Source organism: Tamandua tetradactyla, chromosome 8 (assembly GCF_023851605.1).
Source record: "Tamandua tetradactyla isolate mTamTet1 chromosome 8, mTamTet1.pri, whole genome shotgun sequence".
Taxonomy (NCBI): domain Eukaryota; kingdom Metazoa; phylum Chordata; class Mammalia; order Pilosa; family Myrmecophagidae; genus Tamandua; species Tamandua tetradactyla.
In genome coordinates this window covers 84,070,023-84,142,111 of record NC_135334.1, presented here as the reverse complement: position 1 = coordinate 84,142,111, position 72,089 = coordinate 84,070,023, and the positions used below count along the sequence as shown (strand labels likewise).

The window sequence follows — 72,089 nt, the reverse complement described above, 5'->3', positions numbered from 1 at the left end:
TCCCCCGGGCCGCGGCAGCTGGCGCCCTCCCGCCACGCTTGGCGCCCCAGGCCAGCTAGGAGATTCGGACGGGCGCTCTCCCGGGCTGCGGCAGCCGGCGACCCTCCCCGTGTTTGGATCTCCGGGCCGGCTGGGAGATTCGGATTGGCACTCTTCCAAGCCGCTTCAGCTGGCGAACCTCCCCAACGTCGAGAGTTTTCCAAATTAAAGGACCCACAGCACCTTTTACTGGTGGGACCCACAGACAAACAAGTGCCATGAGCGCCACCTACTGGGCAGGATAAGAAAAACAGAGCCCAGAGATTTAACAGAAAAATCTTTCAACCTGTTGGGTCCAACACCCAGGGAAATCTGACTAAATGCCCAGACACCAGCAGAAGATAACGGATCATGCTCATAAAATTGAAAATATGGCCCAGTCAAAGGAACAAACCAATAGTTCAAATGAGATACAGGAGCTGAGACAACTAATGCTGAATATACGAACAGAAATAGAAAAACTCTTCAAAAACGAAATTGATAAATTGAGGGAGGACATGAAGAAGACATGGGCTGAACAAAAAGAAGAAATAGAAAAACTGAAAAAACAAATCACAGAACTTATGGAAGTGAAGGACAAAGTAGAAAAGATGGAAAAAACAATGGATACCTACAATGATAGATTTAAAGAGACAGAAGATAGAATTAGTGATTTGGAGGATGGAACATCTGAATTCCAAACAGAAACAGAAACTATAGGGAAAAGAATGGAAAAATTTGAACAGGGGATCAGGGAACTCAAGGACAATATGAAGCACACAAATATACGTGTTGTGGAGAAGAGAAGGGAAAAGGAGGAGAAAAACTAATGGAAGAAATTATCACTGAAAATTTCCCAACTCTTGTGAAAGACCTAAAATTACAGATCCAAGAAGTGCAGCACACCCCAAAGGGAATAGACCCAAATAGGCGTTCTCCAAGACACTTACTAGTTAGAATGTCAGAAGTCAAAGAGGAAGAGAGGATCTTGAAAGCAGCAAGAGAAAAACAATCCATCACATACAAGGGAAACCCAGTAAGACTATGTGTAGATTTCTCAGCAGAAACCATGGAAGCTAGAAGACAGTGGGATGATATATTTAAATCACTAAAAGAGAAAAACTGCCAACCAAGACTCCTATATCGGGCAAAATTGTCCTTCAAAAATGAGGGAGAAATTAAAACATTCTCAGACAAAAAGTCACTGAGAGAATTTGTGACCAAGAGACCAGCTCTGCAAGAAATACTGAAGGGAGCACTAGAGTCAGATACGAAAAGACAGAAGAGAGAGGTTGGAGAAGAGTGTAGAAAGAAGGAAAATCAGATATGATGTACATAATACAAAAGGCAAAATGGTAGAGGAAAATATTATCCAAACAGTAATAACACTAAATGTTAATGGACTGAATTCCCCAATCAAAAGACATAGACTGGCAGAATGGATTAAAAAACAGGATCCTTCTATATGCTGTCTACAGGAAACACATCTTAGACCCAAAGATAAACATAGGTTGAAAGTGAAAGGATGGGGAAAGATATTTCATGCAAATAACAACCAGAAAAGAGCAGGAGTAGCTATACTAATATCCAACAAAGTAGACTTCAAATGTAAAACAGTTAAAAGAGACAAAGAAGGACACTATCTACTAATAAAAGGAACAATTAAACAAGAAGACATAACAATCATAAATATTTATGCACCAAACCGGAATGCCCCTAAATACATGAGGAATACACTGCAAACACTGAAAAGGGAAATAGACACATATACCATAATAGTTGGAGACTTCAATTCACCACTCTCATCAATGAAGAGAACATCTAGACAGAGGATCAATAAAGAAATAGAGAATCTGAATATTACAATAAATGAGCTAGACTTAATAGACATTTATAGGACATTACATCCCACAACAGCAGGATACACCTTTTTTTCAAGTGCTCATGGATCATTCTCAAAGATAGACCATATGCTGGGTCACAAAGCAAGTCTTAACAAATTTAAAAAGATTGAAATCATACACAACACTTTCTCGGATCATAAAGGTGTGAAGTTGGAAATCAATAATAGGCAGAGTGCCAGAAAATTCACAAATACGTGGAGACTCAACAACACACTCTTAAACAACAAGTGGGTCAAAGAAAAAATTGCAAGAGAAATTAGTAAATACCTCGAGGTGAATGAAAATGAAAACACAACATATCAAAACTTATGGGACACAGCAAAGGCAGTGCTAAGAGGGAAATTTATTGCCCTAAATGCCTATATCAGAAAAGAAAAAAAGGCAAAAATTCAGGAATTAACTGTCCACTTGGAAGAACTGGAGAAAGAACAGCAAACTAATCCCAAAGCAAGTAAAAGGAAAGAAATAACAAAGATTAGAGCAGAAATAAATGAAATTGAAAACATGAAAACAATAGAGAAAATCAATAAGACCAGAAGTTGGTTCTATGAGAAAATCAATAAGATTGATGGGCCCCTATCAAGATTGACAAAAAGAAGAAGAGAGAGGATGCAAATAAATAAGATCAGAAATGGAAGAGGAGACATAACCACTGACCTCACAGAAATAAAGGAAGTAATAACAGGATACTATGAACAACTTTACGCTAATAAATACAACAATTTAGGTGAAATGGACGGGTTCCTGGAAAGACATGAACAACCAACTTTGACTCAAGAAGAAATAGATGACCTCAACAAACCAATCACAAGTAAAGAAATTGAATCAGTCATTCAAAAGCTTCCTAAAAAGAAAAGTCCAGGACCAGACGGCTTCACATGTGAATTCTATCAAACATTCCAGAAAGAATTAGTACCAACTCTCCTCAAACTCTTCAAAAAAATCTAAGTGGAGGGAAAACTACCTAATTCATTCTATGAAGCCAACATCACCCTCATACCAAAACCAGGCAAAGATATTACAAAAAAAGAAAACTACAGGCCAATCTCTCTAATGAATATAGATGCAAAAATCCTCAATAAAATTCTAGCAAATCGTATCCAACAACACATTAAAAGAATTATACATCATGACCAAGTAGGATTCATCCCAGGTATGCAAGGATGGTTCAACATAAGAAAATCAATGAATGTAATACACCATATCAACAAATCAAAGCAGAAAAATCACATGATCATCTCAATTGATGCAGAGAAGGCATTTGACAAGATTCAACATTCTTTCCTGTTGAAAACACTTCAAAAGATAGGAATACAAGGGAACTTCCTTAAAATGATAGAGGGAATATATGAAAAACCCACAGCTAATATCATCCTCAATGGGGAAAAATTGAAAACTTTCCCCCTAAGATCAGGAACAAGACAAGGATGTCCACTATCACCACTATTATTCAGCATTGTGTTGGAGGTTCTAGCCAGAGCAATTAGACAAGACAAAGAAATACAAGGCATCAAAGTTGGAAAGGAAGAAGTAAAACTATCACTGTTTGCAGACAATATGATACAATACGTCGAAAACCCGGAAAAATCCACAACAAAACTACTAGAGCTAATAAATGAGTACAGCAAAGTAGCAGGTTACAAGATCAACATTCAAAAATCTGTAGCATTTCTATACACTAGCAATGAACAAGCGGACGGGGAAATCAAGAAACGAATCCCATTTACAATTGCAACTAAAAGAATAAAATACCTAGGAATAAATTCAACTAAAGAGACAAAAAACCTATATAAAAAAACTACAAAAAACTGTTAAAAGAAATCACAGAAGACCTAAATAGGTGGAAGGGCATACCGTGTTCATGGATTGGAAGACTAAATATAGTTAAGATGTCAATCCTACATAAATTGATTTACAGATTCAATGCAATACCAATCAAAATCCCAACAACTTATTTTTCAGAAATAGAAAAACCAATAAGCAAATTTATCTGGAAGGGCAGGGTGCCCCGAATTGCTAAAAGCATCTTGAGGGAAAAAAACGAAGCTGGAGGTCTCGCGCTGCCTGACTTTAAGGCATATTATGAAGCCACAGTGGTCAAAACAGCATGGTATTGGCATAAAGATAGATATATCGACCAATGGAATCAAATAGAGCGCTCAGATATAGACCCTCTCATCTATGGACATTTGATCTTTGATAAGGCAGCCCAGCCAACTCACCTGGGACAGAACAGTCTCTTCAATAAATGGTGCCTAGAGAACTGGATATCCATATGCAAAAGAATGAAAGAGGACCCATATCTCACACCCTATACAAAAGTTAACTCAAAATGGATCAAAGATCTAAACATTAGGGCTAAGACCAAAAAACAGTTAGAGGAAAATGTAGGGAGATATCTTATGAAGCTTACAATTGGAGGCGGTTTTATGGACCTTAAACCTAAAGCAAGAGCACTGAAAAAAGAAAGAAAGAAATGGGAGCTCCTCAAAATTAAACACTTTTGTGCATCAAAGGAACTTCATCAAGAAAGTAGAAAGACAGCCTACACAATGGGAGACAATATTTGGAAATGACATATCAGATAAAGGTCTAGTATCCAGAATTTATAAAAAGATTGTCCAACTCAACAACAAAAAGACAGCCAACCCAATTACAAAATGGGAAAAAGACTTGAACAGACACCTCTCAGAAGAGGAAATACAAATGGCCAAAAGGCACATGAAGAGATGTTCAATGTCCCTGGCCATTAGAGAAACACAAATCAAAACCACAATGAGATATCATCTCTCACCCACCAGAATGGCCATTATCAACAAAACAGAAAATGACAAGTGCTGGAGAGGATGCGGAGAAAGCAACACACTTATCCACTGTTGGTGGGAATGTCAAATGGTGCAACCACTGTGGAAGGCAGTTTGGCAGTTCCTCAAAAAGCTGAATATAGAATTGCCATATGACCCAGCAATACCATTGCTAGGTATCTACTCAAAGGACTTAAGGGCAAAGATACAAACGGACATTTGCACACCAATGTTTATAGCAGTGTTATTTACAATTGCAAAGAGATGGAAACAGCCAAAATGTCCATCAACAGAAGAGTGGCTAAACAAACTGTGGTATATACATACGATGGAATATTATGCAGCTTTAAGACAGAATAAACTTATGAAGCATGTAATAACATGGATGGACCTAGAGAACATTATGCGGAGTGAGTCTAGCCAAAAACTAAAGGACAAATACTGTATGGTCCCACTGATGTGAACCGACATTCGAGAATAAACTTGGAATATGTCATTGGTAACAGAGTCTATCAGGAGTTAGAAACAGGGTAAGATAATGGGTAATTGGAGCTGAAGGGATACAGACTGTGCAACAGGACTAGATACAAAAACTCAAAAATGGACAGCACAATAATACCTAATTGTAAAGTAATCATGTTAAAACACTGAATGAAGCTGCATCTGAGCTATAGGTTTTTTTGTCTGTCTGTTTGCCTTTTTTTTCTTTTTCCTTTTCTTTTTTTTTTTACTATTATTATTTTTTTTATTTTTTTCTCTGTATTAACATTCTATATCTTTTTCTGTTGTTTTGCTAGTTCTTTTCCTAAATCGATGCAAATGTACTAAGAAATGATGATCATGCATCTATGTGATGATGTTAAGAATTACTGATTGCATATGTAGAATGGAATGATTTCTAAATGTTGTGTTAATTTCTTTTTTTTCTTTAATTAATAAAAAAATGTTATCAGAAAATAAATAAATAATAGGGGTAACAAAAGTTAAAATGAATTTAGTAGATTGAAATGCTAGTGGTCCTCCTGGAAGAACTTGCTCTTAGATGGATTGAATGTAAAGGTGTGAAAGACAGTGCATTTTAAAACTAATAAATAATTTGTAAGATATGATGAGGGAGAGAAAGCAGATTAAATTTGTGATTATATAAATATTGTTAATAAAATGAGATTTAGACATAAAAAGAAATGCTAGTGATCAATGAAAGGGAGGGGTAAGGGGTACGGTATGTATGAAATTTTTTCTGTTTTCTTTTTATTTCTTTTTCTGAACTGATGCAAATGTTCTAAGAAATGATCATGACGATGAATATACAACTACGTGATGAAAAAAAATTGCCCAACCTAAACTTCAATAAAAATAACCTTTTCATGTCATTCAGTAAAAGAAAAAAAGAGAAGGCAATAGCAGACAACACCTGGCTTATAGTAGGTGCTGAATGAATCTTTGTGAATTTAATTAGCAACAAGTATAAGACTAGATACAGGGAGACCGATAGGACATTGTTTCCATAGTCTATTCACTTTTTGATATTTATTGATGGATTGGCCACTCTGGGTCAGGATCCATGCAATGCTTCAGAGATAAAATAGTAACGATGGTCCTACCCTCATGGGTTTCACAGGCCTGGAGAAAGGCAGGAGCATTGAGGGTGGAGATGAGGGGATAAATGCCAGTAATATTGGTACTTGCTGGCCTTCCATCTATGTCTGTGATTGTTTTCCCATTCAGGTGGATTGAATAATGTCCCCCCCACCCCAAATGCATGTATACCCAGCACTTTAGAATGTGACCTTATTTGAAAATCGGATCTTTGCAGATGTAATTACTTAAGAACTCCAGAATGAAGTCATGCTGGATATAGGGTAGGCTCTAAATCCAATAACTAGAAACCCTATAATAAGGGGAGAGGACACAGAGAAGAAGGCCATGTGAAGAGAAAGACGGAGTTTGGAGTAATGCTTCCACAAGTCAAGGAATGCTGGAAGGCAACAGAAGCTAGAAGAGGCGAGGAAGGATTCTTCTCTAGAGCCTTCAGAGGGAGCATGGTCTTGCTGACACTTGATTTTGGACTTCCAGCCTCCAGAATTTTGAGAGATTAAATTTAGGGGGTTTTAAGCCACCCAGGTTAGTGGCAGTTTGTTGCAGCAGCCCTAGAAAACTGATTCATCCATGTTTTCATTTAAAAAAATACGACTAACAAAGTTACACAAATCCATATACTAGGAACTCAATATCAAAGCTTCCTTGAAATGGAGTGATTTTATCTGCCCCCCACCCCAACTACTGATTTTTTTAAACAATAAAAAAATAATCTCCTGCTTATTTTTTTTCTTTTTTTTGCATGGGCAGACACTGGGAACCCTGCTAATTTTTAAAATTCAAATAATGCCAGAGTATAAAAAGCAAAAACTCAACCTCTGTCCCATCCAATTTCATTTCCCTAAAGCAACCACTGTTACAAAATGGGATGGTTCTTATGATACCAGACCCAAAGGGAGAGAGGGCATGGAGTAACTTGAGTGGAGAGAAGTCAGAAGTTGAGGGAGGCAGTCTCCTGTGTCACCTGCCCCTGTGTCCACATTTTTGTTTGCCCTGGGGGTGTAAGGCTATGTGACAAGTTGTTATTGGATACACACACAGGTTATCAGGCAAATTATCAGGGTAGTAAAAGGTGAGAAACTGTGACACCTTATGTTTCCTGCTGTGTTTGGGACCCTACTGTCCAGCGAATTTTGTCTGTGCATAGTTCCTGAAGGTAGATTCTCCTGCTGGGGACTGTGCCAACCCTCTTAACCATCTAAGTCCTCTCAGGGATTCGCATGTGTGAAAACCCTGCTGGCTATTCATGTGTGACCAGATGAATGTCTAATTGGTCTAGGTACTAGGGTTTCCTGACACCTTCTCCCCATTGGCCAACATGTTCTAGTCCAAGACAGGGTTAGCCTCAGAATGATCATGAGATAGAAGGGATGAGAGGGAGGGGAGGCTGAGGGTGGCTTGGCCAATACGGCTGCCCTGCATCACTGTTTGGGCAGCTTTAGAGGTCTAATCCTTGGGCAAGAGTTCGGCTAGCATGACAGCTGTGCTTGCAGGAGCACCCACCGGTGCACTTCACCCTTTTTTCTCTTTGCCCACCTCTGCAATGTTTGGTAGCCCCCCAACTTGTTACTAACCCTGTGAGACTGTGAGACAAGTGCCCTGCTCAAATAATACAATGCTTCCTTTTTCCACTTGGACTCTCCCCTTTTAACTCAGGAAGGCATTGATAGTCCCAGTATCTTCCATGTGGTAGGTAGGTGCAGAGAAAGCAGTTCATGAATGATTGAGTAAATGAACAAATAACGATATGGTTTCTCAAACTTCCAGCTTTTTTTTTAAGATTGTCACAGCAGTGTGTGACACTTTAAAACATGCTTCCATTCTCTGACTTGGCTCAGGCCCTTGCGGTGTTTCACCTGCGCCCTTCACCCAGCCAGGGGTCCCAGCGCCATACCTGCCCTTGGCCCCTCACGACATTTCAGCTTCACCATCACGCTCTGCCTTGGAGCCCATCAGAAGCATCTCCTTATGCTCTATAGCCAATCTTCATCATTCATCAAGCATTTGTCGACCATCTGCCACGTGCCAGGAACATATCTAGGTACTTAGGACACATCACTAAACAAAAAAGACAAATAAAGCAAATACCCCTGCTCCTGAAGAACTCACATTCAAATAAATTATGTCATGTGGTATAAGGTGAAAAGTTAAATAAATTTTGTAAAGAAAGGATAAGAGGGAAAGCAGTATCAGGAGTGCAGGGTAGAAGACATTTAAGCTAGGGTGGCTGGGAGTGGCGTCACTGAGAAGGTGAGATTTGTGCAAAATCTTAAGATGGTGAGAGAATCTGACAGCGGATGTCTGAGAGAAGAGCAGTCTAAGCAGAGGGAACTGAGGCAAGAGTGCATCTGGCATGTCAGAGGAGCATCAGGAGTCAGTGTAGTTGAGTAAAGTGAAGGATGGAGAGAACAGTAGGGGATAAGGCCATGGGAGTGGGTCAAGTGTGGGAGTTAGATCAAATAAGGCCTTGTAAATCATTGTACGGACTTTGTCCTTTATTCTGAGTGAAAAGGCAAGTAGTTGTGGGGCAGGTGGCAGGGTGTTGGTTGAGCAAAGGAGCAACTTGATCTGAGTTATATTTTTAAAGGATCCCTCTGACTTCTATGTTGAAAATAGGCTGGGGTGGGGGAAGGGTGACATGAGCAGGTGCAGATGCAGAGGAAATTATAGGTGGCTATTGCATTAACCCAAGTAAGAACTAACTAACAGTGGCTCTGATCAGAGTGGCAGCAATGGAGGGGTAAAAAGGTTTACAGTAGACTCTGCATATATTTTGAAGGCAGAGTCAGTAGGATTTCCTGATGGATTAGATGTGAGAGAAAAAGTAAAGTGACTCGCAGGTTTTAATATGAGCAATGGAGGAATTGTGCTGTCATTAACTGAGATGGGAGAGGGAGTAGTTTAGGGGTTCAGAGCAGATGTTTGGTCTTGAACATGTTGAGCTTGAGGTCTTTTAGATATTGAAGTGTAGATGTCAAGTAGACAGTGGGATAAATGATGGAGAAGAGAGATCTGGGTGGATCTCATGCCATGGGCTTTAAATACCATCTACCAAATTATCCCTTATTTCTCTTGTAAACTGCAAGCTCTTATATTTAACTGCCTACTTGACTTGTCTACTTAGCTTTCTAACATACATCTAAAACTTATGTCCAAAACTAAATTCTTAATGTTCATGGCACAACACATACACAAATAACCTGGAAATCATGCAGATATCCAACAAAGAGAGCTGATGAGGTGCACCTGTAGAAAGAAAGCATCTGTAGCCATTAAAACCACTAATTATGAAGAGTAAAATGTTTATGGTGCGTTAAGGAAAAGGAAAAGAATGTAAAATAGAACAGTTTTCACTATATAATTACTGCAGTATGATTATCACAGCAATGCAAAATATGTTCACATGGGAGAGTGATATTAAAAGCAAAATTAGTTATGTTACGCCTATTAATGGAATTACGGGTGATTTTGTTATCTTTTGTTTTCATAATTAAAAAAAAATTCTTGTATTCTTTTTCCCCTAAAAGGAACACACTTTAACTCCCTGGGCACATTGGCTGAGGAAAATCCCAACCCAGTGAAGTCAGCACCCAAGTTCCCCCAGAGCCTCCAATACCGGTGGCAGATGTCACCTGAGCCAAGCCTGAGCAGAAGGGCTGCCCCCAAGGAGCTGCAACCCAGTGGTAAGTGAGGCAGAGAATGTTTGCATGACTAACGGGAGAAAAACCCCACCAGAGAGTTGTTTCTATTTAAGCTCAGAGAAATGCAGAAGTAAATCTACTTGAGCCTAACTTGGCTTTATAACGAAACCATTTTGTGCCCCTGGAGTTTTTGCGTGTGTATGCTGGGGGCGGGGTTGGAGGCTCCCCTGTAAGGAGGGAGAGTTCGTTGCAGGGTCTAGTGGCCCAGCCCAGCCTAATGCAGAACCAAACTCTCGAGCAGAGGTCCCTATCCTCGGGGGACCTCGATGTTAGTGCAAAGGGTTCTGATCCTCAAATCTATGTTGGGCATTGGTTGTAGAACAGCATTTCTTAACCAAACCAAGGTTATGAACTCTTAGTAATCATAGAAGCTTCAGAACTTCTCCAAAAAAAACTGCAGGTCAGCCCCCAAATTTGAAACAATTTTAAAGGTTTTATGGACCCACTGAATCCTATCCACTCCTAATCCCCTTAGAACAGCCTAAGAACCCGTGCTGTGCCTGAAAACATGCAATGTCTTACAAACCATGTGTACAACGTGTTATGTTACTTTTCTAATTTGTTGATAGAATGGCGATGAACAAATATAAATTTGTTTAAAAGAAATACTGAATACTGAGACTCTCTTTTGGTTATATGACATTCTCAGAGGGATAGTAAATGCCCTTCTCAGAAATCCAACAAGCATGTTAAAAGGGCCCCCCGCCCCCAGAGGGAAAAGAAGTGTAACAAATAAGGTTTCAGTGGCTGAGAGAGTTCAATAGACTCGAGAGGCTACTCTAGAGGTCATTCTTATACAAGTTCCAGTTAGACATTGCTACCTATCATAACTTGCCAAACTCCAACCAAAACCATTCCAGCCAATCCTAAAGAACACCTAGGGCATTATAAAAGATTCTACAAAGGTTCCATGCACTAGACTAACTTTTCCAGAAATCTACAACCTCCAGATGGGTCCCTGGACCAGGAAAGTCCTAAAACCTAGAGGGGCCAGCCTTTCCAGAACATCAACTAATTCCATCTCCTGACCCCTTACTATGAAAAAGGTAGAATGGGCATAACCCAAATACCCCTAAAGAGTGGAAGAAAGCTCAAAGGTGATGGTGGAGTAATACAAAGAAGGTAAAGTTTAACAAATGAGTATGATTACTGAATCATTCTATTGATATTTATTTTAGTCTTCAGTATCTTAGAGCAGCTAGAAGTAAAAACCTAAAATTGCAGAATTGTAACCTATACCAAACTCTGAAATCTGCTCTACAACTAATTGTTATGCTATGCTTCGAAATTTATTGCTTTTTTTTGTATATATGTAATTTTTCACAAAAAAGAAAATAAAATATCGATTGTGGAGATAAAAAAATGTATTTAAGCCTTCTAGCTTCCTATATTCTGGAGCAGCTAAAAAAATCTGTGAGGATTGTATGGTAGCCCATGATAAACTCGGGGATCTGTCCTGTAACTACTTGTTGAAGAATGTTTTGCAAACTATTACTTTTTTCTTTGTTTTCTTTGTGTAGATATTATATCATACAATAAAAAAGTTAAAAAAAGATATACATATCATAGGCATAGTCCCCTTTATATGTAAGAATTTCTTAGAAATAATGATTGCCATATTAGTTGAAAAAAATAGGGCAAAAGACAATCACAAAGATAACAGTCAATAAACACGGAAAAATGTTCACTATTGCTCAAAGGTAATTTAAATAGGAAAATTTTTTAAAAAAAGGGGAACCCCCATTCCCAGGGGCCCTCTCTTCCTCTTTCTGGGCAAGGCTGTTTTCCAAGTGCCGGAGGGCGGGGCTTGGGGGCTTCAGCTGTGCAGTGTCCTCCGGCCCGCGGGAGCCGAGCGGGAATCACAGGAACCGTGAGAGCCACCAAGCACGCTGGCCTCCGGCGCCCCGACGAGAGCGGCCGTTGCCCTGCGGGAGTGCCCAGGCACGCGACAGCGCGGGGCTCCCGCCCGCGACGTTGAAGGATCCCAAGCCGCGCCGGAGCCCGAGCCGACTTTTCGGGGCTTTCCACCGAAACGGTGCAGCCGCTGGTGGGTTCACATGTTTTTAAGGTTGATTCTCCAGTTCTGACCGGGTTTTCCAGAAGCGGATTCACAGCGCGTGTCCAAAAAGTTAACGAACGTGCGCTTGAGAGCGAGGCACAGCCGCCAGAATCCCTCCGGGTGAGCGCGCCTGGGTGGATCCCCCAAGAGAGGCCCGGGGCGTGGGTGGCCTGGTCACGCTCGGCGACCACCGGCGGAACGCCCTACCCGGGAGCTCCCTCTTCTGGGCGAGCCCCGGCTTCACCCTGGCGCACAACCTTGCAGGAGCGCAAGTCCTTCCTGAGCCGGAGGGGCGCGCGCTGCCCAGCAGCTGCGCTGTGGAGCTCGGGCTACGCACTGGCTTCGGCCTCGCCCACCCTCCTCCCTGATTAATGGGCTGGGACTGGGTTCCATAGCCCAGCCGGTTCTCTATCACTGAAGTCTCCAGACGGTTCCCAATGGCTCTCTCCTCGCTTAAATGTCCCCGCCCTCCTTCCGGAATACTCCTCACCCAGTTTGGACTTCGACTACCAGGCTGGATTCTAGGCGCCCCGGGCTGGCTCAGTAGCGGACTCATCAGACAACAGTATCCGACACACAAGTAGATATGTGTGTTGAATAAATTAAATATTGTATGTTTTCATGTTTGAACCGTGTCTTCTTCAATAACGCTTTCAGCAGAGAGCCCCTCGCTAGGAAGAGATTTAGTCGCGTGATGTGAGGGGGAAAGTGGAGGCAGCTGGGGAAGTGGGAGGAAACATGCGGGTCCAGAAAGCAGATTCTGAGTAAGATGCAAAATCAGTGCTCACAACCTATGGAGTGGAGCGAACTACTCAAGTGTGGCGGAATTCCGCGCAAAAGTCTAGAACCGCTGGCCCTGCCGGCAGCAGCCTGTGAAGACATAAGTATGGTGCGGCCAGTGCCCAGGGGTCCGGGAGGTGGAAATGGGGGAAAGAACCTGGAAGAGGACAGATACTACCCGACAGCAGGTTCACCTCCCCTGCTGTTTGCAGGGACAGAAGGACACGTCCACCATGACCAGGAGGCTGAGAGCAGGCAGCCAGCGCCCCCGCGGCCCAGCTCCAGGCTTCTGAGGTCCTAGAGAGCTGCCACCTGCAGGGAGCAAGATATTTCTATTGCACAGCTGGGCTGAGGCTGAGAGCCAAGCCCAAAATAGAAGCTGAGATCTAATGAAAGGAATGAGACTGAACAGATTACGCACACACATATATGTATATGCATATATATATATAGTAAAATCCAAATGGTGCACCTAGTAAAGAAATGTTACCAAACAAGGCAGTAAGAAAGGCTTACTTAGTAAGGAATGCTCAGAAAACTGCATGAAAATTTGGGGGGAAAATGTAAGGTATCCATATTATACCTTGATAAAATCAAGTGGATTGAAATGCTAAGTATTTTAAAGGACAGACATAGAAACACTATATATATATATATATATATATATATATATATATATATATCAAATAGAAAAAATATTTATGTTTCTGTGTAATATTAATATTCTCAAAGTTTTGAAATAGAAGAAACTACAGAGGAAGACTAACATTCAAAAATAGGAAAACTGGACAGGATTTTTTTACTAGACAACAGCTTGAGAAAAATGCCTGTACCAATTATTACAGATGATACCTTGAAAGAATAAAAGCTCATTTCAAGATTTAAAAACAATCAAGGTACCAATAGCTAAATAGACATAGAAGGTACGAATGTAATTCACAAGGAGAAATGAAGTTAATACACAAATGCATGGGGAAATGCCCATTGTCTTAGATAATAAAAATTTAAATAAATTTTATATGGTTTTAACCCTGACATAGCACTGTCCATCTACTAAAATAGCAAAAATGTTTTAAAATTATAACGCATGATGTTAGCAAAATGGTGAAATAGAGTCACGGTGACTTGGTGCAACTCTTTAGAATAGCAATGTGGTGATCTTGATTTATTCAACAAATTATTGAAGAGCTCTTACGCTAGATTAAACTATTCTCATTGTAATGGAGGAGTGCAGACAAGTATTTACAATAACAGGTAGTGGTATTTTCAGACTATACAGCCTTATGCCATACCATTCTGTTTGGAGCAAGTGCTAAGAAGGAAAAAAGAACTGCAAGTGGTGGGACATGCTATTTAAATTTGGTTAATCAGGGTAGGTCTACCTGATAAGATGAAATCTGAACAGAGACTTCTGACAAAATGAGGAAGCAAATCTCATTTTCCGGGGTAAGGTAGAAGAACAGAAGGTATAACAACTCTGAGGTAAGAACAGGTAACCAGTAGAACACCATTTCTTTATTTTTAACCTTGCCTGCAGTAATACTTTGAAGGAAAAAACAAGTTTATGTTATTTACATTGTATACACATTAGAACAAAGACGAATCCAATAAGTTGAAATGAGATAGTCAAATATCTGTCGGTTTATCCTAAATGAAATAATTATAACCTAACAACTGTGGACAGTGATATTGAAATTGTTCCTTTACCCTATCCTCTTCCCAAAGCGGGAGTTTGTCAGACATAAAATTTTACCTTTTTCTTTTTCAGTACATTCAGTCCTTACTAAATAAAGCATATGAAGATATATTTTCTAAATTAAATTTCCCACAGTACAGGGAAAGGTCTTCAAAGTAAAAGCAAAAAAAAAAAAAAAAAAGCCTGGTAGGTTTATCCTGTCTTATGGTTTTAAATACCATCACTATCCCAAGGATTCCAAATAGACCCCTCACTTGGGCCTCTCCCCTGAATTCCAGACTCATATATCCATCTGACATCTCCACTTGAATGTCTAATAAGCATCTCAGATGTGAATGTCCCAAATTGTCTGACCACCTGTTCTCCATACCTCCTCCCCCAAATACACAAACACACGCACACAGACTAGTTTCTTTAACTCAATTAACAGCTCAATTCTTTCATTTGCTCAAGTCAAAAATTTGGAGTCATTCTTGGCTCCTCTCTTTCTTTTAAAAAGTAAGTCAGATCATGTCAGCCCTCCGCTCAAAACCCTCTGACACCTCCCCCTCTATCAGACGTAAAGTTAAAGTGCTCAATATGCCCCGACAGCCCCTCATCTTCTGACCTCTGTTACCTTTGACCTCTCTCCTACTTCCCACCCTTTCCAACAGCCCTCTCGATGAGACTAGCCTTTTTGCTCTTCCTCAAACACACTGGGCACCTTCCGCCTCAAAGCCTTTGAACTTGAGGTTCATGTGCCTTACTTCTTTCAGGCCCGCTCTCAGAAACCAAAGCAACTTTCTCAGTGAGGACTTCCCTGCCCACCCGACTAAAGCAAACAAACAATCCTTGCTTCGCTTTTTCCACTTCAGCACTTTATCACCATCTAACATCATTTATTTATTGCACTTTTTGTTTCATTTATTGTCCATATCTCCCCACTAGAATGTAGGCTCCTGAGGGGAGGGGTGGTTGACTGTTTCATTCAGTGACACATCCCCAGTACCCGAAACAGTGCCTGCCATATGATAAGGGCAAGATAAGTATTCACTGAATGAATGAGGGGGGAAGGAAAAGCAGAGCATAGCAACGTAGGAAAGACGAGAGACAAGAGTAAGCATTTTCATTAACAGAAAACTAACTTGGGAAGATTACTAAGAAAGTCAGCAGAGATAGTGCAAAAAAGAGTCTACAAAACATAAATAAGTGTCTCAGTCGGCAAGATAGAGGCTGGAAGCTAAATATTATCTGACAGAGAAGACTGGCTCTGTCTCTGGTTCACAGTTTATATCCAGCTCCATCTTCAGAAACATGGTCCTTTGAGTGACCAGCACTCCAGGCCCTGCACAGGCCCTTGTCCCACAGGATGCCCCCTGACCTCAGAGTGGAGCAGGAGAAGGAATGGGACAGAGTGATACATCATTTGGGATGCTGTCAAGTAAGAGAACAGAAAATCCAATAAAAACTGGTTTCAATATTAAAGGACATTTATTGTCAGAAAAAATGTCCAGTGGCCAGTGAGGACTAGCAGCATAGTTTGATCCAGAGGCTTCCAACATCTTCAGGGACTATGCTTTTCTAGACTTTTTCAATTTTGTCTTCTTCTGTGTGTAGGCTTTGTCCTAAGGTTGTTTCCATTCTAGTTTAGCAGAAATAGTTGCTGAATTTTCAGACCGTGCAGCCTTCTACCGCACCATTTTGTTTGGACCAACATTTCTGATCTGCCCAACCTGAAGTTACCTCTTTAGCCAGAGAAAGACCAGTACTCACTGGCTTAGGCCCTTCTCTGAACCAACCACTGGGCCAGCCAATGGGGTTTCTCTACTGGTTTAGACCACATCCCTAGGGCTGAGAGTGAACTCAATTCCTCGTAAAGAGTATGGCTTCTCCATAGGGAGGGGATAGTGGCATGGATGGGGGCTGTGCTGGTTTGAAAGAAAGTATGCCCCCTAAGAAAAGCCATGTTTTAATATAAATCCCATTTCATAAAGGTAGAATAATCCCTATTCAATACTGTATATTTGAAACTGTAATGAGATCATCTCCCTGATTGATGTGATTTAGTTAAGAATGGTAGTTAAACTGGATTAGGGGATGACATGTCTCCACCCATTTGAGTGGGTCTTGATTAGTTTCTGAAGTCCTATAAAAGAGGAAACATTTTGGAGAATGAGAGATTCAGAGAGAGCAGAGAATGCTGCAGCACCATGAAGCAGAGAGTCCACCAGCCAGCGACCTTTGGAGATGAAGAAGGAAAACGCCTCCCGGGGAGCTTCATGAAACAGGAAGCCAAGAGACAAAGCTAGCAGATGACACCGTATTCGCCATGTGCCCTTCCAACCGAGAGAGAAGCCCTGACTGTGTTCGCCATGTGCCGTCTCACTTGAGAGAGAGACCCCGAACTTCATCGGCCTTCTTGAACCTAGGTATCTTTCCCTGGATGCCTTTGATTGGACATTTCTATAGACTCGTTTTAATTGGGACATTTTCTCGGCCTTAGAACTGTAAACTAGCAACTTATTAAATTCCCCTTTTAAAAAGCCATTCCAGGGCAGGCCATGGTGGCTCAGCAGGCAAGAATACTTGTCTGCCATGCCAGAGGACTTGGGTTCGATTCCTGGTGCCTGCCCATGTAAAAAAAACTAAAAAATTAAAAAAAATAAAAAGCCATTCCATTCCTGGTATATTGCATTCTGGCAGCTAGCAAACTAGAACAGGGGCCAACCACAGGATCCATGACAAAGGCATATCCACTAAGGGCTGGGACCCTGAGAGAGCATTGTCTACTTCTTTTCTAACTCTAGATACTCAATACCTTCACCAGAGCCCTGCAGAGGCTCCCAAACAGTGTCACCATATTTCTGCTGGTGCAAGCTCCAGACTGCCCACTGGTCTGCAGACACAGCCTACGGCCTCAGTCTGCATAGTGTGGAAGCTTCACTCATGGTCTCCTTTGGTCTCTGGTTAATTAGTCCCACTGTGCCCTCTTCCCTATCATCCCAGGTTAGCTCCCAAAATGGAAATCGGCCCAGTTTCCTGGCCTCTCCTGTGTTTTGGGACTGATGCTCCCCTACCCTTCCTGCCATTACTACCAGTGCTGAGTCTGTATCAGTTGGAACATTTGTTCACTTATAGAAAGGAGCTCCCTTCCTGGCCCATGCACCCAGAAAAAAAAAACAGAAAGGAGCTCCCTCCATATTCTTCCATAACTGAAACCTGGTTGAGGACATTGCTTTCCTTGCTGACCTCTTGAGAGAAGCCAACACCAACAGGACAGGGAGGTGGGTGGTCAATATCCTTCTACTTCTCACTGCCCCTTCTCTACCTTAAAGATCCCCCCTCCATGGCACTGCCATCTACCTGCTTTCCAAAGATTCATTAAGGACATTGGCCCCTGACTTACAGGCCTTCCTAGGGGCCACATCCATCATCCTGGATGACTTAATGTCCTTATGAATAACACATTCTACATCCAAATCTTAAAATCTCTTGAGCCCATCTACAGTAACCTTTGCCCTACTCACCACTTTGGCCACTCATCACCTTGGCTACACTCTGAGCCTTGTCATCACCTAAAACTACTCCACTCTCTGACAAAATCACATTCTCCAAGCATACATGCCTATTCTTGCAGCTTCTTCTTCCTTATCTTACTATATCCTTTCCCTCTTAACCTTCCACTCCAACCTTACATCAGTCTACCTCCTTTTTATCACATACTGCTGAGCAATGGTAGAGAAAAATCTCATTTCCCTGCGGACTGGTGCCAGGGGCTCCAACTTCAACGCCCCGACATCTGAACTCTACCACTACACCACTGAAGCTGCTCTTGCCAATGTCCCTAGAGCATTTGCTGTTAAAATAGAGGTTCACTTCATTCCTATCTTTTTTTTAGTCTTCTCTACATTGACCACTTCCTCATTCCTGAAATTCTCTTCTCTTGAGACTGCTGAGTTACTGTTGCATGAAAGGCAACGTGATATTTGTGGCCATTTCATTTAGAGGCTCAGATTCACGGACAACACTGACTTCATACAAAAACAGGGTTTATTAGGAAAGCAATCAAAAGATTGTTAGAAATGAGATGTAGTTATATCACCAGGCAGACAGCACCAACACCCAAAGAGGAGCACTGGGGAATCCCAGAGACAGCATTTTCAGGGTCTGATTGAAAGAGTCCTGAGCAGAGCATTCTCCTCTCCTCTTAGATAAGATTCTCTCTCTCATGGGGAGGAATTCAACTTCCCCAAGTTGAATCCTTGATATTCTCACAAGCAGTGTGGACAACCAAAGCTGTAGGCTGAGCCCCCAGTTTTGGGGTTTGTTCATATGAAATTTAACCCCACAAAGGATAGGTCAAGTCTACTTAAAATTTAGGCCTAAGGGTCACCCCCAAGAGAGCCTCTTTTGTTGCTCAGATGTGGCCTTTCTCTCCAGCCAACACAACAAGCAATCTCACCACCCTCCCCCTGTCTATGTGGGACATGACTCCCAGGGGTGTGGACCTTCCTGGCAACATGGGACAGAAATCCTAGAATGAGCTGAGAGGGATTGAGAAAAACCCTAGAATGAGCTGAAACTCAGCATCAAGGGATTGAGAAAACCTTCTGGACCAAAAGGGGGAAGAGTGAAATGAGACAAAGTGTCAATGGCTGAGAGATTCCAAACAGAGTTGAGAGGTTATCCTGGAGGTTATTCTTATGCATTGAGTAGATATCACCTTGTTATTCAAGATGTAATGGAGAGGCTGGAGGGAACTACCTGAAAATGCAGAGCTGTGTTCCAGTAGCCATGTTTCTTGAGGATGATTGAATAATGATATAGCTTTCACAATGTGACTGTGTGATTGTGAAAACCTTGTGTCTGATGCTCCTTTTATCTACCTTGTCAAGAAATGAGTAGAACATATGGAATAAAAATAAATAGTAGGGGGAACAAATGTTAAAATAAATTTAGTTTGAAATGCTAGTGATTAGTGCCTTTTTGTTTGTTTTCTGTTTTCGTTTTATTTCTTTTTCTGTTGTCTTTTTATTTCTTTTTCTGAATGGATGCAAATGTTCTAAGAAATGATGACTATGCAACTAAGTGATGATACTGTGAATTACTGATTATCTGTGTTAATGTTTTATTTTGTTAAATTTTTTTAATTAATAAATAAATTTTTTAAAAAAAGATTCTCTCTCTCTCTAACTGCTTACATGCAGTTTACATGGTGTCTTTACCCAATAGTGGCTGAATTACAATTAGCTTATGTGACTGGGCCCAGGTGGTCCTCTGGGAACTGGCTGGGGACCGAGAGGAGAGCTTCCTGGGACCTAGTTAACTTCATCAAAGTACACCCCCTTCTGGAAGGATAGCCAGTTCTCCCAGCTGGAGGGCACATTTGAAGAATTTATTACCAAGGTCACACAATGGCAACATCAGTGAGCAGAACAAACTCTACAAACTTAGTTTCCCTTTCAGACACCAGTTACCATCATGTTCTCCTATTTTCTTCTGTGTTCTTTCTCCACCTTTCTCACTAATTCCTTTTCTTTCATTTACCCCATAAATGTTGCTGTTCCCAGGGTTCTGTCCTAGATTTACATCCCTTCTCATTTTACAAATTCTTCTGAGCGTATCTCATTTAATATTTAAACATTCACCAACCACCCAAATGCCAATGACACCCAAATCTAAATCTTGGGCCTTGATAAATAGCTGATCACTCATTGGCTATGGTGGCCAGTATGCCCCTCAGCAACTTTAAGTTCAGCATGTCTCAAATTTTCTGTTTATTCTCTAACCTAAACTCACTTTCTTCACTAAAGCACCATATCTTGTGGGAAATGGCAGAGTCCATATTAAGACCAGCAGATGCCCCAAAAATGCAAATACTGACAGAATTGAAGGGAGAGTCCGACAGGTCTACATTAATAGTAGGAGACCTTAACATACCACTCTCAATAATGGATAGAACATCTAGTTAGAAGATCAATAAGGAAGTACAGGTCTTGAATAATACATTAAAACAACTAGATTTAGACATATATAGAACACTTCACCCAACAAAAACAGAATACACATTCTTCTCGAGTACACATGAATCATTCTTCAGGACAGATCATATGTTGGTCACGAAACAAGCCTCAATAAATCGAAAGATATTGAAATCATACAATGTGTATTCTCCAACCACAGTGGAATGAAGCTAGAAATCAATAACAGAGGGATAAAAGGAGAATTCACAAATATATGGAAATTAAATAGCATGTTCTTAAACAACCTTTCGGTTAAAGAAGAAATTAGAAGCAAAAAGGATTGTTTAACATAGGGAACCACCTTCAGGGTGAAAATGTCCTAGAACTGATTGTGCTGATGTATGCACAACTCTATGAACATACTGGAAAACAGTGATGTGTACTTTAATGGATTATATAATATGTGAAGTTGTCTCAATAAAACTGCTTTAAAAAAAAGTTAAAAGCAGAAACTTTACAATGGACACAGACCTTCTAGATACTCTGCCATCCCCTTACCTCTCTGACCTTCTTTCCATCTATACCTTCCTTCCCCTCACTCCTGTGCTCAAGCACACCGACCTTCATGGCTTGACTTTACTCAGGGCCTATCTCCAGCCATCACCTCTGCCTAAAATGTCCTTTCCCCATATATCTACTTGGCTAATCTCATCAAATCTTTCAAGTCTTTGCACAAATCTCATAGACTTCTACTGACCACTTTATTTAATCAGACAACCACAACAACGCCAACACTTGGTGCTCTCAATTCCTGCTCTCTTCTCCTTTTGTTTTTTTGTTTGTTTTTAACAGGTGAACTTTATTGTATCTTTAAATATAAAATAGTCCTGGAGCCCAGAATGGGAATGAGGGCTTATAATTCTGTCTATCTTAATGTAATGCCCAGATACATCCCAGAATGTGTTCAGCAGATAATTAAAAGTATTGGCAAGGTCCCTTGAGAGATGGGAGAAAATATGAAACTATTAAACTTTACCACCAAGAAAATTCCTGATACTTTCTCAAACATTAAGGGCTCCCAGGTCAATCAGCCAAGCCCTCAATCTTGAGGCTTGCTCTTGTGATGCTTATTTATGTAGTGGAGAAGCTAAGCCTACCTATAAGTATGCCTAAGAGTTACTTCCAGAGGACCTCTTTTGTTCCTCAGATGGGGCCTCTCTCTCTCTAAGCCCAACTCTGCAAGTGAAATCATTACCCTCCCCACATCCAGGGGTGAAAATCTCCCAGCAATATGGAAGGGATGAGCCTGCCCCTGGCACCATGGCATCAGCAATGACTTCCTGACCAAAAGGGGAGGGAAATTGTAACAAAACAAGGTATGAGTGGTTGAGAGAGTTCAAATAGAGTCAAGAGCCTATTCTGGAGGCTACTCTTATGCAATTGTCAGCTAGATATTGCTATTTACCACTGTTTGTCAAATCCCAACTGTGATGGTCAGGTTCATGTGTCATTTTGGGCGAGTGGTGGTGCCCAGCTGTCTGGTTGGGCAAGTCCTGTCTGTTGCTGTGAGGACATTTCATGGACTTAAATCATGACTACATTGGCTGCTTCTGCAGTTGATTGCATTCAGCTAAGGGGAGTGTCTTCTGCAATGAGTGACTCTTAATCTAATCACCAGAAGGCTTTTAAGGAGGATTCAGAAGAAACTATCACTCTTCCTGCTTCACCCAGCCAGCATCTCCTCAGAATTCATTGAGGACCTTCATTGGAGCTGTGAGTTTGTGGCCTGCCCTATAGACTTGGATTCTTACATCCACACAGTTGTGTGAGACACTTTTATAAATTTTATATTTACAGGTATCTCCTGCTGATTCTATTTCTCCAGAGAACCCTAACTAATAAGATTGATGCTGGGAGTGGTTCTTAAGAAACAGAATCTTAAAAATGGTTTTTTACAACTGGTTTTCCACTCTGACTAGATTCAAAGGCACTGTTTCCCATAATCAGAATGACACTGCCAATCCATGGAATGAGCTAGCAAAAGAGATAGTCAAAATATCACCATTCGACTCTGCTAATTGTATACTTATACGGGGCCAGGCTCTGGGTGATAATGTTTTTGACACTTTCATCAGTTTTTTGGAATTAAGAGGTATGAAGATATTGGCTGGTTGTTGATAAATATGCTGGATACACTGATGAGGGAAAGGGATGAGCTGAAGGCTTCAAATAAAAAGCTTATGTGCATGCAAAAAAAAAAGTTAATTAGGGCAGAGCAACAGTGGCTCAGTGGCAGAGTTCTTGCCTGCCATGCCAGAGAACTGTATTCAATTCCCAGTGTCTCCCCATGTTAAAAAAAAAAAAAAAAAAAAAACCTTATGTGCCATATGAGAGATGTAAAAGTTTCTATGAGTACCCTGAAGGAAAATTTTATTTCCTGTAGCCGTAGACTGGAGAGCTCTGAAAAGTAGACTCAGAGTCTCATTGTTAGATCAGCAACTTTACAATAAAAACTAAATCTCAACCTTGGAAGGTATCTGCCGTTAAAGTGAGGGCTTTGATTGGAAAGGAGTGGGACCCTGAAAAATGGGGTGGCAACATATGGATTGATAATGATGGTGATGGAGAGGTTGAAACCCCAGGTCATGCTGAGACTTTTCTAGATAACCCTATAATGGTCTGCCCTGAGGACGTAGTCACCCCACCTTCAGCCTGCCCTGAGGAGTTGACCACCCAAACTCCACCTGAAGGGATTAACCCTTCAGTGCCTGTGAAGCTCATAACTACCTCCCATGGGGAAACAACCCCTGCTCCTCTGCCTGAAGTGATTAATCCTGTTTCACCAGATGAAACGGCAAATGAATGCCCTGAAGCAATTCTTTTCATGACCCACCCCCACCACTCCTCTTTCCTCCAGACCTATAACTAGACTGAAATCCCAACAGGCCCCAAAAGGTGAGGTACAAAGTGACACTCATGAGGAGGTACACTATACTACGAAAGAACTGTATGAGTTTTCCAATTTATATAGACAGAAATCAGGGGAATATGTGTAAAGGAATGAACTTTAAGGGTGTGGGATAATGGTGGAAAGAATATAAAACTGGATCAGGCTGAATTTATTGATATGGGCCCACTAAGCAGAGATTCTGCATTCAATGTTAAAGCTCGACAGGTTAGAAAAGGCATTAACTGTTTGGATGGTTGGCTGAAACATGGATCAAAAGGTGGCCTACAATACCTAAGGTTGAAATGCCAGAACTGCCTTGGTATAATGTAGATGGGGGGATCCAATGGCTTAGAGAGATTGGAATGTTAGAATGGACTTGTCATGGAAAGCCTGCTCATACACCCCAGTAATGTACAGAGGATGCACCTTTTACCAGAACTGTAAGAAATAAGTTTGTGAGACTAGCTCCAACATCCCTGAAGAGCTCTGTAGTTGCCCTTCTCTGTAGGTCAGATATTACTGTGGGAACTGCTGTCACTGAGCTGAAATCCTTCAACACAATGGTGATGACCAGATCCTGAGTTGGCAGAAGCCAGGTGGCAGCACTTAATCACCAAGGACAAGGTGGGTGTGGCTATCATATTAGACAGCAGACTCAAGCAGGAGTCAGAATAATCTGACTCACAGAGACTTGTGGCGTTGGCTAGTAGATCACAGGGTATCTCGAGGTACAATAGATGGGCAGTCTACTAAATTTTTGTTTGAACTGTATAAACAGAAGAGTTCTAAGTCACCCCAATCTTGGGGTTTGTTCATATGAAACTTATCCTTGCATAAGATAGGCTAAGCCTATTTAAAATTAGTCCTAAGAGTCACCCCCAAGAGAACCTCTTTCGTTGCTCAGGTGTGGTCTCTCTCTCTCTTAGCCAATACGACAAGCAAACTCACTGCCCTACCCCTCTCTATGTGGGACATGACTCCCAGGGGTGTGGACCTTCCTGGAAATGTGGGACAGAAATCCTAGAATGAGCCTGGGACTCAGCACCAATGGATCGAGAAAACCATCTCGACCGAAAAGGGGAAGAGAGAAATGAGACAAAATAAAGTGTCAATAGCTGAGAGATTCCAAACAGAGTCGAGAGGTTATCCTGGAGGTTATTCTTATGCATTAAATAGATATCACCTTTTTAGTTAAGGCATAACAGAGAGGCTGGAGGGAATTGCCTGAAAATGTAGAGCCATGTTCCAGTAGCCATGTTTCTTAAAGATGATTGTATAATGACATAGCTTTTGCAATGTGACTGTGTGATTGTGAAAACCTTGTGTCTGATGCTTCTTTTATCTACCTTATGGACAGATGAGTAAAACATATGGATTAAAAATAAATAAATAATAGGGGAAACAAATGTTAAAATAAATTTAGTAGATTGAAATGCTAGTGATCAATGAAAGGGAGGGGTAAGGGGTATGGTATGTATGAATTTTTTTTCTGTTCTTATTTCTTTTTCTGAATTGATGCAAATGTTCTAAGAAATGATCATGATGATGAATATACAACTATGTGATGAAAAAAGAATGTTCATATTGTATGTTGACTGGTTTTATTAATAAAAATTTTTTAAAAATCAATGGTACTATACTATACAAAACAGTGAACCCTATGTTAAACCAAGGACTTTAATTAATAATACAATTATAAAAATGTACCATCATCAATTGTAACAATGTTCCACACCAATGCAGGGTGCTGGTGGTGGGGTGGTATGTAGTGATCCTGGGTTTTATGCATGATTATTCTGTAAACTCACAACTTTCCCTGATAAAACAAACAAACAAAAAAATGAAACAAAACAAAAAAAGAAGAGTTCTAGGTCAAGTGAACAGAAGTCTAACTTGAATTACAAAAACAAAGAGTCATGGCCCCTTAATCAATTCCTAGACTTGAGACAATTTACGGACCCAGAGCCCCTTGAATGAAGGGGAGGCCAAGTCCCTTTGGGGGAGAACCCTGTTACACTGCCACAAATTTATACAATTACTCTTCCTCCAAGCCTTCCCCAAGGAGACCCATGGCCTTTTACCAGGATAATTGTGCATTGGGAAAAAGGAAATGATCAGATATTTTGAAGATTGTTAAACAGTGGTTCAGAGCTGACATTAATTCCAGGGTACACAAAATGTCACTTTGGCCCACCAGTCAGAGGCTTATGGAGGTGAGGTGATTGATGAAGTTTTAGCTCAGGTCCATCTCACAGTGGGTCCAGTGGGTTCCTGGACCCATTCTGTAGTTATTTCCTCATTCCAGAATGCATAATTGGAACAGATATACCGAGCAACTGGCAGAATCCCCACATTGGCTCTCTGATGCATGCACCAAGAGTTATTATGATGGGGAAGGCCAAATGGAAGCCCCTAGAACTGCCCCTACCTAGCAATATAGTAAGTCAGAAGCAATATCAGATTCTGGAGGGATTGCAGAGATCAGTGCCACTCTTAAGGACTTGAAGGATACAGGGGTAGTGACTCCCACCACATCCCCATTCAGCTCTTCTATTTGGCCTGTGCAGAAAACAGATGGGTCTTGGAGGATGACAGTGAATTATCATAAACTCAACCAGGTGGTGACTCCAATTACAACTGCTGTTCTGTATGTGGTTCATTGCTTAAGAAATCAACACATCCCCTGGTACTTGGTATGCAGCTATTGATCTGGCAAATGCTTTTTTCTCAATAGCTATTAGTAAAGACCACCAGAAACAGTTTGCTTTCAGCTGGCAAGGTCAGCAATATACTTTCTTACCTCAGGGGCATATCAACTCTCTGGCAGTATGTCATAATCTTGTCTGCAGGAAACTTGATGATTTCTCCCTCCCACAGTACATCACGCTTGTCCATTATATTGATGATATCATGTTGATTGGACCTAGTGAGCAAGAAGTAGCAATTACTGTAGACTTACTGGCAAGGCATTTGCATGTTAGAGGATGGGAGATAAATCCAACAAAAATACAGGACCTTCCACCTCAGTGAAATTTCTAGGTGTCCAGCGTTATGGGGCATGCAGAGATAGCCCTTCTAAGGTGAAGGATAAGTTGTTGTATCTGGCCTTTCCTATGACCAAAAAAGAGGCACAGTGCCTAGTTGGTCTCTTTGGATTTTGGTGACAACATATTCCTCATTTGGGTGTGCTACTCCGACCCACTTATCAAGTGACCAGAAAAGCAGCTAATTTTGAGTAGAGTCCTGAACAAGAAGAGACTGCAACAAATCCGGGCTGCTGTACAAGCTATTCTGCCACTTGGACTACATGATCCAGCCTATCCGAAGGTGCTGGAAGTGCAGTGGCTCATAGAGATGCTATCTGGAGTCTTTGCTTCAGGTCTCAATAGGAGAATTACAATGTAGACCCTTAAGACTTTGGAGCAAAGCCTTACCATATGCTGCAGATAACTACTCTCCTTTTGAGAAGCGGCTTTTGGCCTGCTACTGGGCCTTAGTAGAGCCCGAATGCTTAACTATTAGCCACCAAGTTACCATGAAATCTAAGTTGCCTATCATAAGCTGGGTGTTGTCTGACCCACCAAGCCATAAAGTTGGGCATGCACAGCAGCAATCCATCATAAAATGGAAATAGTATATATGAGATAGGGTCAGAGAAGGTCTGAAGGCACAAGTAAGTTACATGAGGTAGTGGCCCAAATGCCCATGGTCTGCACACTTGCCACATTACCTTCTCTTTCTCAGACCAGAGCTATGGCTTATTGGGAAGTTTCTTACAGTCAAATGACTGAGGAAGAGAAAACTCTGGCCTGGTTTACAGACGGTTCTGCACTATTTGCAGGCACCACCAGAAAGTGGACAGCTGCAGCATGACAAACCCTTTCCAGGATGTCCCTGAAGGACAGTGATGAGAGGAAATTTTCCCAGTAGGCAGAACTTTGAACAGTGCACCTGGTTGTTCATTTTGCTTGGAAGGAGAACTGGCCAGAGGTGCATTTGTATACTGACTCATGGGCTGTTGCTAATGTGTCCCCTGTGACCGCATACCAGAGGTGACTTCAGCAGAGGAAGGTTTTAATAATAAAGTGGATAAGATGACTTGTTCTGTGGATTCCAGTCAGCCTGTTTCCCCAGCAATTGTCATTGTCCAGTGGGCTCATGAACAAAGTGGTTATGGTGGTAGGAATGGAGGTTATGCATGGGCTCAACAACATGGACTTCCACTTACCAAGGCTGACCTGGCTACAGTCAAGCTGCCAGCAGCAGAGACCCACACTCAGACCCCAATATAGCACCATTTCCCTAGGTGATTAGCCAACTACATGGTGGCAGGTTGACTACATTAGACCACTTCCATCATGGAAGGGACAGTGATTAGTTCTAACTGGAATAGACACATATTCTGGATATGGGTTTGCTTTCCCTGCACTCAATATTTCTGCCAAAACTACCATCCATGGACTTACAGAATGCCTTATCCATCACCATAGTATTCCACACAGCATTACTTCTGATCAAGGAACCCACTTCACAGCAAATGAAGTGCGAGAATGGGCACATGCTCATGGAATTCTCTGGTCTTACCATGTTCCCCATCATCCAGAGGTAGCTGGATTGATAGAATGGTGGAATGGCCTTTTGAAAGTTTCATTATGGTGCTAAAACTAGGTGGCAATACCTTGCAAGGCTGGGTGATGTTCTCCAGGAGGCTCTATACACTCTGAATCAGCATTCACTTTATGGTGCTGTTTCTCCCATAACCAGGATCCATAGGCCCAGGAACCAAAGGGTGGAAATGGGAGTGGCACCACTCATTATTACCCCTAGTGATCCACTAGGAAAATTTTTGCTTCCTGTCCCTGCAACCTTGAGCCTGCTGGTCTACAGGTTTTAATACCAGAAAGGGGAGTGCTTCCACCAGGAGAAACGACAATGATTCCATTGAACTGGAATCTAAGACTGCTGCCTGGTCACTTTGGGTTGTTCATGCCCCTGGATCAACTAGCCAAGAAGGGGATTACTTTATTGGCTGGGGTAATTGACCCTGACTATCAGGGGGAAATAGGACCGCAACTACATGATGGAGGTAAAGAAAAGTTTTCCTGGAATATAGAAGATCCCCTAGGGCATCTCTTAGTACCACGATGTCCGTGATGAAAGTCAATGGAAAACTGCAGCAACCTAATCCAGGCAGAACTACCAATGGCTCTGAAACTTCAGGAATGAAGGACCAGGCAAAGAACTATGGCCAGCTGAGGTGCTTGCTGAGGTAAATGGAACATGGAATGGGTACTGGAAGAAGGTAGTGACAAATATGAATTGTGGCCACATGATCTGTTACAGAAATGAGGACTGTGTTATGAAAATTTCTTCCTTGCTTTGTAATTAGTATCTATATATTTATACATAATATAAATCAAATATCTTCGTTTTCCTCTTTATTTTATTCCCTTTATCATATAACATAAAGTGTTTTCTGCAATGAGTGATGCTTAATCTAATCACCAGAAGGATTTTAAGGAGGATTCAGAAGAGACAATCACTCTTTCTGCTTCAGCCAGACAGCCTCTCCTGAGAGTTCGTTGAGGACCTTCTTTGGAGCTGCCAGCTTGCGGCTTGCCCTACAGACCTTGGACTCTGCATCCCCATGGTTGTATGAGACACTTTTATAAATTTTATATTTACAGATATCTCCTGCTGATTCTGTTTCTCTTGAGAACCCTAGTCAATGGGCCAACCAGAACCATCCCTGCCAACCCTAAAGAATACCTAGGGTTCTATCTGAGATTCTACAAAGGTTCTGTGCACAATGATTATTTTCCAGAAATCTACAACCTCCAGATGGGTTCCCAGGCCAGGTAAGTCCTGAAATCCAGAGGGGCCAACCTCTCCAAACCATCAATTAGTTCCATTCCTCGTATCCTGTATTATCGACAGCCCTTTACAGCATGAAAAGGTTAAAATGGGCATAGTCCAAATACCCCTAAAAATTAGGAGAAAGATCACAGTAGAAGCTGTAGTTATAGAGAGAAGATAGAATTTTTAAAATGAGTATGACTGCTGAATCATTGTATTGGTATTTCTTTTAATCTCCAGTGTCTTGGAGCAGCTAGAAGGAAAAACCTAAAGTTGTGGAACTGTCATTGCTTTTTGTATCTGTTATATTTCACAATTTAAAAAAATCAAATAAGTCTGGCACCTTGTTTTTTCATTGCTGCACAATTCCTTAGATCTTAGTCATCAGCCTGCTGATCTGTTCCTTTTTCAGAGACATAGACACCATCCAAAAATTTTCTTATATCCTTATTTTTAATTGGATGTAAATGGTTAAAATTGTTTATATTTTATAGTTTTATATAAAAACTGTTTTATAGTTTTATATAAAACTGCTTTTATTCAGCAGCTGAATTTTTTTAAACTTTTTTTATTGTGAAAAATAACATATATACAAAAAAGCAATAAATTTCCAAGTACCTTTTTTTTTTTTCCAAATACCTTTTAACAAGTATTTCTGCAACAGATTTTAAAGTTTGGTATGGGTTACAGTTCCATGATTTTTTTTTTCCTCTAGCTGCTCTAAGACACTAGCGACCAAAATAAATATCAATATATTGATTCAGCAGTCATATTCATTTGTTAAATTCTATCTTCTCTATTATACTTTTCCTTCTCTCTTTTTTCTTTTTTGAGAAAAATAACGTATATACAAAAAGCAATAGATTTCAAAGTACATTGCAACAATTAGCTGTAGAACAGATTTCAGAGTTTGGTATGAATTATAATTCCACAATTTTAGGTTTTCATTTCTAGCTGCTCTGAGGGACTGAAGATGAAAACAAATATCTACATACTGATTCAACAATCATACCCATTTGTAAAACCCTACCTTTTCTGTATAACTCCACCATCGATTTTGACTCTTTAGGGGTATTTGGGCTATGCCTATTCTAACTCTTTCATGTTGGAAGGGGCTGTTAATAATATGGAATAGGGGGATGGAACTAGTTAATGTTCTGGAGAGGCTGGCCCCTGCATTTCAGGACTTTTCTGGTCCAGGGACCCATCTGGAAGTTGTAGATTTCTGGAAAGTTACCCTAGTGCATGGAACCTTTTTAGAATCATATATATTGCCCTAGGTGTTCTTTAGGATTGGCTGGAATGGTTTTGGTTGGGGTTTGGTAAGTTATGATAGGTAGCAATGTCTAACTGAAGCTTGTGTAAGAGTGACCTCCAGAGTAGCCTCTCCACTCTATTTGAACTCTCAGCCACTGATGCTTTATTAGTTATACCTTTCCCCCCTTTGGTCAGGGTGGCATTGTTGATCCCACGGTGCCAGGGTCAGACTCATCCCTGTCAGCAGCTGAATTTTTTCTTTTTTTCTAAAAAATATGGAACGCTTCACAAATTTGCATGCCATCTTTGCACAGGGGCCATGCTAATCTCTGTATCTTTCCAATTTTAGTATATGTGCTGCCAAAGCGAGCGCTCAGCAGCTGAATTTGATACAAGTTCAATGTCATTTCCTTCAAGAATTAACTAATCTTTCTGGACTTGAGACACTGAACAGGCAACACTTAGACTCATCCGAACCCTGCAGATCTATTTTTCACCCAAGAAATTTTGGATTTCAATCAGAGACCCACTCTCCTGAATAACAACATCAGTGGTGAAGCGAGCATACTCAGATCTCATTTAGTGATGGAACCCCTTGTTCATGTTCTGTACATGACTATTGTGCTGGTTTGAAAGGAAGTATGCCCCCTAAGAAAAGCCATGTTTTAATATATATCCCATTTCATAAAGGTAGAATAATCTCTATTCAATGCTGTGTGTTTGAAACTGTAATGAGATCATCTCCCTGGATGATGTGGTTTAGTTAAGAATGGTTGTTAAACTGGATTAGGGGATGACATGTCTCCACCCATTTGAGTGGGTCTTGATTAGTTTCTGAAGTCCTATAAAAGAGGAAACATTTTGGAGAATGAGAGATTCAGAGAGCGCGACACTATGAAGCAGAGAATCCACCAGCCAGCAACCTTTGGAGATGAAGAAGGAAGATGCCTCCCAGGGAGCTTCATGAAACTGGAAGCCAGGAGAGAAAGCTAGCAGATGATGCCCTAGTCGCCATGTGCCCTTCCAGCCAAGAGAGAAGCCCTGACTGTGTTTGCCATGTGCCTTCTCATTTGAGAGAGAAACCCTGAACTTCATCGGCCTTCTTGAACCAAGGTGTTTTTCTCTGGATGCCTTTGATTGGACATTTCTATAGACTTGTTGTGATTGGGACATTTCCTCGGCCTTAGAACTGTAAACTAGCAACTCATTAAATTCCCCTTTTCAAAAGCCATTCTGTTTCTGGTATATTGCATTCCAGCAGCTAGCAAACTAGAACAGCTATCGATAGTGCAAACTGTAGCCAGTTCCTCTCTGTTTCCCCACCATTTGTCAAACCAAAGCCTCTTCTTCTTCTTCCCAAGTAGACTGAGTTCTGTGTTGATATGACTGAAGTCCCTTTGCAGTGCTCCTCAGGGGCCCTTCACAATAACTGCACATCTCTTCAGCATGATGTTGACATTTTCTGGAATGTCCACAGTCTGGTTGTTGAGAATGGTCTTCATTCTTGCAGTAGATACAGCCAAGAGACAATGTGTCTCTCTTTTTGTTTTACATGATACTTATCACCTTCTAACTTATCATATAGTTTATCTATTTATTGCCTCCATATTGATCATTGTCAGTCTCTTCTGATAGAATGTAAACTATGCAAGGGCAAAACTTTTTCTTTCATTCGTTAACATATTCCATGTTACTAGAAAAGTCCTTCAGGAGTAGTAAGTACTCAATTAAATATTAGTTGAATATTATTAAATGAATCTTTTATAAAATGGCTACCTGTAGCAATTACACTTATAAGCTTCTTTGTTTGTTCATTTACAGAAGAGAAAGGACTGGCTTCTCTTGTACAAGCATTGTAGAATAAGGATCTTTAGAATAAGAAAGCTTCTTTCCCAGGAAACCCGAACAAAGCTCTGCTTAAATAACATTGGCTAAAAATTAGATCACATGCACTTTCTTGAAGCACTCTAAGGCGAGGAAAACGAGATTAATAATCAGAATGTACTTCTGGGGTTGGGGATAGGTTCGACTCATCACCTGGACTTTCTGAAGGATAGAGGAATACCTGTACAAAATTAAGGTTTTCTGAAAAGAAGGAGAGAATTGATTCCAGTTGGGTAACCATTTGTGCTCACTATGGTTCCCATAAAAGATACTTAATAATTTTTTCTCTCATATTCCTTATTTCTGTTATAGTTGCCCAGATTGTACACCTTGGAATTATCTGTTGTTCCAGCATTTCTCAGCCCTGGCTGTGTGTCAGGATCACCTGTGGAATTTTCAAAACTCCCAATGCCCGGGCTGTACCTCAGAACGATTAAATTAGGATTTGGGGTGATGGAACAGAGATGACGGAAAATTTTAAAGCTCCTCAGGTGATTCCAATATACAGCTATTTAAAAATCACTGATCTTCCTTCTTTTTCACAACAACCATCTTTTCCTTAGATACTGAGTCATCTTAGTTTGATCCTCTATAGGTAAAATTATGCATTTCTAGTCTGTTTCCTTCTTTCTTTCTTTCTTTTTTTTTTTTAAGAATTCTTTATTTACTGAATTTGGGGCATATTAAAATACACAACTAATTTTAAATTTACATCTTTCAATTCAATTTTTTTTGTACTCAATGAACATTTTTTGCTTTATTCTCACACCGAGGTTGAAGTTTTAAAATATGAATGACCACTATTATCAACACCCTGCAATACTGACATTCGTTTGCTCTGTCTCATGCAAAACCATTTTTTTATTTGTACATTTAATCACCCTTATTGTCCACTTTAGGCATTCCTAAGTTATACCATCTGTCTTTATCCTCTATCTTTCCTTCTGGTTTCATACATGCCCCCAGCCCTTCTCCCTCAATCATACTCACATTCAGCTTCATTCACTGCACTTAAATATGGTGCTACAATCAGGTAGTATTGTGCTATCCATTTCTGAATTTTTACAATCAGTCCTGTTGTACAATCTGTATTCCTTCAGCACCAATTGCCCAATCTCTACTCTATTTCTATCTCTTGATAACCTATGTTAACTTCAATTCTCCAAATTTGCTCATTAATGTTAGGTCATATAAGTGAGACCATACAATATTTGACCTTTTGTTTCTGGCTAATTTCATTCAGCATGATGTCCTTAAGGTACATCCACACTGTTACATGCTTCACAACTTTATTCTGTCTTACAGCTGAGTATTATTCCATCATTGTATATACCACAGCCTGTTTACCCACTCATCCACTAATGGACATTTGAGTTGTTTTCATCTCTTGGCAATTGTAAATAATGCTGCTATAAACGTTAATATGCAAATGTCCATTTGTGTCCTTGCTCTTAGGTCCTCTGAATATATACCTACTAATGGGATTGCTGAATCATATGCCAGTTCTATATTTAACTTCCTGAGGAGCCGCCAAACTGCCTTTCGGAATGGTTGTAACATTTTACATTCCCACCAACAGTGGATAAGTGTGCCTTTTTCTCCACATCCTCTCCAGCACATGCTGTTTTCTGCTTTCTGATAAGGGCCATTCTAATGGGTGTGAGATGATATCTATTTTTGGTTTTGATTTGCATTTCCTCATGGCCAGTGAAGTTGAGCATCTTTTCATGTGCCTTTTAGCGATTTGTATTTGTCTGTTCATGTCTTTTGCCCATTTTTTCATTGGGTTTTTGTCTTTTTGTTGTTGAGTTGAACAATCTCTTTATATAATCTGGATCCTAAACCCTTATCTGATATGTGGTTCCAAATGTTGTCTCTCATTGCATAGGCTACCTTTTTACTTTCTTGGCAATGTTCTTTGATGCACAAAAGTGTTTAATTTTGAGGACTTCCCATTTATCTGTTTCTTTATTCAGTGCTTATGCTTTGGGTGTAAGGTCTAGGAAATCACTTCCTATTATGAGATTTTTAAGATATTTCCCTACATTTTCTTCTTAAAGTTTTATGGTTTTAGTTCTAATGTTTAGGTCTTTGATTCATTTAGATTTAATGTTTGCATAGGGTGTGAGATATGGATCCTCTTTCATTCTTTTGCATATGGATATCCAGTTCTCCAAGCACTGTTTATTGAAGATGCTGCTCTGTCCCAGGTGAAACACCCACTTCTAAGCACTATCCCCCCATATTAAAGCACGGACTTGAACAGATTTTGCACACCAATATTCATAGCAGCATTATTCATAACTGGCAAAGATGGAAGCAACCCAAGTGTCCATCAACATATGAATGGATAAACAAAATGTGGTATGTACATACAATGGATATTATTCAGCTGTGAAAAGGAATGAAGTTCTAGTACACGTGACAAAATTGATGAGCCTTGAAGACATGATGTTTAATGAAATAAGCCAGACACAAAAGATAATTGCCTCATAACTTCACTGAAATAATTAGAATAATCATATTTATAGAGTGAAGAACTAGACTGAATACAAGTTACCAGGGACTGTGGTGGGAGTAGAGGATGGGAGTTAGTGCTTAACTGGTACAGAGTTTTGACTGGGGTGGTGGAAAAGTTATGGAAATAGATGATGATAATGGTAGCATGACATTTTGAATGTAATTAACACCACTGAATTATATATTTGAAAGTGGTTAAAAGGGAAAATTTTAGGTTGTATAATGTAAATAGAATAACAATTTTTAAAAAAACAGCACAGAACTGTACAACACAAATGGTGAATCATAATGTAAACTATGGACTATAGTTAATAGTATAATTAATATAATATTCTTTCATCAACTGTAACAGAACTACAATAATGCAAAGTGTTAATAATAGGAAAAACTATTATTTATATCATGTATATTTTGTATATTATGTTTATATGAATATAAAAATATATGATGACATTGTGAGCCATTGATTGTATACTATGGATAGATTGTGTGTGTAGATTTCTCAATAAAAATATTTTTAAAAATAATAATAATAGGGAAAACTGTACATGGGGAAGTGTATGGGAAATCTGCAGGATTTTTCTGTAATTGTTCAACTTCTCTAATTAAAAAAAAAAAGATGAATCAGAAACAAACAAAAAAACAGCCCACCAAAATCTCATAGACACTGAATTACCTCTCAGGTTATTTGCATTTTAAACTCTGTATCTATAATTGTGGAGTAAATTATTGACAAATTAAAAAAAAGAAAGAAGTGGTTTCAGGAACTGAGATACTCAGACCCTCCTCTGGTCATTTCTTTTCTTTTTTTTTTCAAACTTTTTTTATTGCATAATATAACATATACACAAGGCAAAGAAAGTAAAAGGCAATAGTTTTCAAAGCACTCTTCAACAAGTAGTTACAGGACAGATCTCAGAGTTTGTCATGGGCTACCACACCATCATCTCAGATTTTTCCTTCTAACTGTCCCGTAATATTGGAGGCTAGAAGGAATATATGTATGTATATATATATACTTTCTAATCATCACTTTTTTCTTTTTTGTGAAAAATAACGTATACAAAAAAAGCAATAAATTTCAAAGCACAGCACAACAATTAGTTGTAGAACAGATTTCAGAGTTTGATATGGGTTACAATTCCACAATTTTAGGTTTTTACGCCTAAGATACTGGAGACTAAAAGAAATACCAATATAATGATTCAGCAATCGTATTTGTTTGGTTAAACCCTACCTTCTCTGTATAACTCCACCATTACCTTTGATCCCTCTTTCAGTCTTTAGGGTGTTTGGGTTATGCCCATTCTAACTTCTTCATGATGGAAGGGCTGTCAATAATATGGATCAATAATAAAATGGGGATGGAACTAGTTGATGTTCTGGAGAGGCTGGGCCCTCTAGGTTTCAGGACTTATCTGGTTCAGGGATCCATCTGGAGGTTGTAGGTTTTGGAAAGTTACCCTGGTGTATGGTCTTCTCATTTGTTAATTCTGCCTCATCCTCTTCTGTAAACAGTCCTCCTCCAAGTGGTAGGAAGCTTGGCTTCTCCATCTTTGCCAACTTAGCAACTAGACCATCTGCACGTTTCTAGGAAAAACTCCATGTGGTCTAGCCTGGGTCATATAAGTTCCCCTATATTCAAGAGAATGGTCATGGACCTGTAACCCATACCAAATTTTAAAATCTGTTGTATAACTACTTGTTAAAATGTACTTGGACATTTATTGCTTTTTTGGTATATATGTTATTTTTCACAATTAAAAAAGAGAGTGTGGGATCCATTACCAGAATTTGGGGAGGAGCACAGGAATGATCACTGGACAACTCTTTGCAAGCCCAATTTGTATTCTCTGCACATTATAATAACTTCAAATGTTATTGAAGTTTATCATTTTTTCTGATTACAAAATAAAGGCTCATTGGAGAAAATATAGAAAATGCAAAAAAGGGAAAAGAAGGGGTTAATCTCCCACAAACCCACCACTCAAATGACAATGCTCATCTATTGCTTAAAAAGGAAAAAAACATTAAAAATGTTGCTTCCTGATTTTTTTCACTTTAGCATTATAATACATACATTTCTCCAAACCATATAAAACTCCTTGAAACGTTGTTTTAAATGGCTGTATAGGACATTCTGAAAGCATTTTAACCACCTCATTCAGCAGGAAAAGTGGCATTGGGTGACAGGACTTTCCTCCCATCCATGGACATTTGTCCTCAGGCCCCCGTAACACATTCAGTTCATAGGACTCAATTTCATCTTCAGAAAAAAGGCCATCAAACTGTAATTCTTCTCTCCCGCCATTTCCTGCCTTCTCCAAAACACTCACAAACTTGCGTCGTCCATGCTCATTCTTTCCCTATCCCTTTAGGCTCAGAGAACTTGCTCAAGTCTTACTAATTTAACTAGTGATTCAATCAAACATCTTAGGTTTGAATCCTGGCACTTCCTTAACTGCGTAATCTGAGCAATTTGCTTTACTTCTCTACATATCATGTGCAAAATGGGAGGTTTTGTCTTAAGGTAGGTTCTTATGAAGAGTAAATGAATTTATGCATATAAAACACTTAGCACACAGCAAGTGATCAATAAAAATAGCAAAAGCAAAATTCAAAGAAGATTCCCCTCTAGCTATAGGCCTCTCCCTTCTTTTTCAGTCGTTTCTTAAAAATTATACTTGCTGTCTCTAGTTCCTCATCTCCCACTTGCACCCCAACCCATCAACATCTGTTTTCCCCCTCTTCTACTGACACTGCTCACCAAGGGCCTCCTAATGAACTCTGAACATCTCTTCATGGAGCTTTGTGTCATTAAATTCTTCCTTCAAACTTCTCTCTTGGTCTCAATGACTCCAGATTCTTCCCAATTTTCCTACTTCTCGAGGTTCTCCTTCTCACTCTTTGCTATCTGCACACTGTCTGTCCTTAAATTAGTATTTACTTTTAACTTTCATGAACCTTTCATGGGTCTTTGCTAGGAGGTATGAGCCCAAATTCTGGCTCTGCCATTTACTGATTTCCTAAATTCTTTAACCCCAACTCTCCATTCGGAAAGATGTCTATTCTCATCTGTGAAAAGATGACTCTTCTCCTCGATAATCATCCTAAATTGAGTCAGTGTACACTGAACTTATTTCCTGCAGGCAAAAATTTCTAGGCATAAATTGGAATTCCAGGCCTGGAAATACATTTTATACCTTAAAAAGATCAAAACCCAAAACAAATGTATACTCTTCCTAATGTTTATTAACCATATAAAACTGAACAACATGAAGTATCATATATATGCTTCTTAAGGTTTGTCTTTTTTTCATAAGCTGTACTGACTGGGGTTTCTTAGATTTACTTTAATGAAGTTTGCACCAAGCACGCCATCTTTTCCTGGTAAATCTTTCTAAAATATACATATTTTTCCTTACACCAGAGACTTTGAACCACTGAAAATTAGGGTCATTTGCCACAAAGCAAAGAAAAAAAATTCAATCATATTCAGATGAATACCTCTCAAAGTTTTCGAAAGATAAATGTTGCGATAGGGATAATTTCAATGTCATACTCTCCCATTTTTGTAAAAATCTACTTTGTTGAGCTTCTGAGAAATTCTAACAATACAATTGTAGGTTTGAGGAAGTAATTTCTAGATCTATTCACTCTGCAATGCTATTTAATTTCAGTGATGCTTTTTATTTTAATACAAACGCCTTCAAAATACTGAATGAGGCATTTCTTCCAAATTTCTAGTTCCATACCTTATTTGATTTGCACAACACATCTGAAACATGTACAAAATTCCTTTCTGATTAATCCTCCTTATCAACTGCTTTAATTGACCTTTGAAATTTTCACAAATAAAATGACCTTAAAGGATGCAACAATTTATTTGATCTGTTGACTGAAGTCAGTGATATACTTATATACTTTGTGGAGATGGACTAAGGAAGAAGAAAAACTGTCAGCACATGGCTGCCTAAGAATTGGGAGACAGACTGAAACATTATCCAAACCCAGTTATTATTAATGGGATTTTTAAAAGGCCAATATTTCTTTTTCTTTTTTGTTCCCCCTATTATTTATTTAGTTTTTATCCATGTTTTACTCATCTGTCCATAAGGTAGATAAAAGAAGCATCAGACAAGGTTTTCACAATCACACAGTCACATTGCAAAAGCTGTATCATTATACAATCATCTTCAAGAAACATGGCTACTGGAACACAGCTCTACATTTTCAGGCAGTTCCCTCCAGCCTCTCCATTACATCTTAACTAAAAAGGTGATACTATATACTGTGTAAGAACAATCTCCAGGATAACCTCTCAACTCTGTTTGGAATCTCTCAGTCATTGGCACTTTATTTTGTCTCATTTCTCTGTTCCTCCTTTCAGTCTAGGTTTTCTCAATTCCTTGGTGCTGAGACCCAGCTCATTCTGGGATTTCTGTCCCACGTTGCCAGGAAGGTCCACACTCCTGGGAGTCATATCCCATGTAGAGAGGGGGAGGGCAGCGAGTTTGCTTGTCGTGCTGGCTGAGAGAGAGGTAACATCTGAGCAACAAAAGAGGTTCTCTTGGGGGTGAAATGTCAAATTTCTTGACTTGTCAACAAAGTGTGGTGAAAATCAAAACCTGAGAATTGACTCTTTGAATGACATTAGTTCATTACTTAAAGGTGAAACTGCTCTTGGATTCTTGGGAGAATGAAGCTAAAGCAAGTTTCAATTTGCAATCAACTGCAATATGTAATCCTTCTGCTACCTCACTGCATCGTATTTTAAATTTTTCTTAACAAAGTCAGCTTCCCAAAAAGGTTTTATCAGTTAAATATGTTTCAAATAGTAAGAGGTCTCTACATTTAAATTTTCTCCAAAATTCTTCAATGCTTCAACAGCACTTATCACTCTTGATGTTATGCTAACAAATTTTCATCTTGTTATAAAAGCAAACAAAAAGCTTTCAAAATAGTATTGCCATTATTTCCATTCATAGCAGGGCTCTAGTTCAGACCCTCCTTATTCTTACTTTGCAATATTACTACAACGGCCTTGAAACCAGTCTCAGCATAATTCCTTGGATCCATTCTCTAACCTACAACTGGTATCTTCCCAAGATATGTAATTTTCCTTTGAGCCAATGTGCAATCCCTCCAACATTGAACTTATCATGTTTTATCATTATTTCTTTATGTGGGTCTTCTCCATTTTATCCTGAATTGCTAGTGGGCAAAGGCTATTTCAAACTTCACACAGCCACAGTTAGCACACAAAAGGTAATTGACATCAGTATGCAGTGCTGAATAAGCCCAACTTTCATATCAACTCTCAGTTAATACAATTGTTTTTCTTACTTAATCCAATGTTATTAAATAGTATGTGTAAAGTTTACTGTAAATCTTGATGAAAAACAATGCCTGGATCTTTCTTTGAAGCTAGCACACTGGAAAAATGCACCTTAATGATTTGGGGTGTTCATAATGAATACCAATTATACTTTTCTTTTGTCTTCAGGACTTCTGAAAAGTGTAGAACTTACCTGCTCCAGCCCATGCAGCTTCTTAAGTTTTCTGCCACTACCACAACCAGCAGGTTTTATATCAAACTTAACTGTTTGCACCAACTCCCCTCACTCTTCTGAATTTTTAAGATGTCATAGGTTTAAAAGCTAAAATAATCAAGCCTGTTAGAAATGTTTATAGCAATACTCTAACCAAGAGCCTAATGAAGGAGCCATGATTAAAGCATTAGGATCCTGTAACAACCATTTTTATCTGCTCTAAGGCCTTTACTGCTTACTCTCTGGTTCTATCAAATTAATCATGTCACAGAATTAGCAATGTATCACTTCAATGTGCACTCTCAATTCTTAAAATCCAGCCTAGCATTGTGAAAGTTAAAACTTCCAACTTTAAAGCTTTCTTCTGTGAATGACTCAGATAAAATTAGAAGTTGTCATATCTGTTATATTCACTTAATAATTTGAAGGTACTTTAAGTGCATTATATTTCTAGCAAGTCAGATGCATAATATGCAGGGAGATGTAAAAGTATTAAATAAATATAAAAATAGGTTTGATGAATAAATTTTTGAGTCCCAAAATGTAACTGGTGTGAATTCAAGCCCATCATTAACTAGTAAGTTTCACATGCCAACAAAAAAAGTGCCAACTGCTCTGAGAACTTTATATACATTATACTCTACATTTACAATGTAGAGATAATGGAGATAAAATAGTATAAAATAGGTACTACAATTAGTCAATTAAGGTAAGCTCAGAGTGACTTTTAATATGCCAATCAATGTTAATAAAACACAAGTCAAACAGACAAGTGCACCGATGTTTTAAAGAAAAATTAATGAGAAAACAAGCAACAGTCAAACCCTATTTTTTTTTTGCAACATCTGTTAGCCAATATTATCCATCAAAGGGCTAATCACAGATAAAATATACTTTGTGAAAAACTTGGGATAGTCAGAAGTCATTCTGGCATTTCAAATAGCTATGTACAGTATCACCACAATCAGTTTATATATACAAATATTGAAGAGAAACCGGGCAAAACATTTAAAAACAGACTAATAATACAATCAAATACAAAACCTGGGAGGAGAGAGGTGACATTTTTAAAGAGTGAGGGAAGGACATCATCAGGAAATATTACAAAACCAGTAACAATTATACTACATTAATACAGCGTTCCAAAGGGGGGAAAGGTGCATTTTTCCAATGCACTAGCTTCAAAGTTAAAGAAAAAAAGACAAATTGCTGCTTTTCATCAAGAGCAGCTTATATATTTCACATAATTGTTTCAAAAGAAAGCCTATTAACAACGATGATTGTTTAATGCTACAATTTTACAGCAAAGACAAAACTAAAATAGCAGCAAATTCACAAGGCATACTTCCACAGAATTATCATTCCATGGTTTATACAATGCCTACAAAGTGCTCCCAGTTGGATATACAAGTAAATTCACAATTAAAAAAAAAAAAAAAAAAAAGATAAGACTGACACACAGGTAGGTACACTGAAGGCTGAGTAGTACTGAGTCTCTTGGTATTTCCCTTTTCAAAGGAAGATTGTTTGTAATAAAGGGTTTGAGTCCTTTTTACAGGTCACTAAAGGGAAAGATACCTTTTATTACAATGCAATAGCAAAACTATAAGCAGCACACCACCACAGTGGTTAACCCTGGGAAGGTTGGTGAACATCCAACAGTGAATGACATCCTATACAAGACAGAAGGGTAAGATTAGGCAAAAGCCTGATATACCAATGGTTGAAATACAGCTTTCAAATGTAATTCACAAATAAAAGTCCTAAAAGGTATCAGTAAAACTACTGACATTGATCGAGAAAATAATTGCAAACTGGATTCTAGCAGTGATTTCAACCTAATTTCTCGTCACAGTTTTCTGGATAGAGAGTAGTTTCAGTATATAGTAAGGCTGACAGAGCGGTTCATCTTCTTCCCAATAAGTCGAGATGTTCTATTACTCTGGGTAGTTGACCTAGTAGCCATTCGGTCAGTGAAGAGTGCTCTTTCCTCAGCTGCAGCTTTTGCCATTTGTGCTTTCTTGAGTTCTCTATGAACGTAAAAATAGAAAACAGTACTTTTTACTTATTGTATACATCTTAGAAAGGGATCCTTAGAGGCCAAACGCAAACTATACTAACAGATGGGAGATTTTTGTAAGCCATCATTATTCTAAAACATAAATGAGGAAAGGAAAAATATATCAAACTTTAGCTTTTGCTCAAACCTAAAATTTACGAAATGACTAAACACATAATAAAGATGCTAGAAATAACTTTGAAACTTCTAATTTCAAATTAAACTCCAGTGCACACTGTCATTTTATCTTTACATAAAATTTTATTTTGTATTTCTATGAACTATAATGTATGTTACACTAGTGGCAATTTATCCTCTTAATATTTCAAGTCAGTTTTAATAGGTTAAAATCAAAATAGTAGCAACAAAGCAGAATTAGAAATGTGATCTACAGTTATTACCCTCCAACATTTCCCTCCTTTGTGTTTTTTGGGGGAGTGGTGCGGTGCATGGGCTGGGAATAGAACCTGGGTCTCTTGCCCAGCAGGTGAGCATTCTACCATTGAATCACCCATGCACCCTCATTTCCCTGGTTTTGATAAACTTTATCATTCCAAACCAGCTTTCCACAAATGTCAAAGTTCAGATTAAATATGAGAATCATCTACTAACCTAATCAACATTAGCTTCATTCTTTCATAAAAACAAATAGAATAAAATGTCACAAGGAAATGTTAATTTATGGAGACAATTTGGGAAAAGAAAAACCAGTATAAGACCTAGTTTTTACTTATTTGGGAACTGGAGATTATCACCACTTTTAAATATATGCTAGTCTTAAATTTTTTAAGTTCAAAACTTCAAAGTTTAGAAACACAAACATAATAGGTCAAATATTAAGACCAAAGACCCCAAAACTTGCTTTATATAACTACATGCCAAAGCACTTCATCCTTGCTGACACAAAGCCCAAGTCCTCGCTCATTAAAATTTGAGAATTAATGAGAAAGTAAAAACAAAACTAACAAAAATACCTTACTTACTTCTGCAAAAGTGAATTTTTGAACTTTTCAGCATTCAATTCTATTCGTAATTGTTCTGCACTCTTTCTAGAAGCAGACAGCAATACTGAATGCTTTACCAGGGCCATTGCTGAAGGCCTTCTCTCTGGATCTGGATGAATCATAACCTTACAAAAAGAAGTAAAATAAAGGAAAACTTATGCAACTTAATAAACATCAAACCACGTCAATAAAAAGTTTCATATACAGGGCGGGCCACAGTGGCTCAGCAGGCAGAGTTCTTGCCTGCCATGCTGGAGACCCGGGTCTGATTCCCAGTGCCTGCCCATGCGAAAAAAAAAAAAATGTTTCATATATAAAAAGCTCACTTTTAGCAAGTCTGTAAATTCCTGGGAAAGCACTTGTGGTATTCGAGGTAATCTACCCTGTCTGATTTCATGCCATTGGTCTCCATTTCTGGGAAGAGGTTCAGCACCAGCAGCACATACCACTGTGAGGGCAAGGGCAAAAATATCCGCTTTTGGTAGATGGGTATAGTTCTGTTTAAGAAAAAAAAAGACATTGTTAAGGGAATGAAAAATGGTCAAAATAAGATAAGATCAAACCTCAGGGAGGATTTAGGTGAGAAATAGGACTAAATTAAAATGTTCAGCAACCATATCTATATACTAGATTAGATCGTATCTATATGCCTAAAATTTAAGTATATCAAGAAAATTATGGGCTGCTAAATTTGGGGGAGATTTCTTTTTTTAAATTACTAAGTAACATAGACTCTCAGGAGGAAAAATTTAAATACACACATTTAAAAGTGAAAGCCTCCTCTTTATCATTAGCTCAATTCAATTCTCAGAAGAAACGCCTAGGCCTCTTGGGGCATTCATATGCAAATACAAAGCTTATGCACACTAAATTACAACATCACATATACATAATAAAGTTGACAAATATACATATAAAAGGAGCAATGGGATCATACTATTTATATTATACTTGTTATATTTTCATTCAAATCTCTATTATGAAACACTGTATCTTTTTTGAAACTGTATTAGCGTGTTCCATAATTTACTTAATCATTTTCTTATCCATAAATACTTATTTATATTGTTCCCAATTTGTGTATGAATATTTTAATGGAAGAGGCTCATACAGAAGAAATTTCGGGTCAAAGGAGTGATTTTAAAATACTGATAGACACATGCTCTGATCTCTAAAAAGGCTACGTCATTTAAAATTTCCACCAGGAGTGTATGATAACATCTACATGACCACAACTCCAGCAATGTTTATAAGTCTTTGCCTTTATGGACTCTTGATGGATTAAATACCCCAAGCTCTGATGGTTTAAATTTTCTTTCTTCCTTCCTTCCTTTTTTTTTTTTTTTTCTTGGGTGCATGGGCAGAGAATCGAACCCACATCTCCTCCATAGCAGGCAAGAATTCTACCACTGAACCACCCATCTACTTTGTATTGCTATTCTATCAGTTATTAAATAAAATTTTTAATATATCTGAATTTATATTTTTCTGTTAACTAATAAGTGTTAAAAAGCAAGCAGTATTATTAAAAGAGATTACCTCCTGTAAAACTTCATTTGCAAGAAAACGACTATCACCCTCTTCAACCTGTGGACTAGATATCCTTGTTACGTGCCCAAGATCACCTAGAAATGTTGGAAAGATTATAGTCAAATAGTTAAAAACAAAACAAAACAAAACAAAACTTCCTCTATTTTATCTTTTACCTAATTATCCTTCTTACCTATTTTGAACATAACTTTGTTGGATGCCCAATCATCTTCATCTCCTTCTTCAGAGGCAGCATTTGGGATTGAGGTTCGAGATATGAAAATATTACCTGTCAAATAAAGTTAATTATGTAAGCCACACTAACAACTAAGAGTATAACCAGAGTTCATAAACAAGACTGTATACCAGAATCATCTAGAAAATTTTTTAAAATACAGATTCTCATGTTCTATTCCAAACCCAAAGAAAATAAATAAGAATCTCAGGGAACAGGAACCCAAAGTTATTTTTTCTGATCCCTTAATACTTGAAAACAATTTCATTAGGCCCTTGTCATTTGCATATTGATCTGGAGCAGTTTTAATTTCTTAGGAACAAAACAAAAAAGGGCATAACATAATAATCTGTGCTAAAGCATAAATTTTAATCTACAAGGCTGGTGTAACATGAACAAGTCATTTAACTAGTGAGTTTAGCTGACCATACAGCCCCTACATCCCAATATGGCACTGTGGTTCATTATTTCCTACTGTATACACTACATATTCATTCAATCAAATTCAGGTAATCTCATGATTATCAGAAGTTTAGTGGCAGATTTCATTTTAGTAGTTTTATCAATATAGTGATGAATTTATAAATGTTTTATTTAAGGAGCCATCTTCCCAGTTATACTCTACTTACACAACAATTTACTTTACAGTGATATTTAACATTAATAGGGAATATAGGGGATAAAGGAACAAGCTAGTGACAAAGAAACAATGAGTCAAATCCAGAATAAAGGACATCAGGGAAGACAGGAAGTCATTTTTTAAAAGTAGGGGGAGGGTGAGACCTAAAAAAGAAAGTTAAGACCACATGCAATGCATGGTCCTGAACTGGATACCAGCTAGGATAAATCAACTGTCAGGGACGTGGGTTAACTGGGGAAAATTTTACTATGGCCTATTAGATTTTGTTTCATGAGAAATAAAATAACAGTTTTACTATCTTTTATAGGCTAGAAATACTACCATGTTTGTACAGCACTTAGTTTTCACATCTCAGGTTATTTTAATGCCTGTTAGCAGCACTAGTATTACTCGAGAATTCTAGTTCTGAGGCTTAATAGAAGAGTGGGACTTAATTATTTTTATCTGACTTGTCTAAATTTTCTTTCACCTTTTTAAAAAAACAATGTAAAGTTACTGCTTCTGAAATAATTTTTATCTCAATTTAAACTAGAATTATATAATAGGACCTTGAATAGGATCACTGCTCTTTCAGTTCAAACACTAATAAATGCTTCATAACGCTCTGAAATACCGTTTTGAGCAACACTACAGTAAGAATATTGGAGATTTTATATATAAAATTTATATTGAAGGAATCAAGCAATAATTTTTAGCTGAAAAATGCTATTATAGTAAAGGGGAAAAAATAAAACCACTATATTGCCGATTCCCTTGCAATCTTTTTTATGAATTTGTAACACATAATACATTATTTTCTAAGTTGAACAAAAACATTTTTACAGACTAGAAATACATTTGTATAGCACTTAAGTTTTTAAAATATTTTCACATCTCTCATTTTATCCTCAGTCATGTTAGTAGCAGCAGTATTATTTTATAATTACGGTTCTACAACCTAGAAGAGTGGGACATTAAGGACAGTTTCTTAGATTACACCATCCAAATCCCACTGAGACTATGGTTCTTATAAGATACAGCACATTTTTCCCCCAACTATTAAAAAAAATGAATTTATTGCCTTAAATCTTTCGGGGGAACAAGGGAAGAAGTAAATGAAATCATACAATATAATTGGGTCAAAGGTCTTTTAAACCTAACAATGAAAAATCTGATAGGATGTATGCTTTCATACTGTTATAATGAAGTAATTTATTTTGTACAACCCCAAAAAACACAGGTCAGAGTAACTGGAATACTTACTGGGTTTTATATCCATGTGAACCAAAGACATTGAATGAATATACCTTAAGCCCCGGCCAACTTGCAAAAGAAGATCCTTTAACTCTGCTTCTTTAAAGTAACTCATGCTTCTATAGTTTTCACTTATAGCATCAGCTAAGCTTCCACCTAACCAAGATAGGAAGAATCAGCATTTTTCTTTTTGAAATATTCTTATTTTTCTTCTTTCCACCTTTACTGAAGGACCATAAATTCAACCAAGAAAATAACACATTATAGAATCTCTTCCCTTCAACCTACTTGTGAAATAAAAATTTTATTTACTCTCCCAATAAGTGACATAGTCATTACATGGTAAAAAAAAATACAATTTAAAATCTTGCTCTCACCCATATACACCCAGCAACCCACATGGTTCCCTTTCCCAGAGTAAACCAACGTTATCAGTTTCTTACAATTCTTTACATCTCCTTTTTTACACAGATGATGGCATATTTTCATTATCTTATAGATCATTCTATGTCAATATATATAAAAAACTACCCCTTTCTGTGTCTACATAGAATCATATTGTATAATTGAAAGGCAATGCATTAACTAATCCCCTAACTGACGGACATTTAAAAATTATTTCCAATCCTTTGAATTTTATTTCATATACATTTAATATATCATCTAGAAATAGAATTGCTGGGTGTAAAGGCAATGTGTATTTGTAATATATGCATACATGTGTGGATACACAGACCTCCAAAGAGAAGGCTGTACAAATTTATATTCTTACCATCAATGTACGAGAATGTTTCCTATATCTCTGAATACAGGCTATAAGTTTTATAGATAAAGATCATTAACTTGGCATTGTTTTAACTTATGAATGAGAACAGCATGCTTTTGCAAAATTGGTAATTTGTTTATACCCTAAAAAACTTCATAACAATATTTTTTGATTCTATTTAAAGCTTAGGAATAATAAAATCAGAGGCAGGGTAATAAGAAAGACCAATGATATAGTCAAGAAAAGAGGCCCAAGAATTTGAAAAAGAGGCCCAAAATGGAATATCAAAATGTCAAATGCGTTTAAAATACAAAAATAAAACACACACCTAGATATTTTAGGTTTAAAATATTCTTCTAACCTAACTTTTATAAATCGTGAACTGCAGGAAAAAGAGATCTTTAAAAGAGAGCAGGCCAATGAACATGTCCTTAGACAAGGCAGGCTTGAAGTCCAAATCAAGTCTGATAAGAAAAGCATGACTTTGTTTTTACTGGGTCCAACAACTATAATCGGACCAGTTCCTTCTATCTCACTGTTGGAAGAGCAGGGAAAGTGTGAAGAGCAAAACACTTATCTGACATTTCAGGTTCTCTTTCCCTATCCATCAACATTTTTCTACACTTGTTTATTGAAAGCAGAAATATCAGTATATCACCAAACAAAGATAAAAGGCTTAATGTGTAAGTGACTGTAGGAGATAAAAGGGGAGGAAATTGGTCACAACAATGGGTAATCAGGTAATTAACATGTACAGTGAACAAAAACACAATCCTTTTCCTATGAAATTGTGGAAAAGGATCTTAAGGTGAGGCCTATTAAGATACTCAAAGCTCTACCTGAGAACCAGAATGTGAAAATAGGAAAAAAAGATACAGATGATCTCACAAATGTATCCAAATAACATTATTTTCCTTCATCTAGGCAGGAACAAACAATCATATAAAGAGGCAGCCCTGATTCACACAGATAATTTTGTTGTGCTATTTCTTTATAAGGAAGCTTGGAACAATATATTGTAATTTTTAATTTACCTATCTTTAATATATTGAGATTATCTTTATATGGAATTTTCTTTAAATGTTTTATACTGCTCCCAAATAAATTATTTTCAAGAGGTTATTTTATAAAAAATCTAACTTTATTATAGGACAAGGTCTTCATAATTTTAGTGAGGAGAAAGATCCCTCACTCCTTCCCCCTTCCTAGGACCAACAGAGTTTTCCCAAAATTACACAATTACACACTTGGTAGGTTGTTATAAATTTGTGATTCCTAGACTTCTACTTAAATACTCTGACAGTTAACAGAACACCCACTTCAACAAGATAAAAGGGAAGAACAAAGGAAGAAAGGAACCGAAAGGATTTGCTGTCTGGGGAATATGGAATAAAGATGACAATATGGTCAAGTTGTTCTGCATTAGATGCAGTTACTGAAAAATGAGGATAAGAACCAGACAAGCACACAAGGTCATGGGAGATAGCTACACAAATATTTTGAAGTTATATAAATGGAAACATTTCAAGAGCTGTGGGAAACAAACTAGCAACAGTGCTCTATCTCTATAAGGACTGAGGTTCTTTCAAGTGTAGAGCACTAACAAAACAGTTTATAAGAAGTCAGGTTTAAGAAAGTGAATCTTTTACTCCTGTTTGGTTCACTGTTTTTAAATTTGGAGTACCTGAAACTACTACCTATAGCACTTATTTATTCACAAGCTATGAGTTGATAGGTCTTCTTTACCTAAGAAAAAAATGAGAATCAATAAAAGCTGATTCTGTCATTCTTTGTTGTCTCCTCTCAAGTGGTCCCTAAAATCTAAATTCTCTAATATTGACAGAAGAGGCACAGAAATAGAAATCCATTATATAAAAAGTACAGATTTGGGTACATAATGACAGATGTCTATAAAGATCACAATTCCAAATGGGATTTTGGTAAAAGTTTAAAGGAACGAAACAAGTTGGGCCCTTAAAGAACTTGTCGAAATCGAAAGCTAGACAGAGCAGTTCAAAGTTGAACCTATACATGTTTTGTGGTTTTTTTCAGGGGAAGGAGGGAGAAGACAGGACCAGCTAGACAACTCAACAGAGGATTCTTAGAGGATGACAGTGGTTGCGTAGGTTGGACAGACAGAAGAAGGGCAAGACAGCAGAGTGCCTTCAATTTTATACACGTCTATCGGCAGTGCACAGAATAAAACTGAAAGGAATGGCTCCATGCAGGCAGAGTCCATTCAGTGAAACATCTGATTAACTACCATGTGCCCCATATACTATGCTAGATCCCAGCATACCAAAAACATGTATGGCAAGACCCTCATCCTCTCAAGAAGTTCCATTCAATTTAGGTGACAGGCACATAAATGATATGCACAATTCTACAATTAAGGTACTTCAAGAGGGACAGTTTATACAACATACAGGTACAATTATTTGCACTGAACTTCATGTTAGGCCTCTGATCTTTGATTTAACAAGAGTAAGAGACATAAAATAGAGCACAAGACTTTAGATAACAAAATACTTCCTCAATGTTTATTTTCTCAAGTTCATTACTTACCATTACAATATTCATTTTGTATGAGCATATGATCATCTTCTGCCCATGCAGAGAAATATCGAACTACATGAGAATGTTGTCCAAGCACTGCATGAGCATATACTTCTCTCAAAGCGTTCTGCCTAGGGAAAATTTGAGATTAATATAATGGTAAATAATTTTTATTCAAATCTAATCTGAATTAATTTTATCTGGAACTCGTAATATTTATCTATAGTTATGCCAAAAAACAACTTGTTTAAGATGGAAGAGTCAGGGGAAGACTCATGAAATTTTTCCAAAAACTTCCATTAAACAAGACTGTTAGAAGGAAACTTACTGGAGCTAGGACTCAGGAAAGAACAGATGTCATTTTACTGTGAATTTATGGATGCTAACTGAAAATAAGAAATTAAAGTTAGCTTTCTAAGTCAGACCACTCATATTTTGCCAAGTCCAATAAGAATCATTACTGCAAAATGAAAAGCACTTGAAGTCATTATCATTTCTCAAAGGCTAGAGAATTACAGGCAGTGTTTGATTGCCTAAAAACTAATGTTTATAATGCCAAAGGGGACAAAAGATAAAATTTTTTAATACATACTCATCAATAGAGCCGGCCAATGGCTTTTTTGATCTCTTAATGGCATAAATACATCCATCCAGTCTCTTCACACATTTAAACACAGAACCAAATTCTCCAGAGCCAATTTTCTCTAGCTCATGAAATTCTGTTGTATACCGTGACTTCATGTTGCTTTCAGTTATTGTGATTCTCTGTAATAAAAGGTATATCCATATATAATATAAAAATTTATTTTTCACTATGGTGACAGAACTATGTGTGAAATTAAAAAATTATACCTTATGTTTTAAAGCGTATTTAATAAGTAAATTGTCAAGAGACAGAAAGTCAGATTTCAGAAAGTTTTTTTAAAGCTAGTTATTTACTTTAGCAGGTCTTGTTTCATCTTCAAACTCATAATCACTGGCTTCCATGTCTTCACCACAGGAACTGAAAAAAAAAATTATGCAGTTCTTCATCAACATATCTGACAGATCCAAAGTTTCATCTGAGAAATGTATAGTGAAATGGAATTTCAATGGGATAAAGGCAGAAAAAGCAGTTATTTTTACAATCACAAGATTCAACCCAGCTGATGAAAACGTTTTCCCTGCTGATTTGCTCACTACCAACCAGAAGGTAACTGGTTGGTTAAAAACCAATCACACATCAAAACCACCACTCATCAAAGTTAAAGCCTTTCTAAGTCAAATCTGCTTGCCTGCTGCCTTTCTCTCATTTTTGACACAAGTAGATTTCTACAAGCTATCTAGACTTTTTATATCTTCCTTTCTCACACCAATCCTTTTCCACAGTTGATTATTTCTACCTCAACTCTGAGAATTACATACTAGTAATAGAAAAAATTTCAGTGTACAAACTTCATGCCATTCAGTTGAAATTAAATTGTGATGAGTTTGAAAATCTTAGGTGGTTTGAGGAACCAAACTGCTGAATAATAAGAAAGGACCTACTCATTCCAATATGTTCTCTTTCTTCGACGACACTGTCCTGAAGAATGAAGCAACACAGAATCTGGAGTAAAAGGATTAATGTTGACTTGAGGAGTCTGCCGCATGTCAAATTCCCTTCTTCCTGATTTTTCTGAATTCATGAATAGAGAACCACCCCGGTGTTTAACAGAGCTGGAATCAATTCCTCGAGCTTTGGAGAGCAAACTCTAGGGAAGGAAATATAAAAAAATTTTTTAGGCTTCAAGTCCTATACAGTCAGGCTTCCCAACCTACCCTTCAACAAGCCTTTCACATGACTGAATGTGGAGGTCAAAGTAACACACAAGTCTTTGTTATATTTATTTTTCAGGCAAAATAAACACTGGCTAACTTAGGTTGAAAAATAACCGCCTTTTCTGAAAGGGATAGGAAAGTAAAGTCGGTTTCCAATCCTACAAAGAAACTGAGTGCTGACTAAAATTAAGTTCATTCCAGTAACTAAAAATTAAACTCTCTCAATGTCTAAAAATAGAAAGCAGTCAGGGAGCCCCATAAAAGCTCCCCTCCCCCATCTAAATAAGGCCTCGAATTCCTCCACTGCTCGACTCCTCCCCTCACTTTCAAGGGGATTTTGCCTTGAGCTAGTCGGCTAATAAACAGTTAAACTCAAAGTACACGTTATTCCTGAGGTTTGTGACTACCCGTATATCAGACACAAAATTGAGTGACTCACTTGAAAAGGTACATTTTCCATATTAATCTTACAAATGCGAAACTTACCCTAATAAGTGTCTTTTTGTTTTAAGAACTGTTTTAAAAACGGTAATCGGCACACACACTGGCCGCTTCACAAACACCTACTTCTTCAAGATAAATTATGATTTGTATAAACGCAAAAGGGCTCAAGCAACAATACTACCGCCGGCTTTTAGGAGTTGGAAGTTACTGATCATCACACGCAGGCCAATCAAACGTGGGCAATAGGAACCCAAGGGTATAAACAAACGCTTTTCCAACATCACGTCGGGAAAGAGAGTGAAATGCTACGTTGCGGTTTTTTAATGAGTCTTTTAACACTTTAAATGCGTCAGCCTCTTCTGCCAAGTCAAGGCACAGTCTCCCTTCATACTTCAAACTCCCCCTCCCAGGACATGAAACGATAAGCGAATGAAGATTTCTTAAAATCGAATTCCTTCTGCGCTCGCCGCCCAAATTACAGGGCAGACCAGTGCGTTTAAAAGGCACCATATGGCCGCGGCGCTCGGGAGTGTCAGGTGGCCAGGCCAGCACGGCGCCAGCACCCGTTCCAAACCACGTTATCGGTGCCACACTCCAGGCTGACACGCTCAAAGGGCGTTAAATCCTCAGCCACCTGGACGGCGCCGATCAGCCCCTTTGAAGGATGAAGAAGTTCCAGACGAGGCTCATTGTTCAGTTACATAATCTTAACGGACAACTTCTGGGCAGGGCCCAAAAGAGGGGCTGCCAACTTCGTGCTGCGGCGCAGGAAAGGGAGCGGGGGTGCGGCCGGGAGGTTATGTAACTGAACCCAGACAGCGCCCAGCTCCGCTCCTGGCGCCGCGGCCTTTTTAAAAGGCTCGGCCTGCGCGGGACCCGGGCGCCCAGGTCGGTCGGCTAGGCCCCACCCGCCCAGTGCTCTCACCTTGGGGGTGTGCGGCGTGTCGAAGAGCCGCAGCTTGCGGAAGGTCTTGTGCGGAGGGGTGCCGGGATAGTCGGGCGCCGGCGAGCAGGGGCCATCGCCTGCCCGGCGCGCCCCGCAGCCCCGCGGGGACGCATCCCCTGGACCGCCGCAGCGCACCGGGGAGAACGAGCTGACTAGGAAGTAGGCGGCCGCCGGCGACTTGACCGGCGACGAGGAGCCAAAGCCCTCCTCTTCCCACGAGTCGCCCTCGGCCCCGCCGCCCGCCGCGTCCGCTCCTGGGGAGGCGCCCTGTAGCAGCATGTCCTCCTCCAGCTCCCCGGGGCTGCCGGGGGCCGGGCCGGGGGAGCGGTGGAGTTCGGGCCCGGCCTCCGTGGGGCTCCGCGCGGGCGGCAGCGGCGAATCAGGCTCCTGAAAGGCTGAGTCCTCCCCGGTGCTGTGGCCGCTGCCCTCCTCCTCTTCTTCCTCCTCCTCCTCTTCACAGTCGCTGCAGGGCGAGAAGATCAGCTTCTGTCGCAAGGTGCAGGAGACCCCGGCGCGGCGGGGCGGTGGCGGCTGCTGCCGACTCAGGAAGCTCATAGCGCTCCTGGGGCCTGGGCCGAGGGCCGGAGAGCCGGGGCCTGCAGAGTCCAGGACACAGCCGGCCTAGGGGGCGGGTCCGCCACGTGCGACTGGGTGCGCCCGGTCGCTGCTGTTGCGAGTCCGCGCTGCTGGGGTCTGCGGCTCCGGGGCGCTCCGGCTGCGGGCGATGGTGTCGGTTGGTGGCGGCGTGGACAGTCCAGCACAAGCGGGACACAGGCACCAAGGCTGGGGTCTCCGCAGGTCCAGCCGCAGGTTCGGGCTCCGCGGCTTCCCGCGACCGTTAACCACGTGAGTTCCCAATCCACCAATCCCCGCCCAGGCCCGGGTTTGAAAAAAAAGGAGGGCGCGACGTAGCCCGTGGGGGTGGGGCCAGCTACGCGATTTTGGCGCGAACCCGCTAGCTCCGCCTCCCACTTGGCTTCAGGCTGGGCTTTGGGCGGGCCGCAGCGCGGCGGCCTATGAGCGAGGCCGGGGTGCCGGGGGCCCGGCGGGCGCCGCCCAGACCAAGCAACAACCGGGAGCGGAAGCGGCCTCCAGAAAGAAGCGAAAGGAGCTTCGTTCGCCAAGCCCGTTCCGGACGCGGGACTAGAAGCGCCTCCTCGCTGCTCCGCCGGGGCCCGGGGGATTGAAGGGACCGGCGACGCGGGAGTGCGTCAGGGTTCTTGCGAACCGGGTCGGTCATCGGCGGCCTTGCAGCTCGGGCGCAGCCCCGGGGGCCGGCCTGCCGCCCTGGTGACGGCTGATGGGCGTTGTGGGCGGGAGTCTAGACGGTCACGCTTCTTGGTCGTGGTCTGAACCCGGAATGGCGTCTTCGGCCTCAGTAACTTTCTGAACTGTGTGAACCGATGCGGTTAGGACGGACACCCAAATTCAGCAAGAACACGCGAGTTCTTGAGGCGGGAACACTGGCTGTGGTGGCCGCTTCTGAGCCTCAGTTTCCCCGGTGTATGTTTGTTAGGGTCGAGCGTGTATGTAGCTAGGTGAACTCCCCCAGCCCGTGGTCCCCTCCGCCACTCACTTATCCACGGTAAATATAAACAGCGCCACGGTCGGCCCCAGCGCAGAGCCAAATGTCTGCCACGTTTGTATGTGTTTATATTTGTTCGCCAGTAGGTGGGCAAGTGTTGGCATTAAAAAAAAAAAAGATTGGCCTAACTCACCGCAAACTTAAACATAACTAGAGAAAAAATTCCCCTAGTTCTCTGTCATATTATGGTTTAATCAGTCCCTCATTGCCACATATAAAAGTTTCTTGCAAATTTTCAGTTGGAAATAACTGGTGAATATTCTTCCTTTTACACGTGGGTTTTCCCCCCTCCGGATTGTTTGTTTTCTAATTATTTTTTTTTTTTACAATAAATTCCCAGAAGTGAAAGTTACTGGTCAAAGAATATAAACTGCCCAACTGCCCTCCAGAAAAAAACAACTTACATTCTCAGGCTGTGAGTTCTGGGTATAAGTGGGTGGGTAGATTTGTTTTGATTTGTTGGACAGTTTACATGGGCTTAGTAGTCATTTACACTTATTTCTATTGTCTCTTTTTCTTATCGTAGCATTTTATGGATATTAACACTTGGCCATGTATGTTATTTTAGCACTTTGCAAAGGTTAAACTCAAGCTTGATTTTTTTTTTTAAGGAAAACAGTGGTCAGTACTTAACACTTACCACATGGGAAAATTCCCTGAGCTCACATAACTGAAGACACAGTGAAAGGCCTGCATCTATCTTCTCCAAACATTTGCTAACTGATGTATAATTGTGTCCTTTTTGTATGTTATTCCAAACTGGATTTTAAGCTCTTGGAGGACAAGAATGCTACACTTTGGTTCATTTCAAGGAAAGCCATGAAGTGGTTTTTAGCACCTTCCCTTTAACCCTTTCCTCCTGTCAGCCTAGATGACAAACACTGTTCTTTGATTTGGGTATCTGATGTTTTCTCAGTTTTATATGAAGTGTAAATAAAAATGATTATAGAAACTTCTATTTTTTAAAATTGATCTGAAACTTGAATGTAAAAATAACGTGCTTCCTTGTAAAATTTGAACTTTAAAGCCCTTTAGACATCTCCCCCAACTGGATTGCTACTCCCAAGCCCCTTCTGTGTGAGAATTCTGGATCCCCTATTGCTAACCCTGCAATCTTAACAAGTCCCACCCCCCCCCCCCCCAGTCACTCTTTCTCATCTTGCTTTATTTCCTTAACAGGCCTATATTTTAAAAGTTATTTGGGTTGTTTATTACTATCCCTTTCTAGAAAACCAAATACCTAAAGATATGGACCTTTTCTATCTTGTTTGTTGCAGTATTCTGATGGTTTTAGGTGCACATTATCTACTGAGTGATGAATAGAGCCTTTACTTAAATATTTGAATCATTTGTTTCTGAATGACATGTTAGCCTGTCATGCTTATTTAAGATTTTGAACAGAAGATTACTCTTCTATTCGATAATAGTTTGTAGAGGTTAGTACACATCACATGACTCATTTTTTTCCTCCGTGGTCTTTTTTAAAATTTCGTTTTCTCTCAAATAATATAAATTCAAATGGCACAGAAGTTCCCTACCTACCCCTTCAATCCCCAGCCAGCCCTCAGCCTAAATCCTTTCCCTGCAGGTAAACACTTTTAAGCAGTTTGTTTTTGTTTTTTTGTTTTGGTCAATTCTTTCCCACCTATTGGCTTCCCTAAACTGAGAGGTCTTTGAGGTTCTGGGTTAAAAGCCCTGGGTTCCGGATTGGAAGAGAAGAGCTCTTGGTCCACAGTTCCAGTACTTTGAATTCTTGGCAGCCAGGTTCTCACACACAATGGGAAAGCTAAGTTCTCAACAAATATGTGGAATGACTAGGGAAAAGAAGGACTAAAAGTTGAAACAAGACTCAGTGCTAGAGCCAGCTCCTCTATGAAACCTGTCCTTGACTCTGTCCACTTCCAGGTAAAATTGATATTCCCTGTTCCAGACTTTCCACCTCACCGGGCATGGACCTTGTAACACTCTTTCTTTGTTTACTTGTCTGGATTCCTTCCCACTCCAGGCCAGACCAAGTTGTATTTGTCTTTAGAGCTCCAGCAATCAGCACTGTACCTTGACCCCTGAGATGGTGCTTAATAAATGTTTCTGTATAACTGAATAAAAAATCTGGTCCCCTAAGATGTTGCTTTAATAAACATGTCTGGATCATTGAATAAAAATCTACTTATCTTTAAAACAAAAGTGCCAAAATGAGTAAGAAATCAGGCCCTGCCTCCTCCAAGCTGAGAAAATGGCACAATGTTATGGTTTAATTGAAGCATTGTTCTAACTGAAACTTTTAAATGACTGTTCTTATTTTTTAATTTCAGGCTCTTCCAGTACAGGACTCACTGTACTGGAGAGATGGGTTACACCCACCTGCCCCCAGGCATCTCTAATTTCAAGTTTCTTTCCCCGCCCACTGCCCACTGTTGTTTTTAATGTAATGTTGCTAGGCAACTTTTGCAGAATCCACTCACTTGTGGTAATGTGATAACTGAGTAAAAATTCTTGCCTGGAGCTCTTGGGAGAACCAACTAAACCTGTTTATTCTCTTTAGACAGATGACTTAGCAAGTAAAAGACTTTACTATCACTATTGTCAGCCTGTTTAACCTACTTAGCAGCAAGAGGAGCAAGATTCCTACTCTGAAGATTTATAAGTAAGATTCCTAAATCATCCTCTCAAATACTTTTTATACAACACATGAATACATGTACATAAAAAGTAAAATATACATGTGTATATATTCATTAACATAAACCTTGTACTTTTGAATGAAAGATCCTTCAAAACTAGGAACTAATTTTTTGTAGTGCTGTAGAGTGTGTAGGAATGTTTCATAAGATTAGCCAAGCTTTACCCAAAGCTGAAATTTTTCTAGTTTACACTTTTGATTCTGGAAAAATAGTCATTTTCTCTAAGCAAAAGCCTACTCTGATGGCTTATTTATTTATTTATTTTTCAATCATGGTCAAATTTCAGTTCTTCTAAAAAAGTATTTGCAAAGTCCCCTTTGGGGAATGGTGAGAATGGGGGAAAATTCAACTTCCCCAAGTAGAATTCTTGATATTCTTACAAGAGGTGTGAACAATCAAAGCTATAGGCTGAGCCCACAGTCTTAGGGGTTGTTCATATGAAACTTAACCCCACGAAGGATAGGTCAAGCCTACTTAAATTAGGCCTAAGAGTTACCCCCAAGAGAACCTCTTTTGTTGCTCAGATGTGGCCTCTCACTCTAGCCAACACAACAGGCAAACTCACTGCCCTCCCCCTGTCTATGTGGGACATAACTCCAAGGGGTGTGGACCTTCCTGGCAACGTGGGACAGAAATCCTAGAATGAGCTGAGACCCAGCATCAAGGGATTGAGAAAACCTTCTGGACCAAAAGGGGGAAGAGTGAAATGAGACAAAGTGCCAATGGCTGAGAGATTCCAAACAGAGTCGAGAGGTTATCCTGGAGGTTATTCTTACATATTAAGTAGATATCACCTTGTTAACTAAGATGTAATGGAGAGGCTGGAGGGAACTGCCTAAAAATGTAGAGCTGTGTTCCAGTAGCCATGTTTCTTGAAGATGATTGTATAATGATATAGTTTTCACAATGTGACTGTATGATTGTGAAAACCTTGTGTCTGATGCTCCTTTTATCTACTTTGTCAATAGATGAGTAGAATATATGGAATAAAAATAAATAATAGGGGAAACAAATGTTAAAATAATTTAGGTTGAAATGCTAGTGATCAATGAAAGGGAGGGGTAAGGGGAGTATGCTATGTATAAATATTTTTTTCTGTTTTCATTTTATTTCTTTTTCTGAATAGATGCAAATGTTCTAAGAAATTATCATGATGATGAATATGCAACTATGTGATGATATTGTGAATTACTGATTATATATGTAGAACAGAATGATCAAAATAGAAATGTTTGCATTTGTTTGGTGTTTTTTGGTATTTAAAAAAATAAAATAAAAAGATTTAAAAAAAAATTTCAGTTCTTCAGTTAAAACCCAAATAATATGCTAAATAAGTTCAACCGTTTTTCTTCATTTCCTTTACCTTTTTCGCTCCTGCTTGTTTTCTCAGCAAATCTCACCTCACTACAACCCAGGTCTAACTGTTACCAACTGTTGTTTGACCCCAGGAATCCAAGTCTCAGGCTAGAATGTGAACTTCTAATACTACTCCCATTGACTACTCAGGTATAGATTAGATTTCTCTACTTTGTCACTTGACTATAATACCTTTTGATAGATGTGGTTGTTTGTTTCCCACATATTCATCAGCTCACCCTGAGAATAGAATATAATAAAGTCTGATTTCCTCCCTAGTTGTTCAGTGGATTAAATGTGAGCTGACCTTGATTAACCATGCTTACTGAAGGGCTCCTTCATGGTTTTCTTTTTCTCTCTCCCCTCTCCCCTGTTCTAGCCTGCCTTGATAGTATCCATGTAATGAGTACTTAGAAGCATAACTCAGGGCGGGCCGCGGTGGCTCAGCGGGCAAGAGTGCTTGCCTGCCGTGCCGGAGGACCCCGGTTCGATTCCCGGCCCCAGCCCATGTAAAAAACAAACAAACAAACAAAATATAATAAAACAAGAAAATGTTTAAAAATGTTTCCCTTTCTTCCTCACATCCTTCCTTCTTTCTCTGTCTTTCCTTCCCTTCCTCCCTCTTTAAAAAAAAAAAAAAAAAAAAGAAGCATAACTCAGAAGAGTGACCAATAGAGAGCTGATCTTTTTATGAAATAAACATTATTTGTTGTCATGCCTAATTAATCTATAAGAATTACTTACATACTGTTTCCATTTATTCTTCTAACATTCATATACGGTAGATCAAGAGCAGCTCTATGATGCCCTTTTGGTATACATGTACCAATAGTATGGATTATGTACAAAAAGTTTGAGGATCTAAGATTCTTATTCAATTTTTGCCTGGGGTCTTCAGCTATGAGAGTCCATGTTGGTATACTTAAAAATGGAATCTCTGATACTTAAAACCTTGGCTGTAACCAGCCTTATTAGTGAAATGAGCCCTTGAGCCTGTTCCCAGCTATCTCAGCTGCTCTCAACACTACACAGTCCCCTAATCTTGACAGACCTGAAATGCCACTGAAATTGGGGTCAGATCCGTGGCAATGACACTAACTGCAAGACTTTTCCCAAGAGAAAATACTGACCACTGACTAAATAATTCCTAGATAAGAGTTCTCAAAGAACATATTTAAAACTATAGTTTTCTGATGCAGTTAGCCAAAACTTCATGCTTCCAATTTACTATGTTATAATTTCTTTCTATTAGAGTAGAACCGAATAGCCCTATTTTTCTCCAATATTCCCCACTCCCTTTTTTTTCTTTTATTGAGGGAGAAAGGGCTGTTTTGAATGAGTTTCGATAACCAAATAGGTCACTTCACAAGAATGTTATAAACAGAAGGACTAGTAAGTGACTGTCCAACAGAATGTAGGCACTCAATAAACATTCAAATAATTGATTAATTGCCTCTTTTCCTCGCTCCTCTGGGGTTAGTGACATACCCAGGAAATGACCTGGATGACACGGGGACTGCCAGTTGTTTGCTGGCCACATTGGGATTATTTAAACTAGCTTTGTTCAGAGTACTACAGCACAAAAGATGCGCTGACTCTTCTCCAGTGAGTCAAGGGGCCCTGTCTCATCGGGGAGGGGGTTGGGGACGGAAAGGAGATAAGGCAGCCATCCCATGCTGGTCTTTTGTGTAGCAACAGGCTTGTATTTGGGTATTGGTATGTTTTGATGACTCAGTGGTGAGTCAGTTTTAAAGTTCTGTAAAAGGTCTTGTTTAGCTCAGACAGGATTGAGAGATGATCTCATCCAGCAGCTGGTTGGACAGAGCGTATCCAGTAGCGTGTGATATGACCAACTCATGGTGGTATGAGTGTGCATTCAGGGACAAGGCAGCAAAGAGAACGAACTAGCTGCTAAATGCAGAAATCAACTCTATGTGGCAGTCATCTACTGAATGTCTCCTATGTCCAAGCACCCTCTTTGTCCTACCAAGTGCCCAACTTACTTTATTATAGGTCAGAATATGAGAAATATCCCAAGTGCTACAAAGAGCTGGGATAGTTTTGAGGCAGATGGGAAGGAGAAATAACAGTTTAGTGCCAGCTGTATGGGAGGCACTGAGCCAGATGCTTTACATATTTATCTTATTTAATTTTCATAGCTGCCTCTGAGAGTTATTTTCAGTCACATTTTACAGATGAAGAGAATGAAACCCAAAGAGGTTTAAAAATGTCTCATCACACAGTCACAGAGCTAGTATTACTACTGGCTCTGATTTCAAAGATGGGCTCTTCCTACTTCAGCAAGAATGGGGTTAGATGGAGAGTGAGAACCAATGGGGAGACTTTAGTAAGGCCGTGATATTGGACCTCACTGGGGGGCCAGAACAATTAGGCAGCGTGATGGCTAAGATCATCCAGACAGAACAACACGATAGGCATTACTGTGTCTCAGCTTGTATGGTGGGGGAAGTAGCATCCAAAAAGAATCAGGCTTTTTGTTTCAAAATAAAACTCAAATTTATTTTAAATTCTAAAATAAGAAAGATTACAAAGACTGATATTACCCTGTCTTGTGGCAGGTATGTAGGAATATAGAAATGCTTATCTCCTATTGGGGGAGTGGCGCAAATTGGTAGTACCATTATTTATTTATTTATTTATTCATTCATTCATGGACAGGCTCCGGAAATCGAACCCAGGTCTCCAGCACAGCAGGTGAGAATACTGCCACTGAGCCACGGTTCCACCACCTGGTAATAACATTTTTAAAGGACTGTTTTGATTATTTCTGTTACAATTTAATGATATTCTTTGACCCTATTGAAACATTTCTACAGATTTACTAAAATGTGTAAAAGTATTTATTGCCCTGTTGTTTCATTCAATAAATAATTTACTGAGAATCTCCTGTGGGTGTGACAACTTTCTGGGCATTGGGAACACAGCAGTGAAACAAATGGTTCTTGCTTTTATGAAACTTGAGGCCAATAGTGGTAGAGACAGACAAAAAGTAAGTAAAATAGATATCAATTAGTGATAAGCGCTATTAAAAAAAAAAGCCAGGGTAAAGGATTAGGAAGTGATAAAAGGTTGGAGGAACATGTTATTTTAAACAGTGTGATCAAGGAAGACTTCTCTGAGGAGGTGACATTTGAGCAGGAACTTGAATAAAGAGAGGGAATCATCCAATGGAGATCTGGGAGAAGTATATTCTGTGCTTTGTTTATAATACCAAAAAATGGGAAACCACCGAAATGTCCATCAAGTACTACATAGCTATGGATTGCAAAACAATGAACTAGAGCTATATGTACAAAATGAAAAGATGTCTAAGAAAGAATTTTAAAAGTTGCAAAACTATGTAATAATTCCATTTTAAAGAAAATTAACCTAAAGTGAACATATTTACCACAAGGAAACCATCTGGAAAAATACATAAAATTGCCAAAAAACCTATTCCAGTAGCCATGTTTCTTGAAGATGATTGTATAATGATAAAGCTTTTGCAATGTGACTCTGTGGTTGTGGAAACTTTGCGTCTGATGTTCCTTTTATCTACAGTATGGACAGATGAGTAAATATGGATACGAAATAAATAATAGGGAGAACACAGGTTAAAATAAATTGAGTAGATTGAAATACTAGTGGTCAATGAGAGGGAGGGGAAAGGGGAATGGTATGTATGAGTTTTTTCTTTTTTCTTTTTATTTCTTTTTCTGGACTGATGTAAATGTTCTGAGAAATGATCATAATGACGAATATACAACTATGTGATTGTTGGGGACCAGAGGCTAACCTAAGATGGCGATTAAGCCAACATGGCCACCCCGGCTGATGCAGTAGCACCTACATATTACAACAAGGTTCTTCACGGAAATAGGTTCCCGCCAAGAATCTGTTCTGCCCCTTTTTCCCCTGACAATAAGCGCCACCAATCATCTAACCAACCCTTCCCGCCGGCGCGAACTCCCTCCTATCATAATGCTCCACAAACCCTACTTCCCTCCCAAAGTCGGTATATATACACCCGGCTTGCTTAATAAAATTTGCAGCTTGATCAGAATCCTGTCTTGCTGTCCTTCTTGCGTCTCTCTGTCCCATAGCCATTCTTCCCTCAGCAGGTGGCAGACCCCGTTGACTGTCCTGTGGGTCAGGACATGTGATGATATTGTGAGCCACTGATTGCACACCAAGTATGGAATGTTCATATATTAAGAATGTTCGTGTTGAATGTAAATTCCATGCGGCAGGGATTGTTTTTAATTAGAAATAATCTATTATACTTACAAAAAGCAGTACAGATTCACTGTAGAAAATTAGAAAACAAAAATAGCCCCAAAGAATTGAAAACAAGGATTCTGTTATTTCTACACCAATTTTCATAGCAGCATTATTCAAATAGCCAAAAAGTGGAGGCAATCCAAATGTCCATTGATGATGACCGATTAAACAATACATGGTATATACACACAATGGAATATTATTCAGCCATAAAAAGGAATGAAGTTTTGATCTATACTGCAGCATAGAAGAATCTTTAAATCATGATTTAAGTGAAATAAGCCAGACACAAAAGGACAAATGTTGTATGATTTTCATACTTACGTGAAATATCAAGAATAAGCAAATTCATAGAGACAGAAGTAGATCAGAGGTTACCAGGGGCTGGGGGACAAGGATAGGGAGTTATTGCTTAATGGGTACAGAGTTTCTGTTTGAAATGATGAAAAAGTTTTGGTGATGGATGGTGTTGAAGGGAGCGTAACATTGCAAATATAATTAATATTACTGAATTGTACTTAAAATTATTAAAATGGGAAATTATGTTTAAAACAAAAGAATGTTCATGTTGTATGTTGATTAGTTTTATTAATAAAAATAAAAAAACAAACAAAGAAAAAAACCTCAACTTCTGTGTGACACCAAGGGAGGGATGTTTATTTCGTGCAAAATGTATATTTTGTATAGCACGTTATCTAATTTAACTTGTATGGTCAGTTTATTCAAGCACCATAATGACATGGAATCTTGAATAGGAGGTGAGAGCTTGTTAGTTTGTACAGGTTAAGGTGAAGCCCTGTTACATCCCAGAGTGATCTAGGAAGTGCAAAAAAAGTATTTGCAAAGTCCCCCTAGGGGAATGCAGAGAAAGGAGGAAATATTAAACTTCCCCGTCTGGGGAATTCCTGATATTCTTGTAAGCAGTGGGAACAACCAATTCAATAGGCTGAGTCCTTGATCTTGGGGCTCGCACTTATGAAACTAACTCCTGCAAAGGAGAAGCTAAGCCTACTTAAAATTATGTCTAAGAGTCACCCCCAGAGAACCTCTTTTGTTGGTCAGAGGTGGCTTATTTCTAAGCCAGTTTAGCAGGTGAACTCACTGCCCTCACCCCCACGTGGGACATGACTCCCAAGGGTATAAATCTCTCTGGCAACGTGGGACAGAAATCCTCGGGGTGAGCGAGGACCCAGAATCATGGGATGGAGAAAATTTTGTTGACCAAAAATGAGAAGAGAAAAATGAGACAAAATAAAATTTCAGGGGCTGAGAAACGTCAAACAGAGACAAGAGGTTATTCTTATATAGATATCCCTTTTTAGTTTATGGTTTATTGGAGGGGCTAGAGGGAAGGTTCTGAAACTGGTGAACTGTGTTCCAGTAGCCTTGATTCTTGAAGAAGACTGTATAATTATATAGCTTTTGCAATGTGATTGTGTGGTTGTGAAAACCTTGTGGCTGATGCTCCTTTTATCCATGCTATAGATAGATGAGTAAAAAAAAATAAGGACAGAAAATAAATAAATAATAGGGAGGGGATAAAGGGTAAAAAAAAAATTGGGTAGATTGCAATGCTAATGGTCAATGAGATGGAGGGTAATGGTTATGGAATGTATGGGTTTTTTCCTTTTATTTCTTTTTCCTTTTATTTATTTTGTTTTATTTATTTTCCTTTTATTTATTTTATTTTATAAATAAAAATAAATAAAAATGATCATGGAGATGAGTACACAGCTTTATGATGCTATTGTGATATGTGATGATATTGTGAGCCATTGATTGTATACTTTGTATAGACTATATGGTGCATGAAAATATTTCAATTTCATGGGCAGGCACCGGGAAACAAACCTGGGTCTCCAGCATGGCAGGCAAGAGCTCTGCCTGCTGAGCCACTGTGGCCTGCCCAAAAATATATTTTTTAAAAAGTTAATTATTAAAAAAATGTATTGGTAGAGTCCATTGAGGGTCGAAGGAGGGGGGGATATAGAACTATTAAACTTTCCCACCTGGGAAACCCAGGTACCCTCTCAATCACTGGGGACTCCCAAGGAAATAGGCCAAGACCTTGAATTTGAGGCTTGCCCTCATGAAACGTATTTCTGGAGCAGAGAAGCTAAGACTATATAGAACCAGGCCTGAGAGTTTCTTCCAGGAAACCTCTTTTGTTGCTGAGATATGGCCTCTCTCTCTAAGCCCAACTCTGCAAGGAAAATCATTACCCTCCCCCCCTACATGGGACATGAAATTCAGGGGTGAAAGTCTCCCTGACAACATAGGGCATAACTTCCAGGGATAAGTCTGGCCCTGGCACTGTGGGATTGACACCTTCCCCACCAAAAGGGGGAAAAGAAGTGTAATAAAATAAGGCATCAGTGGATGAGAGATCATATAGCATCAAGAGGCTATTCTGGAGACTGCTCTTATGCAAGCTTCAGTTAGGTAATGTTAATTGCCATGGTTTCCTAAACCCCAACCCACATCACTCCTGTTTACTCTTAAGAACACCTAGGGCTTGAACTGAAACTCAATAAATGTTTCATGCACTGTTTGCTTTCCTGGAATCTATAATTTCCAGAGGATTTCTAGGGCAGATAAATCCTGAAACCCAGAAGGACCAGCCTCTCCAAGATTATCGATTGATTACAAGTGCTATCCTTCAACTTCAACACCCCTTCTCAACATGAAAAAGTCAGAACAGGCATTGCCTGAAGATTCCTATAGATTGGGAGAGGGATCAAAGGAGAAGAAGGAGGTATAACAGAGAAAATAGGATTTAACAAGTGAGTATGGAATATTAATAGTCCTTCTAGCCTCCAGTGTTTTGGAGCAGCTAGAAGGAAAAATCTGAAATCGTGGAATGGTAATCTATGACAAACTCTAACTACTTGTTGAAGCGTACTTTGAAAATTATTGCTTTTCCTTTCTTTTCTTTGTATATATGTTATATTTCACACTAAAAAAGTTTTCAGAAATAAACGTGGACAAATTTTTTTTCAAAAAGCAAATGCACAGCCCCCGTTAAAATTTTTTTGAGAGTTTTAAGATAGTGACAGCAGAACATTAAACTGAGAACAGAGTCTTTCTAAGTGAGGGCCCTGTGTGACTGCAAGAAGGGGTCCTGCCAACTTCCCAGTATCCCCTCATGCACTTTTCCAATCCCTCCCTCCCACCCACTCCCCACCAAGGATAACCACTACCCTGATTTCAAATAGCAGAGAATAGTTTTATCTGTACTCTTTTGTGAGCCTTCTTTTGCTCAACATCGTATTTGTGAGGTCATCCATGCTTTTATGTGTCATTGAAGATCATATATTCTCATTGCTATAGTTAAAAATACTCTATAACTCAGTTTTGGTTTAGTCACTGATTGATTGAAAGGGCAAGTGTTTGTGCATGTCCGTTACTGCAGGCTGTCTTCAAGAAGTGACCACTGGGCCCTTTCGATGTATGGTGCCAGTTGGGTGCTATCTTTTTTTTTTTTTTTTTTTTTTTTAAAGAGAGAGGGAGGAAGGGAAGGAAAGACAGAGAAGGAAGGAAGGGAGGAAGAAAGGGAAACATTTTTAAACATTTTCTTGTTTTATTATATTTTGTTTGTTTGTTTGTTTTTTACATGGGCTGGGGCCGGGAATCGAACCGGGGTCCTCCGGCACGGCAGGCAAGCACTCTTGCCCGCTGAGCCACCGCGGCCCGCCCAGTTGGGTGCTATCTTGACAGTGAGAATGGCCGGGCAGTCAGGGGATGGGTAGCCCAGACAAGTAAGTAAATGATATTTACCTTCAAGAAAATATCATTTAAATCCAAAACCATGCTTTAACATTTCAACCTAATATTGGAGCCTCAATTCAAAGGACTCAATTATAATCACTTTGCACCCACTGGCTTTGGGTGACCTATAGCTTAATAACTTTGGAGGAAATTTGACGACTGCATTTAGAAAATCTTTTTACAAAGTGCCGTTTGCTTGAGGTGAAAGGTCTGTCACTGGGATTCTTTCTTTAAACAAACAATTTTATTTATTTTAAAGTAGATAAAAATTCACAATATAACAGTCAAATGACACAAAATGTATATGGTAGGGTGCGTGGGTGGTTCAGCGGCAGAATGCGAGCCTGCCCGTAGGACCCAGGTTCGATTTCCCGCCCATGCACCCGGAAAAAACAAAAAAAGCAGGCAGTGAAAGATAGGTCTCCTTTTTACCCCTAATTTCCAGCCTAGTCCCCAAAGGTACTGATTTCTTGTATACCCTTTCAGAAACAGTCTATGCAAATATATGTAATCTTTTAAATATTTTCATAAGAAATGATAGCATCCCATGTTTACTGTTCTGCACCTTGCTTTTTCACTTACTATTTCTTGGAAATTGTTTCATATTAATGCATCTAGAACTGCCTCCTTCTTTTAGAAGGCTGCATTATAGTCCATTGACTGGATGAACCACAATTTAAAAAAATGTTTCTTTCTTTCTTTAAAACAGCTTTATTGAGATAAATTACAATTCTAAGTAAAAAATTCAGTGATTTTTAGCAAATTTATAGAGCTGTGCAACCATTACCACAATGTTTTAGAACATTTCCATCACCTCCAAAAGTTTTTTTATGCCGATAATTTATTTTTTAGTTATTTAATTAAACTTTGTTTTTCCTTTTCAGCAATTCATTTTAACATTTCCTGGGGTTGTGGACCATTGTTCCAAACACTGGGTAGGGTTTGGGATGGTGGAGATACGTCAGGAGAGCGTTTCACACCGCACATGGTAGTCATCATCTCTTTTACAGAGTAGCCATGCTTTTCATTGAGGCCTGCTGTGAATTTGTGGAGTGAGGTGTGGCACACCCTAAACTTTCTGCCAGTGAGCTGCTTGCTTTTCTTCCTTCTTTCTCTCTTCGCTCTATAGTAACCATAGTAGGTAGAGTATTAAACGCTGAACTGTAGTTAAGCTACGATGCTACAGACTGTCCTGGAAGAAGTGTGCACTTGGAGGTACTGACACACCATCTTGGGCCACATGCTTGCCTTCATTTAGCAGTTCTAATCAGAGGCTGTTCAGAGACTCTGTGTGTGTCTCATTCTACCCACGGCGCATGGCAGGCAGCATCCCTACAGTGAAACAAACGGCAGCTGCGTCACATGGACCAGAATGTGAAAACATTACAGGAGGTCTGTGGCTGTGGTTTTACATTTCTCTGAATCTTCTCTCAGTTCCACCCACTACTCTCTTGCCTCAGGAAATATTGGATATACGACTTTTCCGTAGCACTGCAGAATGGGAAAATATATATTATTTCCTCTGATTCTCTTTTTCCAAAAGTTAGGTAATATTATTTTGTTTTTCTCATGCCTTTTTTCCTCCTTGGTTTTAAACTAAGAGTTATGTACCTATCTGTTAACTGTTAATATATAGCTTCATTTATTATTTTTACTTTCAATATCAATAAATTCTCCAGTAGATTCTGTTCTCTTCCATCTCCAACAGGGAAGAGAGGAGAGCAGACATGAAGCATGCTCAAAATTGATTCAGAAGATGTAGTGACCTAGAGGAGGAGGGAGGAGGGGCTTTCGTGCCTCCCCCAGTGTGCGGGCTCCCAGCAGTTCTGTCAGACACTCCCAGACTGTCAAGGGTCAAAGTTCACCTACAGGAGAAAGTTACCACCTTATCATCCTCGGAGTTCTCCCAATGAGGGTGCTCTCCCTTCTGCTGGGAAGGGCCCTTGCAGAGAGAGAGGATGACCATCCAGCCACCACATCCATATGCTCCAGAAATTTAAGCTCAGGGTCAGAAAGATCAGGAACCTGCTTTTCTTTGTTGAAGGTAGAAATGCCAATAGGGCCACTTGATGCACATCCCCTGGAAGAGCTGCCATTGTGACTGGAGGCCTTTCAATGCCTTTTGGTGAATTAATTTTTTGAGCTGAATATCCTGAAGGTTTTCCTAAGGGTCTGAGATATGTGGTGTGACTTCTCTGAAGTCTCCTTGATCCTGAAGGAGGTCAAACTCCAGTGCCAATGAATGGATGGGGACATGGAAAACCAGAACAGGGATTGGGTTTCCCCTTCAGAGGGTACTTCCTCCAAAAGCCCCACATGGTCCATGGGCCAGACTGGGCTGGGCCTGTGGCTCTGAGCTCTCAAGGCTGAGATGCCCTGTGTATTAGTTTCCTATTGCTGCTACAACAAAACTAACTTAGTGTTTTTTCTTTTATAGTTCTGGAGGGCAGAAGTTGGAAATCAGTTTCACCTGGTGAAAGTGAGCAAGGCTAGTTCTTTCTGGATGCTCTGAGGAGAAAATCCATTTCCCTGCCTTTTTCATCTTCTAGTAGCTGCCTACATCCTTGACTTGTGCCCCTTCCTCCATCTTCAAGGTGCATCACCTCAGTCCCTGCTTCCATCATCACATTGCCATCTCTGATTCTGATGTGTCCTGCTTCCCTCCTCTAAAGAAGGGCCATTGTGATTATATCAGATACACCTGCTTAAGTTGTTGTTAACTTACTCACATCCTCAGAGTTCCTTTTGCCATGTAAGGTAAAATTCACAGCTTCTGAGATTAGAATATGGACATATTTGGGAGGCCATTTTCAGCCTGCTACACCCTGTGACCAGACCATCCCAGGACCCAGCAAAGCAACCCATCCAGACCCTCCTACACATTGTTGAGGCCTGGGGCAGCAGGGCTTTCCTATAATTTACTAAACAGTCCTCTACAAGGCTGCTTTCAAACTTTTGCTATTATGAGCAATGATGTAATGAGTATCTTGGACATCATTTCTTCACATGTGAGTATATCCTTAGGATACATTATTGGAAGTAGAATTGTGGGGTCAAAGGTCTTGACTTAGAATCCAGTTTGTCCTTGTTCTCCTCCACTTCATGTCCATCCTTCCTTCCTAACTGCCTGATGACATCAGACCCAGCACCATACACAGAAGCAAAAGTCACACATAAACTATCTAACCAAACACCATAATTGTGTACAGTTGTATCCCTTAATAAATCCTATATCAGTCCCAGCGGTTCTGTATCTCTGATCAAATCCTGACCCTTGTCTCTTCCACATGGCAGCGGTTAGGGGCGCAGCACCCCTGTGATCTGGAAAATCCACATAAAGTTGTTTGGCTCTCCTTTCATACCAGAGAAGTCTTCAATCAGTTTCCTCAGGGTTTCAGGAAATTCCCTTGCTGCCTCTTGATCTGCAGACCTTGCCTCTCCTGTTACTTGTACATTGCATAGGCTAACCCTTTTTTAAAAATTTCAAAGCTGACTTTGTTGGCCTGAAAATCCATAGGGGTAGATACTTCACCTTCATTTTCCTTTAGGAAATCATATAAGGACTTAGCCTTTTCTTGTATGATGCCGGAGTCTACCAGAATGCCTTTTTAATAACAATTCTGCACCGAAAAGAAGGTTGCACTTTCTATGCACAAGCATTGTGAAATTCCTGGTTAATGCAAATGCTTTGCAGTTGTTGTAGCTGCAGCAACGGGTTTGTGGATTTCCTTCTCTTTTTTCTTGATAGGCTGGCCAGCAGTATATGGAAACCGCAATGGGGAAAGTTGTGATGAGGAAGGGATAAGAGTACACACTTTGCCATCCTTTAGAACTCTCCCTTCCAAGAAGACATCCAAGACATTCCAAGAAGACATTAATATTCCAAGGATAATATTAATGGAGAGTCAACAGACCATGTCAATTTCATTCTCTAATTTTAAAATGTTTGCCTGGATGATATTTCATCCACTTGTCTCTTTGTGAACTCTTATTTCTTGCAACATTTAGCTCAAGATTATTACTTGCCTCTTCCTCCACACTCCGCTTTGATAGATCAGATGAACATCAAGACTGGGTGACATGGCCTTCTCTGAGGAAAGGCTGCTGGTGTCTGGGGTTCCTCTGTCATGTGGAAAGGCACATGGCAGGTGTCTTCTGACCCTTCACTCCTGGGTTTCCTTGCTTTCAGTTCTGGTTGCTGTGGCTCCCACTCTGTGTCCTGCAGGTCTTCTTTTGGCTTCATCTCTGGGGCATTTCTCCTTGGTATAGTTTTAATGTTCATTTCTATTATTATAAATGAGAAACGTATGCTTCTTTTCATATGTTTAAAGAGCAATTTATATTTCTTGTGATTTGCTGGTTTGCATGCAAAACCCTGTATCTGAAGACACAGATAATAGTGATAATCAGGCAAAAATGAGATGTCAAAACATAAAAAAAAAAAAAGTCCCCACTGGAGAGTGATGATAGGGATAGAGAATCCAGGAAAGAAGCAAAGAGAAAGATGGGTCTATGGGAATAAGACCCCTGCTATCAGACTGGGTTTCAAGAGCAAGAAAAGTCCGTTGGAGTTCTGCTGGGATCATCAGAGCCACACTTTGGCAAGTCTGGAGTCCAGGAGAGGTGACTAAGGCAGATTCCATCCTCAGGAACATAAGGCCAGAGCTCACTTATTAAACTTGA

The 72,089-nt window shown here is 39.6% G+C and overlaps 1 protein-coding gene, 1 long non-coding RNA gene, 1 other non-coding gene and 1 pseudogene across 5 annotated transcripts; 1 reads left to right on the top strand and 3 right to left on the bottom strand.

The window, feature by feature from the left end:
• Positions 1 to 29,686: 29,686 nt before the first annotated feature.
• Positions 29,687 to 32,068, bottom strand: LOC143643652 (large ribosomal subunit protein uL6-like; annotated as a pseudogene).
• On the bottom strand, positions 30,836 to 30,939 carry LOC143645350 (U6 spliceosomal RNA). Its single transcript, XR_013157071.1, has one exon. It is a non-coding gene; the product is annotated as a U6 spliceosomal RNA (small nuclear RNA).
• A 10,017-nt stretch (positions 32,069 to 42,085) lies between the features above and the next one.
• Positions 42,086 to 54,587, bottom strand: WEE1 (WEE1 G2 checkpoint kinase). 3 transcript variants are annotated; one of them, XM_077113961.1, is made up of 11 exons: positions 53,715 to 54,587; positions 52,073 to 52,278; positions 51,485 to 51,548; positions 51,138 to 51,310; positions 50,555 to 50,676; positions 47,233 to 47,379; positions 45,309 to 45,404; positions 45,125 to 45,210; positions 43,912 to 44,082; positions 43,565 to 43,710; positions 42,086 to 42,552 (listed from the first exon to the last, which is right to left on the bottom strand). In XM_077113961.1, exons 1-11 carry the CDS (start codon positions 54,288 to 54,290, stop codon positions 42,399 to 42,401), a joined length of 1,941 nt encoding a protein of 646 aa, XP_076970076.1. In that variant the 5' UTR covers positions 54,291 to 54,587; the 3' UTR covers positions 42,086 to 42,398. The 3 variants fall into 3 exon arrangements, with proteins under 3 accessions (XP_076970076.1, XP_076970078.1, XP_076970077.1); XM_077113963.1 differs by lacking the exon at positions 53,715 to 54,587 and adding an exon at positions 53,424 to 53,553; XM_077113962.1 differs by lacking the exon at positions 53,715 to 54,587 and adding an exon at positions 52,832 to 53,396.
• Positions 54,588 to 56,457: 1,870 nt separating this feature from the next.
• Positions 56,458 to 62,292, top strand: LOC143644673 (uncharacterized). The gene is made up of 3 exons (XR_013156815.1): positions 56,458 to 57,964; positions 59,392 to 59,507; positions 62,037 to 62,292. It is a non-coding gene; the product is annotated as an uncharacterized LOC143644673 (long non-coding RNA).
• The last annotated feature ends 9,797 nt before the right edge of the window (positions 62,293 to 72,089 follow it).

Coding starts and splice junctions, on each gene's coding strand:
- WEE1 (XM_077113961.1), bottom strand. CDS start 54,290: ATGAGCTTCCTGAGTCGGCAGCAGCCGCCACCGCCCCGCCGCGCCGGG. Junction 45,211..45,308: donor CAAAGTTATGTTCAAAATAG/GTAAGAAGGATA, acceptor CAACATTTCTAG/GTGATCTTGGGCACGTAACA. Junction 42,553..43,564: donor AAAAATTCACTTTTGCAGAA/GTAAGTAAGGTA, acceptor TTACGTTCATAG/AGAACTCAAGAAAGCACAAA.